Source organism: Melanotaenia boesemani, chromosome 17 (genome assembly GCF_017639745.1).
Source record: "Melanotaenia boesemani isolate fMelBoe1 chromosome 17, fMelBoe1.pri, whole genome shotgun sequence".
Taxonomy (NCBI): domain Eukaryota; kingdom Metazoa; phylum Chordata; class Actinopteri; order Atheriniformes; family Melanotaeniidae; genus Melanotaenia; species Melanotaenia boesemani.
The window spans coordinates 26,130,109-26,191,056 of record NC_055698.1 but is presented as its reverse complement, the minus strand read 5'-3'; the positions used below and the strand labels follow the sequence as shown (position 1 = coordinate 26,191,056).

General features: G+C 38.4%; 3 protein-coding genes and 1 long non-coding RNA gene across 4 annotated transcripts in view; 2 read left to right on the top strand and 2 right to left on the bottom strand.

Moving 5' to 3' along the window:
* The first annotated feature begins 1,544 nt into the window (after positions 1 to 1,544).
* On the top strand, positions 1,545 to 11,347 carry LOC121656374 (C-type lectin domain family 17, member A-like). The gene is made up of 7 exons (XM_042011423.1): positions 1,545 to 1,620; positions 1,720 to 1,821; positions 6,982 to 7,041; positions 7,587 to 7,691; positions 9,715 to 9,857; positions 10,495 to 10,589; positions 11,212 to 11,347. The coding sequence occupies exons 2-7, from the start codon at positions 1,788 to 1,790 to the stop codon at positions 11,345 to 11,347; spliced, it is 573 nt and encodes a 190-aa protein (XP_041867357.1). The 5' UTR covers positions 1,545 to 1,620; positions 1,720 to 1,787.
* Positions 11,348 to 12,726: 1,379 nt separating this feature from the next.
* LOC121656689 (CD209 antigen-like protein A) lies at positions 12,727 to 28,096 on the bottom strand. Its single transcript, XM_042011810.1, has 7 exons — positions 27,901 to 28,096; positions 27,526 to 27,636; positions 18,621 to 18,680; positions 18,428 to 18,532; positions 15,592 to 15,734; positions 14,861 to 14,955; positions 12,727 to 14,238 (listed from the first exon to the last, which is right to left on the bottom strand). Exons 1-7 carry the CDS (start codon positions 28,043 to 28,045, stop codon positions 14,100 to 14,102), a joined length of 798 nt encoding a protein of 265 aa, XP_041867744.1. The 5' UTR covers positions 28,046 to 28,096; the 3' UTR covers positions 12,727 to 14,099.
* Positions 28,097 to 52,282: 24,186 nt separating this feature from the next.
* The window catches only part of LOC121656737, a 22,258-nt gene continuing 13,592 nt past the window's right edge, over positions 52,283 to 60,948 (top strand). Inside the window, exon 1 of the long non-coding RNA XR_006013457.1 lies at positions 52,283 to 52,407. This is a non-coding gene — a long non-coding RNA (uncharacterized LOC121656737). The remainder of the gene's footprint in view (positions 52,408 to 60,948) is intronic.
* LOC121656682 (C-type lectin domain family 4 member F-like) overlaps positions 58,484 to 60,948 on the bottom strand; it is a 781,688-nt gene continuing 779,223 nt past the window's right edge. Inside the window, exons 24-25 of the mRNA XM_042011801.1 lie at positions 60,460 to 60,554; positions 58,484 to 59,837 (exon numbers count right to left, since the gene is read on the bottom strand). Of these exons, the coding sequence (XP_041867735.1) occupies positions 59,699 to 59,837; positions 60,460 to 60,554 (234 nt within the window). The 3' untranslated portion in view covers positions 58,484 to 59,698. The remainder of the gene's footprint in view (positions 59,838 to 60,459; positions 60,555 to 60,948) is intronic.

Genomic DNA, 60,948 nt, shown 5'->3' with positions numbered 1-60,948 from the left:
ACAGAGGAACCTTTACATTGTCATTTAGCTGTATATTTGTAGTGGTATTGTATAATGCTTTGATTATGGCTAAAAATGCACAGTATAAAGACAAAAGTCTATAGAAAATATCAGTGAGCTGCTGTTAGTGCATCAGACTCAAAGAGTAAAACCACAGACCGCTCTAAGTGGTTAAACATTATTAGACCACATTGTTTCATTTTCTCCCTGTTTTGACCATTCAAATCCTTTTTTTTCAGCCCACAAGCTGCTGGTTTCACATAGATTCCTCAGAGGAAGTCATGGTCTGAGTCACATCAGTTTTTATTTCAGTGATTTCAGAATGTATGCAGTAATGGGTGTAGAGACCTTTACTGCGTGATACTCAAGTGATGAGCAGTTAGCCATAGGACGGACAGAAGTTAAGTTCTACTTTTTAGAAATAAGAATGCCCGTTGGACTCACGGTAGAAGCAAACGGGTGTAAAATTTGCTTGGAAAATTGTAATACGGTGGTAAAAATGTACTAAAACCACTTCATAGCTTGTCAATGTGGCACATGTGTGAAAACCATACATATCAGACAAAATGAGCATTTTATATATCCAGCAGTATTTATTGCACGAGTTAGCAGATGATGCTTTGAAAGGTTACAAGTTTAAAACTTTGGTGTGAAATTTGCAAAAACTAAAAAATGTTTAAGTGGGGGAAAATCTGCCTGCATGTTTGTTTTAAATGGTTCAAAGATGGCTAACTGATGGCTTTGGAAATTTGATGCATATCTAAAATGTATGTCAGGGTTGGAAAAGTAAACTTGTGAAATGTGTTTTTTTCAGACTTTAGTGTTTCAGGTCCAGAAATGTGAAAATGATAAATCAGTGTGTAAATGAAAGAACACAGAAAAACATAGTTTTGAGGTTAACGTTTTGTTTTCCAGTGCTCCTATGAGAAAAAGCAGAACGTGGATTAAAAACACTTTCAGTTTCTTTAAGTGATAGAAAAAAAAAAAAAAAAAGAATGAGACAAAGTGAAATTTCCCAATTTGTGCAAGTTGCTAATCTGGTGTGCTGGTGTGTTCGTGTGTACCACTTCTCAGCATGAACATAGCAGCAGCTAAGAAGAAATCAGCAAAATCTGTTTTTCTTTCCCAACAAAAACTGATGTGTTTATTTGTAAATGGTTTCACAAAAACCTTTATTGAAAAGAAAACCCAAAAAATTAAGCATATGAGGGGTTCAACCATAACCAACACACACACACACACACAAGCCTGCTGGATAAGTTTTAGCCACTTCCTCAAAGTTTGTCTAATAATATCAGACTGAAGTGTGAACAGGAAATAATGGCTGCATTAATAGTATTGGTGTAACTTCCTTAAAATTACAGGGCGTATCTGCCAGTCAGTGTTACGTGTGGTAGAAGAACAAATAAGAGCATCAACACGAAGCACACAGCAAGTGCAGCATCTGCTCAGCTGTCTCAGTTGTTCCACAATGTCCTCACATATTTATGCCAAACCAGATTTGTCAAAAAAAGTGAGAGCGAGAAGGCGGAGAAGAATGGGAAGAGAAGGAAGTGAGCATCTATGAGACTGCAGGCGATGTTGTGGGTAATCGGACTAATTTTCAGTCACAGGATGGAGGTAAATAAATAATGATGTTAAAAAAAATTTAATTCAAACATGGTGGAGGAAAGTATGAACCCATTGTTTGTTTTAATCTGTGATCTTTGTTTCATGTAGCACCACAGACTCCAAAGCATCCTACAGTCCAGAGAGGGCTTGTCGGAGGTGTCGTGCTGTGTTTGGTGATGTTAGCTGGGATCATCACTCTGTCCATATACAGTAGGATAAAATGCAACACCTCAAAACCAGTTAACAGGATCGTTTGTTCGTCACACACAGAAAGAACGGCTGTATAACCATTATAATTTCTACTAACAACATGGGATGGTTCAGATGCCACTCGCTTTGAATATGAAGTGTCAGGGACAAAGTTTGTCATTTGTCTTCATGCACACTACACCCACATGACATTTACACTGAATTTAGTCAGTTAGTATCACACTTCAGCAGTCTGGGTTCTGAGTATTTTGGGTTGATTGTAACAATATTTTTTCCTGGCAACATGTTTTGCCTCCACAAACTGTCTTTAAAGCTGATAAAATTCACTGCTTTGTGTTGGTGCATTACCATCAATAAAGATAAAAAGAAATAAAAGGACAAATATTCTCTTTTAGTAACAAGTAAAACAAAATTTAATTACACACTACAAACTACACACATCCACAGACATTCACACCCATCACACTTTCACACCCCAACTTGCGATGCAAGTATAAAGTGTATTTACAATGAAAAAATGCCCATAGTTGTCAGTAATAAAACTGCATACAAGGTATTGATGCCATGATACCAGTCAGTATTTCACTGTAATAATTACGATAGTGGTAAATTTAAATGAGAGTAATTGTTAAGTCAGTCACTGTCATTGTAATTTCAGGTCTGTGTTCAGTGTGTTGTTAGCTTTGGGATAACAACTGTTCAACAGTATGGTGTTTTTGGTTTTGGCTGCCCAGTTACGCAGACCGGTGTTAATTTGTTATCCTTTGTGTTGTTTTGATCACTCTGGGCTTGTTGTCTGCTGTGGAGCTGCTGTTCTACTACACTAGTATGCTATAAGATAACACACTCTCAACAGAGCAGTGATAAAAGGACAACAGCAGGTGTTGTTGCAAGTTCATTTTGCGGACGTCAGATGCATGATAATATTAGGAGAATATTACAGGCTATAGAACAAGCAACAAAAGACAAAAAGAGCACAGTGTTAAGTATAGACGCTGTAAACACTTTTTAATATGTTAATTGGAAAATTCTGTACAAAGTATTGAACCTATTCAATTATAATAATAATCAATACAGTGTGTAAAGACACAATTCAGACCAAACCGCTGGAGTAAAAATCAGTAGAAGTTTGACAGACAACATTAGACTACAGAGATTGACAATCCACTCTGATTTCTCTCTTTATAGAGCCTCTCACGCAGGTTGTTAGACAGGACCAAGAGATCAGAGGAGTGATGGCGAATGGTGTGAAACAAAAAATAGGACTTGTTGCAGATGATGTCATAACCTACACCAAATAAATCACTACCTATATTGATGAAACTTTTCCAAACATACGAACAGCTATCAGGATATGAAGTAAATATCAGTAAGAAACAAATATAAACAAATTCCCTACCAGTGTAGTGATCGAGTCCCAAATTACAAGCTGGACTAGAATAATATCAAGGTTTGTTTGGGAAGGTAAAAAGCCTAGAATAAAAAAGGAAACTCTCCAGCTGCCAAAGGACAGAGGAGTAATGGGACGCCCATATCTTAAAGATTACTTTTATGCAGCTCAACTGAGATATACCGTAGGTTGGTGTAAACCAGATTATACAGCAAAATGGAAGGAAATGGAAATAAAATGCAGAGAAAACCCAACAGAGAGTATTATAGGAGATGAAGAAATGTACAAAACAAAAAAAAAAAAAAAACAAACAAAAAAAAAACCAAATAGATCCAAACCCAACGTTTACATTGAGGCAGTGGTTCAGTATAATTAAGAGTTATAAGATACAGAAAGACACCAATTTACTAAGGTGGATAGCATACAGCAATTTTTAACTTAAAATGACAAAAGGTCTGAACAGTGAACAACCAAGGGAATTATGGCATGTTGTGTCTCACTGAAAGATGAACAGCTGGAGTGTTTTTGAGAAATGAAAGAAAAGTTTGATTTGGATAAACATGAATTCTACAGATACCTGCAACTTACAAGCTATTTTAGGAAAGAGATCAGGATGGACGCCACCAAAGAAGTGAATAGTCTGGAATAAATCATAAACAAAGCAAACAAAGAAACCAAAATCAGAATCATACGTAAAATATATTAATAAAAAAAAAAATAGACATTCTACAAAATACATAAAAGAAACATGGGAATCGGAACTTAACATAAGAATTGCAGATGGAGATTGGTTAAATATTTGGAAAATGAATCATTCGTCCTCTAGCTCATGGATCTGGAGGGAGTTGAAAGTAAAAGACAACGCCAACAGGAAGCTCAACTCGAAGAGAAAAGGGAAGAAGAGACTGTATTTAAATTAATACAGCGATGAAGACCACAGGAAAAACTCTTGATTGACTAAGAAGATGATAGAAACAGATACAGTATACTGTAAGGACACCCCCACATCTCTGTACGGTTGGTGTTGGCAAAAAATGTCTTTTTACAAGCAGATATCAACATTTAGATGTAACTTTCCTGATTAAAAGATTTTTAAAATATGTTACCATTTACATCAAATTTATGTTTGTTCTATTAAACATGATTTTCAGCTTATTTTCATCTTTACTGCCAAGTCTCTGTGTAAAGGTAAAGGCATGTTCAGGTGAATATGAGAATATATTTTAAATGTGATGAGTAAATAGAAATGAGCCTCCTACTGGATAATTACTGCATGGGCGATTATCTTTCAGCTGGCAACAAGTTATTTAACCCCAACTGTTGCAAAGAGCAGCTTCTCATTTCTTAAACAACCATGTGGAAAGGCACCTCGTGGTCATAGAAAAGATGTTAGTCTGTTTAAGAAGGGTCAAATCGCTGACATTCATCAAGTAGAGAAACACATTATTAAAAACTGGAAGGAAAGTGGAGAACCATCATCTTTGAAGAAGAAATGTGGTGAGAAAAAAAATCTATTTATCTTTAATTTATATGTTTCATTATTTTGTAAAAGGACTATGTAAAGATTTCAGATGAAAATGAGACTTTTCTTTCCATTTTTTTCTAGGGATGGGCTTTAAAGGGTTAATAGCGAACGTAAGCACATTTCCACACACACAATTTGAAGGGAACTCAAGGGATTGGGACTGAACAACTATGTAGCCATAAGAAAACCACTAACCAGAGAGGCCAACTGGAGAAAAAGGCTTCAGTTTGCTAGGGAGCATAAAGATCAGACTATGGAGCAATGGAAGAAGGTCATGTGGTCTGATGAGTCCAGATTTACCCTGTTCCAGAGTGATGGGCACATCAGGGTAAGAAGAGAGGCAGATGAAGTGATGCAGCCATCATGCCTAGTGCCTACTGTAAAAGCCTGTGGGGGCAGTGTTATGATCTGGGGTTGCTGCAGTTGGTCAGGTCAAGTTTCAGCAACATTATGCTGCTAAAGAACGAGATCAGCTGATACCTGAATGACCCGGTTATTCCATCAATGGATTATTTTCTTTCCTGATCGTACAGGCATATTCCAAAATGACAATACCAGGATTGTAAAACAGTGGTTCAGGGAGCATGAGACATCATTTTCACACATGGACTGACCACCACAGATTCTGGAACGTAACCTCATTGAGGATATTTGGGACGTGCTGGAGAAGGCCTTTCACAGTGGTTGGATTCCCCCATCATCAATAAAAGATCTTGGTAAAAAAAAAATAATACAACACTGGATGGAAATAAATCTTGTGACATTGTAGAAGTGAAAGGAATTATTTCTTAAAGAATATTGCATATGAGCTCTTTATATACACACAGACACACTTAGTGTGCTAAGCATTTTAGAGATGGTTTAATAGTCACATTGCAGTTTATGTGTGCTTTGTGTTCTGACAAGGCTGATGCCTTTTTGAACTGTGCAGATCATATGCTGCAGACCCTTCCTGTTTGTTTCATGCTGTGATGCATTATGTGATTATGCTCTTGATATGGAGACGAGTGTAACCTTCCTGTTCCTCCTGAAGTCGATAATGTCTCTGTGCTGTTCAGGAGTAAGTTGTTGACCTGATGCCATTCTGTCAAATATAAGCATCATAACTGTGGTGTCATCTGAACACCTGATGATGTAGCTGCTGGGGTGACAGGGAACACATTCATGGGTGTACAGGTCATACAGGAGTGGGCTCAGCCCATGATTAGTGTGAGGGGGGAGGAGAGGTGGGGGCTGAGCTTCACATCCTGTAGTCTGTTTGAAAGAAGTCTCTAATCCAGGAGCAGGTGGAAGGTGGGAGGTCCAGGTACCGCAGTTTCTGTACTAAGATGTCTGGTGTGATGGTGTTGAAGGTTGAGCCATAATCTATGAAGAGGACTCTTACATAGTTACCATGGTGTTCAAGGTGGCTCAGCATGGTGTGAAAAGTGATAGTAATGGTGTCCTCAGTGCACGGTTTGCTTCAGTAGGTAAATTGGGAGCTTCAAATGTTGGTGGGAGGCAGACCTGATATGCTGCTGGTCCAGCCTCTAGAACAGGGGTGTCAAACTCCGGTCCTTGAGGGCCAGTATCCTACAGGTTTTCATCGTTTCCCTGATCTAACACACCAGAATAAAATCAAATGGATCCTTCTTGTCAACTTTTTCAAAATAACCCATTAATTTCAGTCAGGTGTGTTAGATCGGGAAAACAATGAAAACTTGCAGGATACAGGCCCTCGAGGACCAGAGTTTGACACCCCTGCTCTAGAAGCATTACATCATTACAGACATTAGGGCAATGGGCCAGGAATTGCTGAGGTCACTGTTGTCTGGTGTCTTGAGGATGGGGGTGACAGTAATGGTTTTATCATACAAAACATGAAAAATTATTACCCTGATGTAGGTTTTCTATTAATGAGAGTTTGTGGATGGTTGTTGTCTTGTACAGCTTGTAGAATCCAGCATTTCTCCCACTTAGCAGCTTGCCTCCATTTGAGGTGTTAAAAAAACTTTGTTTCACTATCATCGTTGATAGCAACAGTCTTTAAAGACAAAAAGACAAGCAATTTTCATTGAAAATGGTCACAAAGAGCAAATTTATATTAATTTGTAAAATCTTCTTTTTTGCGGAGTCCTGTTAGTCGTGCATGATGTCTATTACATCACCCTCAGTGATGGAGGAATACATGGCTACTAACAATTTTCATTAATTATATTTCTTATGTTAATTTAAATAAACTGATTTTCTGTCGTTTGTCTTTTAGTAACCTTGAAAATGAGCGAAATGAACAACAGTAAAAATCAGCTGCAGGTCAAACTTGAAGGTGAGAAAGATTTTAATCTGAATAAACAAACACTAATATCACATGTAGTGACTTCCACAGTCACTAGTGAGGTAAAGGATGGGTTTGGTCTATTTGTATGACGCACCGTCTATGTCTAAAACAAACGCTCTTAGATCTGATGCATTTCTCCTTTTATTGATCGTCTTTCATGGTTGACAGAATTAACACACTGGGCAGGATGCAGCAGTAACCTTGTTGAACTTAACAAGTGATTGTGAATGTAACGCATTTAGACTTAACATACAGACTTTGGGCTATTAAGCCCAGACAAAAATTACAGCTACCCAGCCCTCCTCTCTCTGGCAAAACCACCCGTGGCTGTCTGACAACTTCTTAACAGTTCATCCCGTCACCTACCTCATCCACATGACCCCACCCTGCACATCACCATGACAACCAAATAAAACAAATCATCCACCCAGTCATCATTACTCCAAACATGTTTTATGGGTCCTACAGCACACTTCATAATATTTACCTTAATAAAATCATGTTTTACATTTTTAACTATGTTTGTTTTAAAGCTACGAAAACTAACTTCAGTCAGCTGCAGAGCCGTCATGAAATCCTGAGTAAAAATCACAACCAGTTAATGGATGAAATGAAGAAGCTGAAGAAGAAGATTGAAGGTGAGAGAAGACTGAAACCTAACACATAACATCACCTCTGAACATGTGACATGAATCTAGCTTTAAATTAACTTTTATTTTAAAATCCAATGAAATTAAATCAAATCTGTCATTTCAATTAAATTTTATTGAACGATTTTCTCTTGAAAATTGTTTTTATTGTTATTACAAAGTTGTTATAAATGTGATGATTAACACCATCTTTACTTTTTAAAGATAAACAGAACAACTTGACAGGATAACATTTATAAAATAGGATGAGCCAGATTACGATTTAGGCAGCATGACTCCAGGAACTAACTGAACCTCACTGGTGTCACTTTGGAAACATCTGATCGTTTTATTGATTAAAACTTGCTTTGTTGATCTAAAAACAGCACCACTTCTTTCTGCTCATGACTAATAAGATGTGAAGAATTTTATGGACCACTTCCCTTCACTTTGTTGTTAATCCTGAACATCATTAAGCTGCAGAACATTAAATTTGTAATGTCTGTGTTAGAAAAGAGAAAATGGAGATGGGAAATAACAAAGATGGACCTGGTTTAATATGTTTTTCATCAGAGAATCTTTGTTATAATTGTGAAAAACCTGCTTCTGAAAAAGAAAAACAGGTTTGATTTAAAAGTTCAAATTAAGAAGAATAATTACTGGATGTCTGAAGATTCTCTTTCATCCAGGTCATGACATCCAGTGTTGGTTGTCTCAAGTCAACTGGACTGTTTTAGTTCCTTCAGAACATTGTGCTCTTATCGAGGAAGAGCATCCTCAGTTCTGATGGAGATAAGGGGAGATTTTACTGCAGTAACATGTGAAACCACTGGGTTGAGCTTGTTTCTGGGGAGGAGGTTACTGTCCTGTAGTAGACATCTACTTACCGTCTCTACTGCTTTCATGGCTGGCTGCATGTAAACAAAGTGGTCTCCAACAATGACTGACATGGGTCAAAGCAAAGCAGTGCAGACTTTCACTGTTTACATCAACTATGTGGACAAGAACATCAAAATCACATGAAAAGATGTGAACAACAACAACAGCTGCCTTTCCTGGACTGTACTGTCCACATGATGGAGGACAGGAGCCTGCAGACTGGACACCCCTCATCCTTTAAACACAAGCTCGGAGTTATCAAAACGCTTCAGTACCGGCCAGAAAACATCCCCACCAATGCAGAAGCCCAGGAGCAAAGAAAAACATCTCTTAGGATGATAGAACTTATGGATTGTTTCTACCTGGACTGGACCTTTATTAAAGCTGCAACTAGACCCAGAAACACTACCGACACAGGGAGAAAGGAAAAGAAGAAAAAGGAAAGGGAAGCGTTGTCATCCCTGATGTGGCTGGAACATCTGAGAAACTCAGGAGGATTTTTAACAAACAGCAAATAGCCATGTTTGTCAAACCCAGCCACCCCGTCACACAGAAACTGACTCATCCTAAAGACCCGACTCCACACTCTTAAAAAAGCAACCTGGTGTTGCAGGTCAGTGCAGTGAGGACTGCAATGAGCCCTATATTGAGGAAAACAATCATTCAACAGATGGATGCTCAACACAGGAGAGAAACTCATCAGATCAGGACTCAGATTTTCTCCTTCATTCATTTTAAAATACAGACTTTTGAGGACCTCAGTGATAAAATCTTGGACAGAGAAGACGAGTGGTTTGAGCCGCAAGTGAAAGAGGCCATCTATGTCAAAGTAGAAAAAGCTTCAGTAAACAGAGGAGGAGGACTGAGACATCAGCTCATTTTAAGAAGAACTAAAGATTGAAAATGAAACTTAATGGAGCATGTTAAAATGTAGAGCATCGTCTTCATTTGCATTACATTACACTGCATTAAATCACATTTCACTGAGACAAAGTGGATAAAAACACACTGAACTACAATACGAGTCACGTTTTCACATTTGCTGGTTAGTTTTTGAATTCATGTGAATTTACTGTGATGTATCGTTGGCAGCAACTTAAAACTAACATCTGATTTAATTTTTCCTGTATGAATATTTCTGGTTGATATTCAGAGATCAGCTGTCCTTTTGGATGGAAAAGATTTGGAAGCAGTTGTTACTTTAAATCCACTGAGAGTAAAACCTGGACAGAAAGCAGGAAAGACTGTCAGGAAAGAGGAGCTGATCTGGTGATCATAAACAGCAAAGAGGAACAGGTGGGTGTGTGTTTGATTTTTTATGTCTGTGTGATCTTTGATGTAACTGATCTGGTACTTTAGTCTTGATCTTTTGTCAGTCTGCTTCCTGTCCTGATGGATTTCACTTTAAATGGTTTTCAAGTCCTAAAATCAGGATCAGCTGATCAATTAGATCCATTTACTTGATTTACTTCATAAACTCATTTCAAAATGTAAATATTTTCATATTTCAGTACTTTATGGTTTTGTTTTGACTCAGTTCTGCTACATTTGTTAAAAAAAGAATAATTGTTAAACATGTAGTAAAAATGTGATTTATTTACCAGAACAAAGACCAGATCAGTATGAGTGAAAAAATGTTGCTGAATAAATCATAAACATTAAAAATTATTTTCAAGAACAACAAAATCAGTGAAAACTGTTTTCTGATCAAAGGAAACTACAGGAAACTAAAGTCAGTAGTTTTAATGAAATTTTAACATTTGTTTTAACAAAGACTGAAAATTATTCATTAACATTTTGTTGCTTTTGGTTTTTGCAGAATGGAAGAATTAAAAAGTTTGTTTTTCTTTCAGATATTGTTACAGTTATGTTACTACAACAGCCGAGCAGAATAATGATTTTTTTTTGTTCTACATTTTCTTTGTCTGTCCAGGAATTTGTCAGTAAAGTGAGTTCATGGTCCTGGATCGGTCTTGAATGGACAGGACCTGGATGGAAATGGTTGGACGGATCTCCACTGACAGTAACGTAAGAAATTCTTTACAATGTTAATTAATATCACTGTTTAGAGCCGTAAAATCTAAAATGTAGAATCTTACAATTTTCTCCTGATAAATCTGAAAAATCAGGAGATAATTTTAATTTGTTTCAACAAGTATCTCTCTGAATGAACAACTTGAACTTTGTTCACTAAAATCTTCCTGCAAGCCGACTGAAAAACTACAACAAAACATGTTTACAACTGACAAAGTATTTTACTACATTTAATGGCTGAAAAGGTTTTTCTAGTGTCTGATGGTTCACAGTGAAAAGTCATGGAGGAGGACAGACTGATCAGAAATAAAACCACTAACAAGCTTAAAACCAGGAAGCAGATCAGCAGAGGAAACATTTCTGGAGGATTGAGCAGCTTTTACAGAATTTAATGAATAAATAGAGACAATGTTGGACTTTATCAAGAGTCCATAAATGATCTATAATCAGTCCAGACCCATAATCCTGTGTGTTGTCACATGTGTGTACGTTCTATAAGATGATGAGAAAAGAAATACAGAAAACATCTGAAACTTATAAAGAGGAAATTTATCTGAATGTGGAAATAATCCTGAATTTCAGTCCAGTTGAATGTGATGTTTTATTTCTCCAACAGGTTCTGGAAAGATGGAGGGCAGAACATATACAACAGTTACGGAGTGTATAACAATTATGAAGGGAAATGGAGAACAACATATTACTCTAAAACCGCTAACTGGATCTGTGAGAAAAATTCTTCCATCTCTCAGTGATATAAATGGATGTGCAGTTATTAAACTTTCAAATTTGACACCAAAAAATATGAAGAACAGTTTTCTTTGTTGTAAATTTCAGATGTCGTGTGTCACTCATAATCTACATATATCGTCCCTCTGTAGTCTAATATATAGACAGAGTAGTGAAGGTGGAAGTCATCTATACAACAACAACTACATATAAGTTAGTTACTTATAAAATCATATAATTCTCCTGTGACAGAGGAGCTGTTGCTTAGAGTCTACGTTGCCCATTTTTACCACAAAATGGGGGAGGGGGGGATTTAATACAGAATTACTTGCAAGTAATGAGAGTGGTCGTCCCGACTCACGTGAAGTCGAGAGAGACTCTAGGGAGGCAAGAGGAAAAACAATAGTTATACATTTCTGTAGAAAGAATCCTCCTTCCTGAAGAACTTCGGTGGACACACAACTCCAAGAGCTGGTGTCAAAACAACCTCACATAGTTGTGTCTCCACCAGAACCAGTCTGACTAAGGGTCTGAGGAAGGACCAGATAAAGGTCATCTTACCCTCGTAGTGAACTTTTAACAGAGCATGTATATGAAGAGAATAAACCTTAAAAGTGAATTAAAGCATGATGAGTAAAAATGTACAATGTAAAAAGTGTAATATAGTAACAATCAGTGTAAATACAATTTATAAATGAATATAGTAAAGGAAGTAATTATAGGTGTGATTTTAATATTATATATGGAGCATAATAAGTAAAATTTCTTCCACAGCATCTATGCACGACAACTTTAATCATTTTAATGTAATTTATGATTTTATTGTGATTCTTGCTAAGTGTTGCTGCCTTTTAATATTTCTTAATATCTGTAATGCTATTATTGTTTAACATAAAGCACTTTAAGTTGTCCTGTACATGAAATTTGCTATAAAAATAAATTGCCTTTTCTTGCCTCTTGTGAAGTTAAATTCTGTCATTGCATTTTTTATTTTATATAAAACTTTTCTTGGAAGAAGTTGGTCCTGAACTGCATCAGTTTGAGCCGTCCGGTAGGCTCTGGAAAGCTGTTCCACTTCACGGTGGCTGTGGCAGCTGCTGGAAGTTGCTGCTGCTACGATTTGAGCTGCTGTCTGTCGCCAGATGAGGATCAGCAGGTAAAGAATAAAGTCCAGTGTTACTTTTACACTCTCAAAAGCACAAATCCATCACATTACAGAAATATTTTCTTAGAAGCTCTGTAAAAGTCTAAAAGTCTGAAACTAGTACGTCTACACCAGATAACTAGTTCATAAATGCGACTGTACGGATAAAAACAAACCCAGAATGTTTCGTTTTTAGTTTAACAGCAGTGGATATTTACATTGTGAAAAAATGATCAGAGGCTTCTTTCACGTTTCAGTTTATTTTGATTAGAATTTTACACGAGAAGCATGAAACTGTTTTCCTGAAACATGATGTTCACACTTGTGTCTTCACAAAAATCAGCAATGTTTGAGCTGCTTGGTGTCGCATTCAGGAACATCTGAAGTGCAGTTAAACGGTTTCAAGGAAAAAGTAAAAGTTTTGTTTATGTATTTCTAATTAATCAAACATCTTTGCAATATTACTAAAATGTTTCCTGACTGAAACATAATCATGGCCTTGGATAATTAACCAGTACAATAAAATCTGTCTAACAACATAAAGTAGAAACTGACACACACATTGGAAAAATAAGTTTCATTTGACTGAAAAAGATCATAAATCATGAAAAAACAGACATTTATTTGAAAGCTGTTTAGATCTCAGTGCAAGTTTCACCAGTCATGCCTTCAGTCCACATTTCACAGGGTTCATGAAAACAGTGAATCCCACTGACGTTCTGATAGAAGCTAAACAAGCACTGCAAGGTCTGTGAGGTTGCAGAAGTAGAGGCTTAAGATATAGGATTTAATTTCAGGTTTAGCAATGCAACATACACAACATGTCTAGAATGAGTAAAAAGGATCAAATACTGATAAGAAATAAAAACATTTAACAAAAAGTAAGATTGTTTTGTAACTGGGGGACTTTTAGAAATGTCCACATATTAGTGCCTGGATGACAAGTTGAACTTTTTTTTTTTATATCATCCAACATAATATGTTGTTTTTCAGTGTTTAGTTAAATTTGTAGAACACAAATTCTCATTTGTCCAGAGCTCAGTATCTTTACTTTTTCCATCTCAGTATAAAAACACAATCCTTACAGTTGTACTACATGTAAAAAGTAGACATTAGTTGTGGCCCATAGAAGCATCCACCAACGTCATTCTCCAGTACATCCTGCTGTTTGCAAAAGAAACGTAACACATTTCTGTTTACATTTATCAGAAGGAGGAAAGTTCTCCTCCATTGATCAGTCTGCAGTTATTCACACAATCCAGATTAAAACAACTAAGATTGAGGATTTTTCTTCTTGTTAAAATCTTCAGCTGCTACCTTCATGTGTGCCAGATAAATTAAAGATGATACTGACTGTAGATTTAGCAAGAAAACATCATAAATCAAGCAAGTAAACAAAGTAAAGAGAGGCTGCAGTTTTCCTTGTTTTACAATAAATGAGTGGAACAAAGTTTATATGTTGTTGTTGTTGTATGGATGACTTCCACCTTCACTACTCTGTCTATATATTAGACTACAGAGGGACGATATATGTAGATTATGAGTGACACACGACATCTGAAATTTACAACAAAGAAAACTTTTCTTAATATTTTTTGGTGTCAAATTTGACAGTTTAATCACTGCAAACACATTTATATCATTGAGACAGAAGAGTTTTTCTCACAGATCCAGTTAATGGTATTAGCGAAATGTGTTGTTTCCCATTTCCCTCCATAACTGTTGTACACTCGGTAACTGCTGTATCTGTCCTGCTCTCCATCTTCCCAGAACCTGATGGACAAATAAAACATCACATTCAACTGGACTGAAATTCAGGATTATTTCCACATTCAGATAAATTTCCTCTTTATAAGTTTCAGATGTTTTCTGTGTTTCTTTTCTCATCATCTTATAGAACATACACACATGTGACAACACACAGGATTATGGGTCTGAACTGATTATAGATCATTTATGGACTCTTGATAAAGTCCAATATTGTCTCTATTTATTCATTAAATTCTGTAAAAGCTGCTCAATCCTCCAGAAATGTTTCCTCTGCTGATCTGCTTCCTGGTTTTAAGCTTGTTAGTGGTTTTATTTCTGATCAGTCTGTCCTCCTCCATGACTTTTCACTGTGAACCATCAGACACTAGAAAAACCTTTTCAGCCATTAAATGTAGTAAAATACTTTGTCAGTTGTAAACATGTTTTGTTGTAGTTTTTCAGTCGGCTTGCAGGAAGTTTTTAGTGAACAAAGTTCAGGTTGTTCATTCAGAGAGATACTTGTTGAAACAAATTAAAATTATCTCCTGATTTTTCAGATTTATCAGGAGAAAATTGTAAGATTCTACATTTTAGATTTTACGGCTCTAAACAGTGATATTAATTAACATTGTAAAGAATTTCTTACGTTACTGTCAGTGGAGATCCATCCACCCATTTCCATCCATGTTCTTTCCATTCAAGACCGATCCAGGATGATAGACTCAGTTTTCTGACAAATTCCTGGACAGACAAAGAAAATGTAGAACAAAAAAAAATCATTATTCTGCTCGTCTGTTGTAGTAACATAACTGTAACAATATCTGAAAGAAAAACAAACTTTTTAATTCTTCCATTCTGCAAAAACCAAAAGCAACAAAATGTTAATGAATAATTTTCAGTCTTTGTTAAAACAAATGTTGAAATTTCATTAAAACTGCTGACTTTAGTTTCCTGTAGTTTCCTTTGATCAGAAAACAGTTTTCACTGATTTTGTTGTTCTTGAAAATAATTTTAATGTTTATGATTCATTCAGCAACTTTTTTTCACTCATACTGATCTAGTCTTTGTTCTGGTAAATAAATCACATTTTTACTACATGTTTAACAATTATTCTTTTTTTAACAAATGTAGCAGAACTGAGTCAAAACAAAACCATAAAGTTCTGAAATATGAAAATATTTACATTTTGAAATGAGTTCATGAAGTAAATCAAGTAAATGGATCTAATTGATCAGCTGATCCTGATTTTAGGACTTGAAAACCATTTAAAGTGAAATCCATCAGGACAGGAAGCAGACTGACAAAAGATCAAGACTAAAGTACCAGATCAGTTACATCAAAGATCACACAGACATAAAAAATCAAACACACACCCACCTGTTCCTCTTTGCTGTTTATGATCACCAGATCAGCTCCTCTTTCCTGACAGTCTTTCCTGCTTTCTGACCAGTTTTTCAACACAGTGGATTTAAAGTAACAACTGCTTCCAAATCTTTTCCATCCAACAAGACAGCTGATCTCTGAATATCAAACAAGTATTTCAAAATCAGATTTTATGTTATTTATTGTCAAATCAATAATACTTTTAGGATGTTTACTCCATAAATACCTCAAGTTTCTCATTTATATATATTTGGTCCTTCACAGAAATATTCATACAGGAAAAATTAAATCAGATGTTAGTTTTAAGTTGCTGCCAACGATACATCACAGTAAATTCACATGAATTCAAAAACTAACCAGCAAATGTGAAAACGTGACTCGTATTGTAGTTCAGTGTGTTTTTATCCACTTTGTCTCAGTGAAATGTGATTTAATGCAGTGTAATGTAATGCAAATGAAGACGATGCTCTACATTTTAACATGCTCCCTTAAGTTTCATTTTCAATCTTTAGTTCTTCTTAAATTGACTCCAGAAACCCACTGAAGTATGATCTGTTTCCCTATTTCTCCTTTTCAGGAAGTATTGCCGTAGTATTCAGTCATCGTATCCAACGTAGGTTGGGTCAAGTCAGCTGGACTTGGTTTAGTTTCATGAAAACATTTTGCTCTTATCCAGAAGAGCTTCTTCAGTTCTGATGGAGAAAGTTTTACTGAAGTAGTGAGTCTACAAGCTGAGGTGTCATTAATAGCAACTATTGTCAGGAGTTTCACTTGAGGCTAAGTGGGGGTCAGTCTCTTCATTGTCTTTGGTATGGCTGAAGAGATGCTGCTGTAGGTGGGGGAGAGCTGATGTCTCAGTCCTCCTCCTCTGTTTACTGAAGCTTTTTCTACTTTGACATAGATGGCCTCTTTCACTTGCTGCTCAAACCACTCGTCTTCTCTGTCCAAGATTTTATCACTGAGGTCCTCAAAAGTCTGTATTTTAAAATGAATGAAGGAGAAAATCTGAGTCCTGATCTGATGAGTTTCTCTCCTGTGTTGAGCATCCATCTGTTGAGTGATTGTTTTCCTCAATATAGAGCTCATTGCAGTCCTCACTGCACTGACCTGCAACACCAGGTTGCTTTTTTAAGAGTGTGGAGTCGGGTCTTTAGGATGAGTCAGTTTCTGTGTGACGGGGTGGCTGGGTTTGACAAACATGGCTATTTGCTGTTTGTTAAAAATCCTCCTGAGTTTCTCAGATGTTCCAGCCACATCAGGGATGACAACGCTTCCCTTTCCTTTTTCTTCTTTTGCCTTCTCCCTGTGTCGGTGGTGTTTCTGGGTCTAGTTGCAGCTTTAATAAAAGTCCAGTCCAGGTAGAAACAATCCATAAGTTCTATCATCATAAGAGATGTTTTTTCTTTGCTCCTGGGCTTCTGCATAGGTTGTAATGTTTTCTGGCCGGTACTGAAGCGTTCTGATAACTCCGAGCTTGTGTTTAAAGGATGAGGGTTGTCCAGTCTGCAGGCTCCTGTCCTCCATCATGTGGACAGTACAGTCCAGGAAAGGCAGCTGTTGTTGTTGTTCACATCTTTTCATGTGATTTTGATGTTCTTGTCCACATAGTTGATGTAATCAGTGAAAGTCTGCACTGCTTTGCTTTGACCCATGTTAGACATTGTTGGAGACCACTTTGTTTACATGCAGCCAGCCATGAAAGCAGTAGAGACGGTAAGTAGATGTCTACTACAGGACAGTAGCCTCCTCCCCAGAAACAAGCTCAACCCAGTGGTTTCAAATGTTACTGCAGTAAAATCTCCCCTTATCTCCATCAGAACTGAGGACGCTCTTCCTCGATAAGAGCACAATGTTCTGAAGGAACTAAAACAGTCCGGTTGACTTGAGACAACCAACACTGGATGTCATGACCTGGATGAATGAGAATCTTCAGACATCCAGTAATTATTCTTCTTAATTTGAACTTTTAAATCAAAACTGTTTTTCTTTTTCAGAGGCAGGTTTTTCACAATTATAACAAAGATTCTCTGATAAAACACATATTAAACCAGGTCCATCTTTGTTATTTCCCATCTCCATTTTCTCTTTTCTAACACAGACATTACAAATTTAATGTTCTGCAGCTTAATGATGTTCAGAATTAACAACAAAGTGAAGGGAAGTGGTCCATAAAGTTCTTCACATCTTATCAGTCATTAGCAGAAAGAAGTGGTGCTGTTTTTAGATCAAAAAAGCAAATTTTAATCAATAAAGCGATCAGTTGTTTCCAAAGCGACACCAGTGAGGTTCAGTTAGTTCCTGGAGTCATGCTGCCTAAATCGTAATCTGGCCCATCCTATTTTATAAATGTTATCCTGTCAAGTTGTTCTGTTTATCTTTAAAACGTTAAAGATGATGTTAATTATCAAATTTGTAACAACTTTACTTGTTAAAATGATAAAAACAACTTTCAAGAGAAGGATTCTGAATAAATTTAGCTACAAATTCCAATATTGATGAATAAATAAAGTTTACAAGTAAAGACGATTAATAAAGTTTAATTTAAATAATAGATTTTATTTAATTTTATTTTAATTTGAAATGTAAGTTAATAAGACAGATTGAAACTATTGGAAAATAATCAACTTGTGTACAGGTTAATATTGCTGTTGTAGTTCCTCCAATCTGTGACCAAATTGCATGGAAACTTGTTTTGATGTGTTTCCTTTTTATCATCTAGTATGTGAACAGGGTGAAAAACCCTGTAAAACTGTTCATTCTCAAGGTAAAACTAGATTCATGTCACATGTTCAGAGGTGATGTTATGTGTTAGTTTTCAGTCTTCTCTCACCTTCAATCTTGTTCTTCAGCTTCTTCATTTCATCCATTAACTGGCTGTGATTTTTACTCAGGATTTCATGACGGCTCTGCAGCTGACTGAAGTTAGTTTTTGTAGCTTTAAAACAACCATAGTTAAAAATGTAACACAGGTAAATATTATGAAGTGTGATATTGGTGTTTATTCAGATAAAAATCTTTCTTACCGGTAAGTTTGGCCTGCAGCTGACTGTTACTGTTGTTCAGTTCACTTATTTTCCAGGATACTGAAAAACAAACAACACAATCAGATACAACAGGAGTAATTTGCCCACCACAACCACTTGTGCTTTTCAGTTTCTTTGTCACCAGGTTGAACCAATCAGATACTAGTAACGAACAAACGTGCCATAGTTGCTTTATTTAAAGTGTGATTCATTAGAAGAGTAGTTACAAAAACGGTGCTACAGTAACGTTACTAGTAACACGTTAATACCAACACGGCTCAGCACAGAACCTCCATGATGTGAAAGCAGTGCAGCTTACTGCAGCTCCTACCATCATCATCGTCCACGGCAGCTGATGAAGGTTCTGCTGTAGCAAACATGTCAATCATTTTTTGATGTTTGTCTTTTTAAAAGAATGTTTTTAGTGCACCAGTTTCTCTCCCCCTCTGTTTTCTCTTCTTGGTTCTGACCGGTAACTGCATCCAGTGGTACAGAACCAAAAGAGGTTTAAAGCTAAATTAATACATTTCAGCCAGCAGCTGTGATCATCCTGTTTACAGCGGTGATGCAGCACAACATGAGCAGAGTTGAAAAGTCGTGTTGGGTTTATTTTTCTGTACAATAACTTGTAAACATTGTCAGTCTCATGTTTTTGGGCTTGTTTTCTTAAGTGTAGTTGCTTACTCAGGCTTCCTCTGCTCCCTTTGTGAAACCCTCCTGATTCTCTTACAGTTGTCCATAAAGCAATAACCCCTGGATGTGGAAAGGGACATGTGAACTCAACAGTCCTTTTTTTAGGAACTAGTGTCCACAGCTTGTTTCATTGGTAACTGCGGGCATCCGAACTGGCACACCCCTACCCACAACTTAACTTGACAGAGAGACGGTGACAATGCTGATGTAACAGACATCATAATGCACGACTAACAGGACTCTGCGAAAAATAGGTTTTATATATTAACTTTGCACTTTGTGACGATTTTTAATGAAAATTTCTTGTTTTTTTTATTTAAAGGGCCCAATTATTCTATTTCTACTTTTTTTTTTTTTTTTTACAGTATTACAGTGGTGAATACTAAATCTTCTTCCGGCTCTCAACCGAGGCAGATGCTTTTCTTCTCCCTCCCTCCTCCCACTCTGCCCTGCTACTGTCCTGTCATCTCTGAGCCTCTCTCTGCATTTCTTTCTGAAACTCAAATCTTGAATATGGATTTGATCAGTTCGTCCCTAAATGCAATCGACCAAATTTATTCGAACTGGAAAACAGGTGTAGGGCAGCCTGCTTGTCCTGGCGGAACGTTTTCGGCTGGATATGTGATGGATTCCTGGGGAGTGTGGAAAGTCATGTGTCTGTCGATCCTTTCTGTCGAGGACGCTGAAGACATCTATACATTCAGATTCATGATTACTGGGTTTCTGCTGTTTGGAGCGGGCGGTTTCCTGGCATATCGCAAAATTCGGACACTGTCGGCGGTCACTGGCAAGCTGCCGGATTTCTGTGCCGGTGTGTGTCGAGCTATGAACAATCAGACTTTGGCGTTGCAGGAGCTGAATCATAAACTGGAGGCTATTCTAGTTCTGGATGGCACGCTGGTTGCGATTTCTGAGCTTGTACGTAAGGTGGTCACCAACTTGGAGAAGTTGTCTGCTCGGCTGGATGGAAATTGACCCACAATTCGGATGACTGGAGTCGCCAGTGGGACCACTGATAGACTCAAGGCAGACGAAACAGCTCTGGTCTGAACCAAAACAAATGCTGTTATCAAATTCGGCTCCCTGTACTGGCCTTGGATGGCTGGTTAAAAGCTACCTGGAATGTTTTGTTGACGGATGCTCAGTCCCCCCACCCTCCTCACGGGTAATGGACTTTAACCTGGATCAGCTCCCAAGGATGCCCACTATCATCAGGCGGCAGAGACTGTGATGGAGAACTGGGGCAAAGTTCACATGCTCACTTACTACGCACACACACGCACCACACTCAAGTACACCACTACAGATACACCTCCCCGTGATTCACTGCCTGGGCTGTACCTTTTCCCCCCTCCCTCCACTCCCGGGCGGCGAGTTGATTGGACGCGCTCAGCTGAGTCTGCACTTGCTGCGACGGGACCCCCCCCCCCCCCCTTTCTCCTAATTCTAAGACAAAGGAACGCTGTAGAAACGGCTGCTGCCTCAGTATGCCTGATCCTGTTTGTGTTATATGTTGTTATTGTCTAGTCTTGGATGGGTTGTACTGGAAACACAATTTCCCTGAGGAATTCCAAAGGGATTAATAAAGTATTCTGATTCTGACTCATCAGAAAAGTGAGCTGCAACTGTTTTCATCACATAAACGGACATTTGAGTTTTCCAGTGTGTTTCTTTATTCAGTTTCCATTACGCTGAAAACAACAGGTTTTATAGACTTTTTTCTACTTTGATGTTCCATTGACGTCCCAGGAAGGGGGACTCAGTTATTGGTCATCTTCTCCAGATTGTCCATATTCATGAGAAGAAAGGTAAACCCACCTTCACTGCTCAGTGTAAAGCAGAAGACACCACGGTGGACACATCTATGTTTTTAGTGTCAACATGTCACACAAGAAATGCTTCTTCGACTGTGAGAGAAAGTTACATTTGTTCAAATTCTGGAAGGAAACAGCAATGGATGGAGTTTGTTTTTGGGAGCCAGCCACAGAGTTGCACCAACGTTTGTATTTGTGACCGACACTTCACCAAAGACTACTGGATGAATAAGGGCCAGCACAATGAGGGATTTGCGAACAGGCTTTAGCTGAAAGGAGGGTCTGTTTCTACTGCGTTTCTGATCCTTAGCCACAAACTGTAAGTAAAACCAAATTAGTTGTCTGTTTTGTTTTGATAGTGTGTGAGCAACGGTCAAACTAAAGGAATTAACCCACACTTACTTCACCTGATTGCTACCAGCAGGTAACACACATGTAATGATGACCAGAAAGTTAGCGATCAACACCATAGATGGAAATGCTACAAACGTAACAACCAGGCTAAAAACACCCAGCTGATGAGCCACATGAAGCGATAGATGTACATGGCTAGTGGCTAGAAATACAGCTAACTAGAGTGTAACAACGTATAAAAAATGTTAGCAAATAGCATCATTACCTCACCTTGCTGCAGGTTACTGAGTTCCTGTGGGTTGCTGAGTTGTTCACTCTCGTCTGATTTGGGCTTAAACATGTATTACATGTACCCGTTTTGCTGCTGCAGTGAGCTCAGCAGAATTATTACTCCAGGGTTTGGGTTTGAATGGGCATTTTGATTTTGCTTTAAGGACTTGTATGGGAGCCTGGGGCTGCATTGTGAGAGTCTGCGCATGCCCGATTGCCGCTTCCACCTGACATGCCATTTTAACCGCCATGTCCAGCATAAGATTTTCCTCTGTCTGCACCAACAGCCTCTCACATATTCTTGGACAGCTAGCATGCTCAGTGAGTTGGTCACGTATCATTTCGTTGTATTTCCAGCAAACTCACATGTTACCGCCAATTCACGCAGCGCGCCCACATACTCAGCAACAGTCTCATGCGGTCTTTGTAGCCTTTGTCTAAACTTGTGCTGCTCCACCACAACGTTTATTACTGGTTTGAAATGCGAGTGCAATGCGGTTATTGCTGACTCATAAGATGTACTTCCATTTTGAAGTGTGTAGAATACACGTTGCCCTTCGGTGCCCAGGCAGTGTAGGAGCAATGCACGTTTCCGCTTGTCTTGCCAGTCATCCCCCTCCGCGCGGAGAGCAAGCAGGTAATTATCGAACATTTTCAGTAGGGTTTGTTGCGAAAATAGTGGTCTGGTCCAGACTATGGTCCGGACCACTGTCATGAGTGGTCCCTGCCACTAGGAAACATTTAAATTAGTGGTAGCTACATACTATACATTTCAGATACCAATATAAGAAAGGCTAATTTTATTATTATTTTTTTTTACATTTTTTAAGGAAGAACAAAATTCATCATACATGAAAAAGACATTTTTTTTTTTTTTTTTTTACAAATTTTCACTTTATCAAATGGCCTGTAAGACCCAAAGTCAAGGAAAAATCATTTTAAAATTATTCTTCTCTTTTTTACAGTCATTTAGCAGATGCTTTTATCGAAAGGGACTTACATTTGAGAGTTAGAACAGCACAAGAATTCAAACAAGATGGAACGTCATCATTAAGTGGTAGTCAGACTGTATCACGAATGGCGGCGGAGGTGAGGACCCAAATGCAGGCAGGAGGCAGAACTGGTGCAGGTAAAAGGTTTATTTCCCAGGAACACAAGACAGGCAACCATAGACGACCGGGATAAACTCCAGAGAACAAAAACCAAACATGACAAAATGAGGATCTGACAATGAATGACTGAAAACCGGGAGTACTTATACACAGAGGGAGTAACAAGACACAGGTGAAGTGGATGACTAATCAGACCAGGTGAACTAACGAGGCAGGAACAGAAAACCACAGGAACACAAGAGGGAAAACCAAGCATGACAAAACTGAAAACTAAAGCATGAACATAAGAACTACAAACCAAGAACATGACCAAACTAATCATAACAAAAACCAAAATCCTAAACAATCAAAACACCCACCAAAACCCAGAAACCGTGACAGAACCCCCCCCCTCAAGGGCCGGATACCAGACGGCCCAACAAAGTCCACAAAAGAGAAAAACCCCAAGCCGGCCACCCAGGGTGGGCGGAGGGGGCCCGGAGGAGGGACCGACCAAAACAAGACAGGCCCCAGGACAAAGTTCAGGGGGAGCCACCTGGAGGCAGAACAGACGGCAGGATTAGGTCAGGCGGCCGGCCAGGGGGCCGGACGGACCGGGGCAGAACCTCCGGAGGACGACCCGGAGGCTGTGCAGACAGCAGGCTCCGGTCAGGAGGCCGGACGAACCGGGGCAGAACCTCCAGAGGACGACCCGGAGGACGCACAGACAGGTTTCCAGGCAGACGGGCAGGCTTGGACTGGCGCTCTGGAGGACGGGCAGGCTTGGACTGGCGCTCTGGAGGACGGGCAGGCTTGGACTGGCGCTCTGGAGGACGGGCAGGCTTGGACTGGCGCTCTGGAGGACGGGCAGGCTTGGACTGGCGCTCTGGAGGACGGGCAGGCTTGGACTGGCGCTCTGGAGGACGGGCAGGCTTGGACTGGCGCTCTGGAGGACGGGCAGGCTTGGACTGGCGCTCTGGCGGCGGACGGGCAGACTGGAGCTCTGGCGGCGGACGGGCAGACTGGAGCTCTGGGTTGGGCACCAGTAGTGGGTAAGGGGCGTCTCGACCCGAGACCCCCTCGGAAACAGGAATCAGAAGAGAAGCGTCACCACTGAAGACCCCCTCAGGAACAGGAATCAGAAGAGAGGCGTCACCACTGGAGACCCCCTCAGGGACAGGGACCAGAAGAGAGGCGTCACCACTGGAGACCCCCTCAGGGACAGGGACCAGAAGAGAGGCGTCACCACTGGAGACCCCCTCAGGGACAGGGACCAGAAGAGAGGCGTCACCACTGGAGACCCCCTCAGGGACAGGGACCAGGAGAGAGACGTCACCACTGGAGACCCCCTCAGGGACAGGGACCAGAAGAGAGGCGTCACCACTGGAGACCCCCTCAGGGACAGGGACCAGAAGAGAGGCGTCACCACTGGAGACCCCCTCAGGGACAGGGACCAGGAGAGAGACGTCACCACTGGAGACCCCCTCAGGAACTGGGACCAGAAGAGACGGGCAGGACCTGGGCACCGGCGTGGGACGCTGCAGAGCAGGGCAGGACCTCGGAGCTGGCGTGGGACGCTGCAGAGCAGGGCAGGACCTCGGAGCCGGCGTCGGACGCTGCGGCGCAGGGCAGGACCTCGGAGCCGGCGTCGGACGCTGCGGCGCAGGGCAGGACCTCGGAGCCGGCGTCGGACGCTGCGGCGCAGGGCAGGACCTCGGAGCCGGCGTCGGACGCTGCGGCGCAGGGCAGGACCTCGGAGCCGGCGTCGGACGCTGCGGCGCAGGGCAGGACCTCGGAGCCGGCGTCGGACGCTGCGGCGCAGGGCAGGACCTCGGAGCCGGCGTCGGACGCTGCGGAGCAGGGCAGGACCTCGGAGCCGGCGTCGGACGCTGCGGAGCAGGGCAGGACCTTGGCGCAGACGTGGGGTGCTGAGGCACTGGAGCAGATCTGGGAGCCGGCGTGGAGAGCTGGGGCACTGGAGCAGGAGGCGAAGCTGGAGACGTAGGCCTGGGAGCTGGTGGCGGCAACCGTGACAGTACAGCAGATGGCGTCACCCGAGATGTGGACCGTGGCGCTGGTGTTGACCTCCGAGATGCAGACCGCCCCAGTGGTTTGGGGCTAATCGCCAGTCTGGTTCCCCAGAATGGTGACCGCTCTGGATAATCCTGCGGCTCCCACTCCGTCTCCAGTCCCAGGAGCTTTCCCACCAGTTCGCTTGATGTCATGTATTCGAGGGGCTGTCGCCCCTGGTTCCTGGACGTCCTCCTCCTCCTGGACCTTGTAGGAGGAGGATCAGGAAACCACGGGTCTGGCTCCTCCACCGTAGGGAACCAGTCAGCAACCCCCGGATCGTAATACTGACGCCAAGCCATCAAACCTGCTGGGTCCAGTTGTGGTCAGATCCTACTATCACGAATGGCGGCGGAGGTGAGGACCCAAATGCAGGCAGGAGGCAGAACTGGTGCAGGTAAAAGGTTTATTTCCCAGGAACACAAGACAGGCAACCATAGACGACCGGGATAAACTCCAGAGAACAAAAACCAAACATGACAAAATGAGGATCTGACAATGAATGACTGAAAACCGGGAGTACTTATACACAGAGGGAGTAACAAGACACAGGTGAAGTGGATGACTAATCAGACCAGGTGAACTAACGAGGCAGGAACAGAAAACCACAGGAACACAAGAGGGAAAACCAAGCATGACAAAACTGAAAACTAAAGCATGAACATAAGAACTACAAACCAAGAACATGACCAAACTAATCATAACAAAAACCAAAATCCTAAACAATCAAAACACCCACCAAAACCCAGAAACCGTGACAGACTGCTGTGAGTCCAGTTGGACCCAGGTGCTGTCATGTAGTGCTAGAGACAGTGCATATAATTTATATTTTCTTTTTAGTTTTAAATAGTTTTTTGTAAGTCATTTTGTTTTAATACAAGATCACGATTTCATCAAACAATATCCATTTGGGCATAAGTGCACACAGCTTATTCAGTACTTGGTTGAACCAAAGAGCTGGACAAATGTTTCTAACTCATTCTGTTGAGTAGAAGAGTTAAGCTAAGTGTGGAAATGCTCCTTAAACAACTGAGTCTTTAGCTTGCTTTTAAAAGTGAATAAGGACTCTGAGGATTGGATGGAGTTTGGTAGATCGGACAACAGAGGAGAAAAGTCTAGCTACTGATTTTGTGCCACGTTATGGTGGGAGCACAACGTATGCAAAGATACATAACTGCAATGTGATGGGTGAGTGCAAAAGGTGACTGATGGAATTAGACCAGGTCTGAAATAGTAGACAGTTGTAACAGAGGTAGAGGAGTTGCAAAGTCTGATTGCAGAAGGTAGGAAGGAAGACTGGGCTTTATCATTGAGAAAAGTTTAAAATCTGCTATGTGTCTGATGTGTCGATCATAATTATGGAATATCTTAGATTTAAACAATGTAGTAATCAATTTTAAAAAATGAAGTCCCCAGACGGCAATTTTTGTTAAACTTGGTTTCAAAAGCGAGTATTGCAAACCATTGTGTAAGACAATAAGCAGGGGTACAGGAATGGTTTGCAAACCTTAATGAATTCTATTTTAGGAAAATAAAAAATAAATTTAGTGGAAAAATGTTGATAAAATATTTCTGTTTATGTCCAGAAAGTCCATTACAAAGACAATGCCTTTTTCATATCAATTCTGTTTAAATATTGGTATTCTATTAATGGTTATCACTCTATTATTTCATAAAGTGGAAGCATGGGGAGAAAGGTTGTGTGAAAACTTGTAAAAAAAAAAAAAAAAATCGCTTTTAACAAATTAATTTAATGGTACCTACCAATGACTCAAAATCTAATACTCTAATACTTAATTTTTCATATTTTACCAAATGTCTTTATTTACGATGAATTTTGTTCTTCCATAAAAAATGTAAAAAAAAAAAAAAAAAAAGAAAAATAATAAAAAATTAAACTTTATTAAATTGGTATCTGAAATGTATAGAATGTAGCTACCACTGATTTAAATGTCTCCTAGTGGCAGGGACCACTCATTACAGTGGTCCGGACCATGGTCTGGACCAGACCACTATTTTCGCAACAGCCCCCTCTCAACATTTTCATCCACATGTCGAACGGAATCAGCGGTTGTTCGGCGGATGGTGAGAACAATGCAGGAAGGGGCTACAACACATCCCATCCTTGTCGCCAATTTGTTGTATCCTTGTGTAGTTAGTGGAACGTTAGCAGCAGTCGAATCAAGAGGCAGACTTCCTCTTAAGCTTCACTGTATCTTTTTTATTCTTCCACACTTCTCCTTCAACGGTACAACATAAGCCAATAGCGCCCTCTGGCTATGTTGAATGGTAATTGAGTACACAGCAAAAGGGATATGTGAAAAATGCAGATTGATTCCTGCCCCTGTGGACTTACATATTAAAGTAAATTAGCCTGAAATGAGTCTGAAAAATTTAAAATACTCATTCTCTTTAAATAGCCATAATTACATTTAAACTTGTGAAGAAAAAAAAATCACTATCATACATCTGGATTAACTGTCCGTGCTTTCCTTACCGTCTTTGTAACATCTGGTGGTCGCCTGTTGCTTTGTACATGACTGGTGACAGACTCTGAGGTTATTCTAAGTAACTCTATCTATACATTCAAAGTATAAAAATACAAGTCCTCACAGCGTATTATGACTCCAGCCAGAATCAGAAGATACATCACTCCCAGGAACACCTTGAAAACTGTAACATGGCTTCTATTCACAGCTTGAAGGTTCTTCTGGTTGTTGTTTTCTACAGAATCCAAACACACAGAGAAACCATTATCTCTTTTTTTAAGGAATTTTTATGAGACTGTGTTTTCTACACTGAACTGAATAATGAATATTTGAAGTGATGATTTGTATAAGTTTGCCTTGTTTGGGCTGAAGTTACAGGAACTAAAACGGATGATAAATTAAGTAGTTGATTGATTAAGTTTAAATATTTAAAAACACAAACGTGTACCACATTGTTTTTTAACATCATGTTGAGCTATTTTCAATATTTCCTGCTTACCAGGTCTTTGTAAGCCGAGATCAGAGTGCTGCTCTCCATCGTCTAACATCTCCACCTCGCTTTGCTCTCTGCCTCCTTCATCTTCATGGATCCTTGTCCTGTATTTCACTCTCAGTTCTGGCTCAGGGTGAATTTCTGCAGACATCTTGCTGACAAATAACTGGTCCGACTTCTATGTTTGTCCTTTTCTTTTGGTGTTGTGCAACTTTCCGCTATTAATATCAAGGAAGTGGCAGTACAGCCCATGATGTCATTTAAAAAAATAGATCTACATCAGTATTAACTTTGAAACAGTTGATTTGTCCAAACTCCTAACTGGGACTGTAGAAATACATAAATACAAAAGGTTGCTTGAAAATTTCAAATTTCGTGATTGGAGCAATGCACTACATAAACTTTACTCAGTATTTCAACACAATGCATCTAGAAATCTTTGTTAGTGGCTGATTTGCAGATTTAATAGTTGAAGGAAGAGCTTCTGACACAGGAAATGGTTCAGATAAACTGCTGACTTCCCCTTCTTGAGGCCCAGACAGGGCGAGTCAATTTTATTTGTGTTGCACATATAAAAGCAATTCAATGTGCTTTAGAGAACAGAAAAAGTAGAAAATGCAGAAACATTTAAAACCACATTAACACATAATTAAAAAAAAATCATGATAAAATATATAAAATATAACTAAATTAAAACAATAAAAGCAAGCAGTGGTCTAGAAAAGTTAAGAGACGGATCAGATTTCATGCATAGGGACATAGGAACATGTTTTGATCCTGGATTTAAAAGAGTCTACATTTGGTGAGAGAAAACATGAAAGAAGTTGATTTAACTTAAAGCTGAGTTGTGCAGCATGAGCAACTACACATAGTAAATGTAGATGAAGGTTAAAAAGTAACAAGAAATAAACATCTTTACAAATAAAAAGCCTGACGTATTTAAACCTCATGATGCACCACACAAGATATCACACAGCAGGAAGTGATTCAGTCCGTCCATGTCCCCGTTACCTTGCCTGTTACTAGCAGTGTGATTGTTAATGTGTAGTTTGTCGGCTCATTCTCACCTCTGGAACTCCTACCATGTATTTTCATCCTGGAGACATGTCCTGCGGACATGTTCTTGTCCCTGGGGTGTCTAGCCTTAGTGTTGGGTTGGGTTGGCATGGTCAGCGGTTGTTTTTCCTGGGGCGGTTGGGCCCCGTTGGGTTCCTGGGCAGGGCTCTGCTGCGGGGAATGGTTGGCCCTTGGGCCTGTGGGGTGCCTGCCCTCAGTGGGCCTGCTCACTGTCAACCTGTGCTGCCTGGTGCCCCTTTCCCATCACGACGGGGGACTCTGGTCTGGGGGTCCCTCTGCTCTGGTCTGAGTGGGTCGCTGCTCTGTCTGCTTTGGCCGTCCTGGGCTTGGTGCACTGTGGACCTGCTGGGCTTTTGGGGCCTCGGGCTCCCCCGTCCCCCGCTGATGCTTCGGGGTGCGGCGTGATCACGGCACCTTGCAAGCACACATTTCTTCCTTGTTGCATGGCCCCACAACGTCCTCGTCTCTCCATCCGCTTCTGACTAGATGTTGCTGATGTTTGTGTGTTGGTACGTTTCTCTGCAGGTACGTTTGATGACTACTTTACTTTTTCATATCATTATCCTATTTTTCTTTATGTATCATGTAGTACTGTGGTAGTCTACATTGTTTTTTTGTGGTGTGTTTTAGGCAGCGTAGACAACTGTTATTTCCACATTTTAATCCTGTCCTTTTCTCCTTTTTTTTCCTCTTTCTCTATCTCCCTGTCAGGTTTGGCACTGACATATAAAGACTAAAAAAAATATGATTACAATAAAAATAATAAAAATATCAAGGGCAGCCATGTATATAACATGTCTCCCTTGATAGAGTAAATCTGTCAAGCAAAATATGACACACAGACCACCGTTCGGAATATGAGGATGCTGGACAGGACAGTGTTAAAAAAAATAAAAATAAAAAATTAAATGGATCCAACATCTTGGCAAGTTCTACACAATGACCCATAACATCTAAAACCTGCAGGACAGTGGCCCTCAAGGACCAGAACTTTAGATCCTGGTCTAACAGCTTTCAAAGTTTGGACATAAACACTAAACCTCTCTTTGACTGCAGAATTCCTTCAGCACAGTTTCAGAGAGTCTCTACCACTAGAACTTTCTACTTCAAAAGCCTGAAACATTGAATCAGGGGTGGAGTTAATCAGTCATATAGATTCACTTTCATCCTGAATATCTGGATTTATAAACACATTTTTCTACTGATTATTGCGTGTATGTGTGCTGTCTGTTTGTTGCTGGCTTAGTTGTGTTCTTTAGTCCCAGTTTGTAGGGGCTGATGTTCTACTTATGGTATCAAGTTGTTTGTAGTGAATCAGAGCTGGTTGTAATATTGAGGTTTAAATTTGCCAGGGTCAGGTTTTTACCCTGGCACCCGTCACTATTTACCAGCAGACAAACAAAATAATGTTTTTGAATTATGGAAAATTATTATTTTCTTTTAATCAGAGTTTTTAACACTTTGGAGAAGTTCATGAGGTCGGGTTTTGTGCTGCTTTGTCAGCATCTTTGGTTTTGTGTATTAAAGCTCCCTGCACCTTCATCTGGCTTCCACCTGTCTGCTCTGTCCTGCATTTGTTTCCTCTCCAAAACATGAATTTTAACAATGACTTTGCTTCATAAATGCGACTATACGGTTAAAAATAAACCCAGAATGTTTATTTTTTAGTTTTACAGCAGTGGATATTTACATTGTGAAATAATGATCAGAGGCTTCTTTCATATTTCAGTTTATTTTGATTAGAATTTTACACGAGAAGCATGAAACTGTTTTCCTGACAATAAAACATGATGTTCACAATTGTGTCTTCAATTCTTTAAATGAATACTCAGCAATGTTTGAGCTGCTTGCTGTTGCATTCAGGAACATCTGAAGTGCAGTTAAATGGTTTCAAGGAAAAAGTAAAAGTTTTATTTCTGTATTTCTAATTAATTCTAATGCAATTTTACTAAAATGTTTCCTCACTGAAACATAATCATGGCCTTGGAACTTAACTAGTACAATAAAATCTGTCTAACAACATAAAGTAGAAACTGACACACACGTTGGAAAAATAAGTTTCATTTGATTGAAAAACATCCTAAATCATGAAAACAGGCATTTATTTGAAAGCTGTTTAGATCTCAGTGCAAGTTTCACCAGTCATGCCTTCAGTCCACATTTCACAGGGTTCATGAAAACAGTGAATCCCACTGACGTTCTGATAGAAGCTAAACAAGCACTGCAAGGTCTGTGAGGTTGCAGAAGTAGAGGCTTAAGATATAGGATTTAATTTCAGGTTTAGCAATGCAACATACACAACATGTCTAGAATGAGTAAAAAGGATCAAATACTGATAAGAAATAAAAGCATTTAACAAAAAGTAAGATTGTTTTGTAACTGGGGGACTTTTAGAAATGTCCACATATTAGTGCCTGGATGACAAGTTGAACTTTTTTTTCTACATCATCCAACATAATATGTTGTTTTTCAGTGTTTAGTTAAATTTGTAGAACACAGATTCTCATTTGTCCAGAGCTCAGTATCTTTACTTTTTCCATCTCAGTATAAAAACACAATCCTTACAGTTGTACTACATGTAAAAAGTAGACATTAGTTGTGGCCCATAGAAGCATCCACTAACGTCATTTTCCAGTACATTCTGCTGTTTGCAAAAGAAACGTAACACATTTCTGTTTACATTTATCAGAAGGAGGAAAGTTCTCCTGCTTTGATCAGCCTGCAGTTATTCACACAATCCAGATTAAAACAACTAAGATTGAGGATTTTTCTTCTTGTTAAAATCTTCAGCTGCTACCTTCATGTGTGCCAGATAAATTAAAGATGATACTGACTGTAGATTTAGCAAGAAAAACATCATAAATCAAGCAAGTAAACAAAGTAAAGAGAGGCTGCAGTTTTCCTTGTTTTACAATAAATGAGTGGAACAAAGTTTATATGTTGTTGTTGTTGTATGGATGACTTCCACCTTCACTACTCTGTCTATATATTAGACTACAGAGGGACGATATATGTAGATTATGAGTGACACACGACATCTGAAATTTACAACAAAGAAAACTTTTCTTAATATTTTTTGGTGTCAAATTTGACAGTTTAATCACTGCAAACACATTTATATCACTGAGAGATGGAAGAATTTCTCTCACAGATCCAGTTAATGGTATTAGTGTAATATGTTGTTGTCCATTTCCCTTTATCACTGTGCACTAGATAGTAACTGCTGTATTTGTTCTGCCCTCCAACTTCCCAGAACCTGTTGGACAAATAAAACATCACATTTAACTGGACTGAAATTCAGGATTATTTCCACATTCAGATAAATTTCCTCTTTATAAGTTTCAGATGTTTTCTGTGTTTCTTTTCTCATCATCTTATAGAACGTACACACATGTGACAACACACAGGATTATGGGTCTGGACTGATTATAGATCATTTATGAACTCTTGATAAAGTCCAACATTGTCTCTATTTATTCATTAAATTCTGTAAAAGCTGCTCAATCCTCCAGAAATGTTTCCTCTGCTGATCTGCTTCCTGGTTTTAAGCTTGTTAGTGGTTTTATTTCTGATCAGTCTGTCCTCCTCCATGACTTTTCACTGTGAACCATCAGACACTAGAAAAACCTTTTCAGCCATTAAATGTAGTAAAATACTTTGTCAGTTGTAAACATGTTTTGTTGTAGTTTTTCAGTCGGCTTGCAGGAAGTTTTTAGTGAACAAAGTTCAAGTTGTTCATTCAGAGAGATACTTGTTGAAACAAATTAAAATTATCTCCTGATTTTTCATATTTATCAGGAGAAAATTGTAAGATTCTACGTTTTAGATTTTACGTCTCTAAACAGTGGTATTAATTAACATTGTAAAGAATTTCTTACGTTACTGTCAGTGGAGATCCGTCCACCCATTTCCATCCATGTCCTGTCCTTTGAAGACCGATCCAGAACCATGAACTCAGTTTACTGACAAATTCCTGGACAGACAAAGAAAATGTAGAATAAAAAAAAATCATTATTCTGCTCGTCTGTTGTAGTAACATAACTGTAACAATATCTGAAAGAAAAACAAACTTTTTAATTCTTTCATTCTGCAAAAACCAAAAGCAACAAAATGTTAATGAATAATTTTCAGTCTTTGTTAAAACAAATGTTGAAATTTCATTAAAACTACTGACTTTAGTTTCCTGTAGTTTCCTTTGATCAGAAAACAGTTTTCACTGATTTTGTTGTTATAGAAAATATTTTTAATGTTTATGATTCATTCAGCAACATTTTTTCACTCATACTGATCTGGTCTTTGTTCTGGTAAATAAATCACATTTTTACTACATGTTTAACAATTATTCTTTTTTTAACAAATGTAGCAGAACTGAGTCAAAACAAAACCATAAAGTACTGAAATATGAAAATATTTACATTTTGAAATGAGTTCATGAAGTAAATCAAGTAAATGGATCTAATTGATCAGCTGATCCTGATTTTAGGACTTGAAAACCATTTAAAGTAAAATCCATCAGGACAGGAAGCAGACTGACAAAAGATCAAGACTAAAGTACCAGAACAGTTAGATCAAAGATCACACAGACATAAAAAATCAAACACACACCCACCTGTTCCTCTTTGCTGTTTATGATCACCAGATCAGCTCCTCTTTCCTGACAGTCTTTCCTGCTTTCTGTCCAGTTTTTAATCTCAGTGGATTTAAAGTAACAACTGCTTCCAAATCTTTTCAATCCAACAGGACAGCTGATCTCTGAATATCAAACAAGTATTTCAAAACCAGGTTTTATGTTATTTAATGTCAAATCAATAATACTTTCAGGATGTTTACTCCATAAATGGTTCAAGTTTCTCATTTACATATTTTGGTCCTTCACAGAAATATTCATGGAGGAAAAATTAAATCAGATGTTAGTTTTAAGTTGCTGCCAACGATACATCACAGTAAATTCACATGAATTCAAAAACTAACCAGCAAATGTGAAAACGTGACTCGTATTGTAGTTCAGTGTGTTTTTATCCACTTTGTTTCAGTGAAATGTGATTTAATGCAGTGTAATGTAATGCAAATGAAGACGATGCCCTACATTTGAACATGCTCCATTAAGTTTAATTTTCAATCTTTAGTTCTTCTTAAAATGACTCCAGAAACCCACTGAAGTATGATCTGTTTCCCTGTTTCTCCTTTTCAGGAAGTATTGCCGTAGTATTCAGTCATCGTATCCAACGTAGGTTGGGTCAAGTCAGCTGGACATGGTTTAGTTTCATGAAAACATTTTGCTCTCATCCAGAAGAGCTTCTTCAGTTCTGATGGAGAAAGTTTTACTGAAGTAGTGAGTCTACAAGCTGAGGTGTCATTAATAGCAACTATTGTCAGGAGTTTCACTTGAGGCTAAGTGGGGGTCAGTCTCTTCATTGTCTTTGGTATGGCTGAAGAGATGCTGCTGTAGGTGGGGGAGAGCTGATGTCTCAGTCCTCCTCCTCTGTTTACTGAAGCTTTTTCTACTTTGACATAGATGGCCTCTTTCACTTGCTGCTCAAACCACTCGTCTTCTCTGTCCAAGATTTTATCACTGAGGTCCTCAAAAGTCTGTATTTTAAAATGAATGAAGGAGAAAATCTGAGTCCTGATCTGATGAGTTTCTCTCCTGTGTTGAGCATCCATCTGTTGAGTGATTGTTTTCCTCAATATAGAGCTCATTGCAGTCCTCACTGCACTGACCTGCAACACCAGGTTGCTTTTTTAAGAGTGTGGAGTCGGGTCTTTAGGATGAGTCAGTTTCTGTGTGACGGGGTGGCTGGGTTTGACAAACATGGCTATTTGCTGTTTGTTAAAAATCCTCCTGAGTTTCTCAGATGTTCCAGCCACATCAGGGATGACAACGCTTCCCTTTCCTTTTGCTTCTTTTCCTTTCTCCCTGTGTCGGTGGTGTTTCTGGGTCTAGTTGCAGCTTTAATAAAGGTCCAGTCCAGGTAGAAACAATCCATAAGTTCTATCATCCTAAGAGATGTTTTTTTCTTTGCTCCTGGGCTTCTGCATTGGTGGGGATGTTTTCTGGCCGGTACTGAAGCGTTCTGATAACTCCGAGCTTGTGTTTAAAGGATGAGGGTTGTCCAGTCTGCAGGCTCCTGTCCTCCATCATGTGGACAGTACAGTCCAGGAAAGGCAGCTGTTGTTGTTGTTCACATCTTTTCATGTGATGTTGATGTTCTTGTCCACATAGTTGATGTAATCAGTGAAAGTCTGCACTGCTTTGTTTTGACCCATGTCAGTCATTGTTGGAGACCACATTGTTTACATGCAGCCAGCCATGAAAGCAGTAGAGACGGTAAGTAGATGTCTACTACAGGACAGTAGCCTCCTCCCCAGAAACAAACAAGCAACAAACAAACAAAGCAAGTTTTAATCAATAAAGCGATCAGTTGTTTCCAAAGTGACACCAGTGAGGTTCAGTTAGTTCCTGGAGTCATGCTGCCTAAATCGTAATCTGGCTCATCCTGTTTTATAAATGTTATCCTGTCAAGTTGTTCTGTTTATCTTTAAATCATTAAAGATGGTGTTAATCATCAAATTTATAACAACTTTGTAATAATGATAAAAACAAGTGTGAAGAGAAAGAACCTAAATAATTTTGTCACAAATTTCCATATTAAAGAATAAAGACAATTTACAAGAGGAAATTGTTCAATAAAGTTCAATTGAAATGAATTTAATTTAATTTTAAAATGAAAGTTAATTTAAATGTAGATTCAGGTCACATGTTCAGAGGTGATGGCTGGCTTTGATTTTTACTCAGGATTTCATGACGGCTCTGCAGCTGACTGAAGTTAGTTTCCATAGCTTTAAAACAAACATAGTTAAAAATGTAAAACATGACTATATCGAGGTAAGTCTGATATTGGTGTTTATTCAGATAAAAATCTTTCTTAGCTGTAAGTTTGGCCTGCAGCTGCCTGTTACTGTTGTTCAGTTTGCTTATTTTCCAGGACACTGAAAAACAAACAAGACGATCAGCTTAGTTCAATCATCAGGAGTAATTTGATTAATACTGCTAGTAAGCTTGTGTTAGGGCTGGACCGTTAATTGAATTTTAATCTCGGTTACAATCTGGGTTTTCAACAATCATAAAAATTAAGCGATCCGATTTTTTGGGCATTGTGCTGTTGTCAGTTGCAAATCAGCCACCACTGGCATTGCAGCGCTCTGCTACTGTTGGGGTTCCTGTCTGTCTTTCCTACCTGGAGAGTTCAGCAGCAGCAGCAGCAGCAATCATCTCACCTGGGCAGATCATCACACCAGAACCTCATCCTCTCATCACCACCACAGTATTTAAACACCGGGCTTTGCTCCACTCCTCGCCGGATCCTCCAGTTACCCATCTGGTATATTGTGGCCTTTCTAGTTTCTCTGTTGAAACCAGTTCGTGTTTAATAACTCCATTCCTGTGTCTAGACTCCTGGTGTCTTGGATACTGCCTGTCCTGTCTGCCTGCCAACCTCCTGGACTGCTTTCCCCCGTTCCGATCAACTTCCTCACCTCTGGCTCCAACCAACCTCATGTCTGACCCTGCCTGCTCGCCCGGCTGTCCGGTCTGCAGTTTACCACTCTGGTCCTCGGATTTCGAACACAGATTCCTGTTCATTTCACGTCTGCATTAAAACCCTTTTACTTACTCATCCTCTGCCTTCTGGCTATTCAGTGTCTGCACTGTGGGTCCAGAAACTGTCACCTGTCTGGTCCAACGTAACAGCTACAGACTCCTCCCACAGCCCCAGCTGCTTTGGTTTTATTCAACACGAGTTGCCGACAACTCTCAAGTTAGACTGAAAAGTCGCGACTAAACAATCCACCACCTCCCAGAGACACAAAGAGATAACAAACGTTACAAACAAACATAACATTTTTTCCTCTCCAAAGACCAGTGCTGAATTAACACAGTGAACAACCTGGGATTTAAGAAACAACCGCTGAAATAGTTGTTGACTGTTACTGTTGTTTAGGTCACTTATTTTCAAGGATATTGAAAAACAAACAACACAAAATCTGTTTAATTAACAGAAGAAAATTAATTAATGAACATTGTTAATAGTCATGTATTCCTCCATCACTGAGGCTGATGTAATAGACATCATAATACATGTATATACCCTGTATTTTAAATCGTTGGTTTGTTTGTAATAAAAATTTAAAAATTAAAACAAGTCTCAAGAAAAGGAATTTAAATATATTTGCTCACAAAATGTCACATTATTGAATATAAACAGCTCATATTAAGAAATAAAATACAGGATTATAATCGACTTTAGTAAAAATATGTTTGGAAATCAGAACCACACTTCAGTCAGTGGATCCCAGCAGCTACAAAAACTCCTGCACTTGTGTTGACTGATTGATCGTTGGTCTTTCTGTCTGTTAACTCTGCAATATGAGCAGAGACGGACTGGCCATCTGGCATACCGGTGGGCCGAGCAGTTTTTAGGCTGACACAGTTTATTTATTGGTCCAACTGGTCCATAAACCAGTAGATCGGCAGCCCAACTGACACTGGGCCAAGCTGCTTAAATTTTTTTCACTTCCTATAATTTTTCTACAACACTCTGCATATCTGCAGTATAAATACTTTCTACCACCTGTCAGCTACTTTGTTAGAGAAGGGTCCTGCTCTGATTTTTATCTCAGAACCTGTTCATAACTTCTCTCACCGCATTCATGGCCCAATCAGACCTGTGTCTCCAACATCTGTACAGCATCATTGATTTAGAGAAGACATCGTCTTGCTTCCTTTTGCTGCTTCACTCTCACTACATATCTGAACCTGATCTATCTTTATAGATGTGCACAGCTCTTGGGTGACTAGTAGATTTTACAACTGTTTCACTAGCAAACCTCATTAATACTGAAAAGAAATATGAAATAAAGGTAAACAATATCTAAGAGAAATAGGATGTTATCAACATTTTTCATCCTTCAGCTTCAGTGACAGTAACATGTGTCTGATTGACATGAGACTGATAAATGTTGCCTACTATTGGTAGCCCATCCAAAAACAATACTTTTGGTTAAACATGTGCCAGTGTGAACCATGAACCGCTAGATTCCTCCTTCTCAGCTGAACGATAAACAACAAGAGAGACGTAGTAGTGACAGAAAAGCCGATCAGCTGATCACTGACAGCGTCACGATTAACAGGAGAGGGAGATTTCATGACTGCTCTGGAAAAAAAAAATCTTGTTTTTTTTGTCTTTAAAGACTGTTGCTATCAACGATGATAGCACAACCAATTGTTTAACACCTCAAATGGAGGCAAGCTGCTAAGTGGGAGAAATGCTGGATTCTACAAGCTGTACAAGACAGCAACCATCCACAAACTCTCATTAATAGACAACCTACAACAGGGTAATCCTTTTTTTCTGTTTTGTATGATAAAACCATCACTGTTGCCCCCATCCTCAATACACCAGTCAACAGTGACCACAGCAATTCCTGGCCCATTGCCCTAATGTCTGTGATGATGTAATGCTTCTAGAAGCTGGACCAGCAGCATATCAAGTCTGCCTCCCACCAACATTTGAAGCTCCCAATTTACCTACAGAAGCAAACCGTGCACTGAGGACACCATTACTATCACTTTTCACACCATGCTGAGCCACCTTGAACACCATGGTAACTATGTAAGAGTCCTCTTCATAGATTATGGCTCAACCTTCAACACCATCACACCAGACATCTTAGTACAGAAACTGCGGTACCTGGACCTCCCACCTGCCACCTGCTCCTGGATTAGAGACTTCTTTCAAACAGAAAGAAGTCTCTAATCCAGGGTCATTCAGGTATCAGCTGATCTCGTTCTTTAGCAGCATAATGTTGCTGAAACTTGACCTGACCAACTTCAGCAACCCCAGATCATAACACTGCCCCCACAGCCTTTTACAGTAGGCACTAGGCATGATGGCTGCATCACTTCATCTGCCTCTCTTCTTACCCTGATGTACCCATCACTCTGGAACAGGGTAAATCTGGACTCATCAGACCACATGACCTTCTTCCATTGCTCCATAGTCTGATCTTTATGCTTCCTAGCAAACTGAAGCCTTTTTCTCCAGTTGGCCTCTCTGATTAGTGGTTTTCTTATGGCTACATAGTTGTTCAGTCCCAATCCCTTGAGTTCCCTTCGCATTGTGTGTGTGGAAATGTGCTTACTTTCACTATTAACCCTTTAAAACCCATCCCTAGTAAAAAATGTGGAAAAAACTCTCATTTTCATCTGAAGTCTTTACATGGTCCTTTTACAAAATAATGAAACATATAAATTAAAGATAGATAGATAGATTACTGTTATATATAAAAATCAATGTAGTACATTATTGTATTTCATTATATATTTTATTGTTATATTTATTGTATATTTCGTATTCTGCAACAGGGGGCAGAGAGCGAGTATCAGATTGTGTACAACTGTGTTTTGAGTCGAGTTCAAACCATGAAGCAATGACAAAGGTTTCAGAAACTCAATACAATTCTTTGTATTAAACATGATACATATGGCATTAAAGGGTTAAAAATGTCCCTGAGTTGTACTGGTGATTTTCTTTGATTTGATTTTACCAAACATTTATGTGATCGCTGACCACGATAATTCAGGAATTTTTTTTCTGACCACATTTCTTCTTAAAAGATGATGGTTCTCCACTTTCCTTCCAGTTTTTAATAATACGTTAGACAGTTTTTCCCAATTTTAGTAGTTTCTGCAGTGTTCTTAGATGTTTTCTCTGCTTGACGAATGTCAGTAATTTGACCCTTCTTAAACAGACTAACATCTTTTCCATGACCACGAGGTGCCTTTCCACATGGTTGTTTAAGAAATGAGAAGCTGCTCATTGCAACAGTTGGGGTTAAATAACTTGTTGCCAGCTGAAAGATAATCGCCCATGCAGTAATTATCCAAAAGGAGGCTCATTTCTATTTGCTCATCACATTTAAATATATTCTCATATTCACCTGGACATGCCTTTACCTTTCCAGCAGAGACTTGGCAGTAAAGATGAAAATAAGCTTGAAAATCATGTTTACTTTTTTTTGTATTTGTGTTTTATATCTTCAAGCACAAATTAGAGATGTAACATAATTTTTTGTACTTCTATGTGCAATGACAATAAAGTTTTCTAGTGATCATATTAAGAATCCGGTTAAACTATACAATAGAAAGTAAACAACAAATACACAAAGGAAAAATACTTTGGAAAATACAACACGGTACAAGATTAACACAAGAGACACAACCTGAACAAAAGACAAAAATTATCAGATGCTTTGCAATTCAACCTGGTACAGATAGTTTGCTTCTACATACAGTTTTTACTTTGTCTCAGTCTTGACAGAGAAACAAACTTACAAAAACAAATCAATAGCTACTTTTTCAAGTCACGTGAAGTACAAATAAAGGAAGCTCAAAGAGTTTAAGAATGCTTAGAATTAATGGAGAAGTGTATTTTTCCATGACAGTTGACAGTAAACAGACGTGCTTCACACTTTTAAATTAAGCTGTGAGAAGAACGTTGTTGTACTGTTGCTGTGGTTTCTTTAATACAGTGTGGTTAAATGTGTGAGGGCCTATTTTTCCACTGTGACACTCAGACCAAGTCACCAGGTCACATTCGGTTGATCATGCAGCTTATTTTTAGAAGCAGCTCATCACATTTAAAATATAGTTTCATATTCACCTAAACATGCCTTTTACCTTTACAGCAGAGACTTGGCAGTAAAGATGAAAATAAGCTGAAAAATCGTGTTTAATAGAACAGACATAAATTTGGTAAAAAATTCAAATTACTATTATTTTCTTTTCTTTTTAACCAGCTATTAATAGATTCTTAACCAAGTGTCTGTCTTTTGACAGAACATTTCCTTCTGACAGGTTATGGAAATACAGTACTGTACAACAGAAAGGGATCATATAACCAAGTATTTTCAGTAATAAAACCCATAAAATTTCCAGAGCTATGTTATTTTATCACATTTCCAAAAAAATGTGAGTGATCTCTATTCAGAACTCCACCTTTTCTCCAACAGGATATGTTACGACCCGACTCAGGGGTATGGAAGGGCGTAACAAAGAAACACGGTGAGGACAGATGGTACTTCAAAATAAAAGCACATTTATTTACAACTCCCGTGAAAGTGATGACAACCTGTTAAACAAAATAAAGATGAGCTGGGGTTAGCGGACCTGCAGAAAGAAACAAACCAAAACCTATACTAAACACTCACCGAGTGCACACACAGACACAACCGCAACTCGGTGAGGAAACTAAAACCAAACAAAAGCAACAGGCCCATAAACTAAAGTGACCGTCGTCACAACACAATAAAACGCTAACCTAGCCCAGCACTAAAACAACCACAAAGTAAACTTAACTCAACTAAACACTTAAGCACCCATTGTGAAAAGGAGGTGGTCGCGACACACACACACCCGGTGCACAACATGAGGGGGAGAGAGGCCTGAGCCTTTCTGGCATCTCCCCCTCCAGACCTGCCTCGGCTGCAGCCTTTTCAGCCTCAGCTTTCCTTCGGGCTGCAGCCTGACTGGTCCAGAGGGATGCCAGTCAAAACGGGGCGGGGGCAGAGTCGCTGGCCTTAGCCACTCCGGGCAGCGCTCTGCAGTCCCTGGATCTATTTGTTTTTTTATTTTTGTCTTGTACATTTCTTCATCTCCTATAATTCTCCATATTGGGTTTTCTCTGCATTTTGTTTCCATTTCCTTCCATATTGCTGTATAATCTGGTTTACACCAACCTACGGTATATCTCAGTTGAGCTGCATAAAAGTAATCTTTAAGATATGGACGTCCCATTCCTCCTCTGTCCTTTGGCAGCTGGAGAGTTTCCTTTTTTATTCTAGGCTTTTTACCTTCCCAAACAAACCTTGATATAATTCTATTCCAGCTCGTAATTTGGGACTCGATGACTACACTGGTAGGGAATTTGTTTATATTTGTTTCTTACTGATATTTACTTTATATCCTTATAGCTGTTCGCATGTTTGGAAAAGTTTCATCAATATAGGTAGTGATTTATTTGGTGTAGGTTATGACATCATCTGCAACAAGTCCTATTTTTTGTTTTGCACCATTCACCATCACTCCTCCGATCTCTTGGTCCTGTCTAACAACCTGCGTGAGAGGCTCTATAAAGAGAGCAATCAGAGTGGGTGATAGACAGTATTCTTGGCTTGTCAATCTCTGTAGTCTAATGTTGTCTGTCAAACTTCTACTGATTTTTACTCCAGCGGTTTGGTCTGAATTGTGTCTTTACACACTGTATTGGTTTATTATTATTATAATTGAATAGGTTCAATACTTTGTACAGAGTTTTCCAATTAACACATTAAAAAGCGTTTACAGCGTCTATACTTAACACTGTGCTCATTTTGTCTTTTGTTGCTTGATCTCTCGCCTGTAATGTTCTCCTAATATTATCATGCGTCTGACGTCCTCTGATACATCCTGTTTGATCTTCTATTATTTCTGATATAAAAGAGTTTAATCTTTTAGAGATTATTTTTGTATATATTTTGTAGTCCACAATAAATATAGAAATGGGCCAAACTACGGTGCCTTGCATCCTTCCCACTGTCGCTAACTGAAGCTCGACCTATGCACAGTGTCTTGTTGTGGTCTTGGCCCCATATTCTCGACTGTTTTTACCCAGCCTTAAACGGTAGGTTGTGACAACCTTCAGCTTCCTGTGCATACAATTCTTAGGGGACTTCACATGGATGCACAACACAATGTTTGATCACAACGGCAAGGCAGCATCTATTCTTCCTGTTATACTTGCTCAGTAAAATAAACTTGCAACAACACCTGCTGTTGTCCTTTTATCACTGCTCTGTTGAGAGTGTGTTATCTTATAGCATACTAGTGTAGTAGAACAGCAGCTCCACAGCAGACAACAAGCCCAGAGTGATCAAAACAACACAACGGATAACAAATGAACACCGGTCTGCGTAACTGGGCAGCCAAAACCAAAAATAGTTGTTATCCCAAAGCTAACAACACACTGAACACAGACCTGAAATAACAATGACAGTGACTGACTTAACAATTACTGTCATTTAAATTTACCACTATCGTAATTATTACGGTGAAATTCAAAGCGAGTGGCATCTGAACCATCCCACGTTGTTAGTAGAAATTATAAAGGTTATACAGCCGTTCTTTCTGTGTGTGACGAACAAACGATCCTGTTAACTGGTTTTGAGGTGTTGCATTTTATCTTACTGTGTAAGGACAGAGTGATGATCCCAGCTAACATCACCAAACACAGCACGACACCTCCGACAAGCCCTCTCTGGACTGTAGGATGCTTTGGAGTCTGTGGTGCTACATGAAACAAAGATCACAGATTAAAGCAAACAATGGGTTCATACTTTCCTCCACCATGTTTGAATTAATTTTTTTTAACATCATGTCATTTATTTACCTCCATCCTGTGACTGAAAATTAGTCCGATTATCCACAACATCGCCTGCAGTCTCATAGATCCTCACCTCCCTCTCTTCCCATTCTTCTCCACCTTCTCACTCCTTTCTGGTGTATCTCACCTTTTTTGACAAATCTGGTTCGGCATAAATATGTGAGGACATTGTGGAACAACTGAGACAGCTGAAGAGTTGCTGCACTTGCTGTGTGCTTCGTGTTGATGCTCTTATTTGTTCTTCTACCACACACAACACTGACTGGCAGATACGCCCTGTAAATTTAAGGAAGTTACACCAATACTATTAATGCAGCCATTGTTTCCTGTTCACACTTCGGTCTGATATTAGTAGACGAACTTTGAGGAAGTGGCTAAAACTTAAGCAGCAGGTTTGTGTGTGTGTGTGGGTGTGTGTGTGTGTTTGTTGTGGTTTTAGTTAAACCCCTCATATGCTTAATTTTTTGGGTTTTCTTTTCAATAAAGATTTTTGTAAAACTATTTACAAATAAACACATCAGTGTTTGGTGGTGAAAAAAACAGATTTTGCTAATCAAAAATAGTTTTCGTGCTGTGAAGTGGCACACATGAAAACACCAGCACATACATAAACCAGTTTAGCAACTTGCACCAATTGGGAAATTTCACTTAGTCTCATTCTTTTTTTTTTTTTCTATCACTTAAAGAAACTGAAAATGGTTTTAAACACACATTCTGCTTTTTCCCATAGAAAAACAGAATATTTTAGATATGCATCAAATTTCCAAACCATTGAGCCATTTTCCATGTGGTTCAGTGTAAACTTTGGAAATCTCCGCAGGGTTCACATTAACGTCTACTTTCCAGACCCTGTTAAATGAAAATCATACCATCAGAAGTAAAGCCACAAAACAGTTTATGCCTCTTCCAGTTGGTTTAGTTGAATAATTAAGTTACCTTTTGTTTGTTTGTTTGTTTGTTTTGTCATTTCAGATTTGATTAATAGAAAAATTAATACAAAAATGTAGGCACCTCCTTGAATTGTCACAAGAGACTTAATTACAAATTAATTTGAATTAAGATTCTTTTATCAAATATTAAACAAAATTCAAGTTGATGTTGCCTGTAAATGATTACAGTTTCATCTGATTTAGATGTTTTAGCCAGAGGTATTGATGATGAATATTCAAACAGTAACAGTCAAAAGTTTGAACATGAATTCCCATAAAATCTAAATGTGTTCACAGTTTTACCTGAAAGTGTATTTTTATACATGTGTCTGAGCTTAATGTTAACGCGAGATTAACGCAACGCTTAATTAACGCCGTCAATTTTTTTAATCGCGCGTCAATTTTTTTTTTTTTTTTGCTGGCCGCTGGCTTTGATGACAGAAACATGGCGTCCATGTTTCTCTTCCCTGCTGCAGCGGTGCATCTGACGTGATCGGGAGAGAGCAGGTTTATTAACATAAAGAGATGTTTTCTGTCTGGAACAGAAAGAAGAAAAAAAGAACCGACGTTTCTCTTTGTCAAAATACATGCAGATGGACAGAACATCGTAATTTTTGGACGGGAAACTTTTTTATTATTATTTTTTTAATAAATGCGGTTTTAATTTATGCAAGACAGCAAAGATAAGACGTGCTTTCTGACTTTTACAAACGTGAAGCATATATCGGGTCTTCTTCTGCCTCTGGTTTGGTGTCTCTTGGTCATAGCGAGATGAAACTTCCAGCTGTGGAATTTGTGAGATGTGAGCTTTCAGTAGAGGAGTTGTTTGTTCGTGTTTATGGGGAGACATCATCTGTGTTTACATATTTTTTGGACTTTGTGTACCTGGACTTTAAATTGCTTGTTGTCTTAACTGTGTTTGGTGGTCATAGAAATAGTTTTGCTGAGCTGTTAGCTGAGATTCTTTCTGTGGATACCACACATGTACACATGTTACATTTACACATCTGACGTTACACCTGGAAAAAAGATGTTAACCCCTTAACTCCCGGTAGCGGAGGCTGCAGGTGCAGGCAAGCTAAAAATGAAAGTTTAGAGAATTTATAGGCCAAAAATCTGGATAATGAAACACTGAAGGTGCATGGATGGAAGTTATTGTACATATTGTGAATATTTTTCTCTCCTCACCATCTAGAAGCTGTGAGATTCTCATCCTGCTTTCTGTCTGTTCACCTGATGCTGATATTCATCACATATTGTTCCTTCTGTGTTTAGAAGGAAGCAGCTTCACAGCTTTAAATCCATCCTGCTGACTTTTTACCTTTTAGTTAGTAAATCCTGAACATTTCATCCTTTTTTGTCATAAATATTTGATTTTATAAATATATATGAAGAAATAGTTTAACTGTTACTGTTTAAAGAAAAAACTACTGCTAAACCTGTTTATGTGTTTAGTGCAGGGGTCTGCAGCCTTTCCAATCCAAAGAACCATTTTTCCCTCAGCCAGCTAAATAAAACTCCTTTAGAGCTGCAAATGTTACGAGACTTTTCAAAAAGGAAACTTAATATAAATTCTTTAATGAAGCGCCACCATAGGATATTTGTTATTTTGATATTTGTTATAAGAACCACATTTTTATTTCTATTTTTAGGTTTTAAAATAAAGAAAAACATAAAACCCTTATGAAAACGGGATAGACAGACTTTATTCTAAGGGATGTAGATATTTGTAGAAAATGATGTAAAAAAAAATAAAAAATCCCTGGTTTCCAACCTAATGGCAAGAAAGATAGATTTTAAAAAATTATTTTAGCCACATTATTAGTGTTTGTAAACCAAAATTTACTGTATTTTCTATATATAGCCTTAAGCCTTCTATTAAAGGAAAGAGACATTTTGCGCGTAACAATGCGATTAATCGCGATTAAAATGTTTAATCGTTAAATACATTTTTAAAATGACAGAAAACTAAATAAATTGCTGCCTAAAATCCAAAGTTTTAGTTTAAAAAATACACTGAATGAAATAATCCAAAATAACTGTAAATATTAGTCATGCAAAACAAAAGGAAACTCAGGAGAAGCCGAATCGTCGGCCAGCGAGAAACTAAGGAGACAGTGAAGTAACATCAGCTAATTTAACAAACGTGGCACAAAATCCAGATTATTTTAACTAAAGTAAAATCTTGTTTTGTGATTTAGTTTAAGAGAAAAGTACTTGCATGCATCAACAAGTCCACAACTTATTTCCATCTGTAGAAATAATATTTCTCTTGTTTTCTTGTATGTTTTGTTGCAAATATTTTATAAGCATTCTCATTCATTTACTCATTTATTATTCATTTACTCATTTAAGCATTTTTATTCATTTATTCATTTACACTTTATCCTTAGATTTTAGTAACATGCATTAGGCTCTGCTTTTAATTAATAGAGCTACATTATTATATTGTGGTTATTATTCCTTCACAGCTCACAGATAATGCATTCACAAACAGGACACAAACTCATACAGGGTTACTGAGTTCAATACTGAGAAATAGCTAAGGACTAGGGACCTTGAAAATGTTCTGGATGTCCAGTAGGGAGTGGTCGTAAATATTGTTGCATCTCTTTGCTTATCTATTCACTCCTAGCAGAATGGAATTTCCCAGTAACTCAGAAATCATTAAAAGTACAGCCTTTGTGTAAAACTGTGGGAACAGGTAGAAGGGAGTCAGCACAAAAAGGCAGACAGATAACAGGGCAGAGCGAAGCATCTTCTTTCCTTTCAGCTCTGACGTACCCCAAAAGGAGGACCTGGAGGAATCAAATTCCCGGAAGAAGGAAGGACCACCTTGCAAAATACACATTCACATGAATGCGCACAACATGCACGCACATAGCCACAATGCATTGTATCAGTATAAATGAGGTGGATAATTTAGGTAGGCGGGACTTTTGGCTGAACCGAAGGGTCCCGACACTTCGTGTATTAGTTGACCAGAAGCTAAGCTAACAGGCCTCCTCTGACAGAGATATGTATTGCTGTTTATTACTGACTTAACAAAGAATTGTCAATTCTACTCAAACTCTGGTGTTTTTGCCTTCTTTTAAAAATGTGGATTTTTGAACACTCTTCCTTCTGATTTACAGGTGGTGAACAAATCTTTTAAAGCCAACAAATAATATTTTAAAACTACAGTTTGTAAATTTGTAGAAAAAATCCTTAAATGTCATTGTGCTGTTGAAAATGTTGGATCAGAAGTATTTATTTATTTATTTATTTTATAAAACTAATCTTTCAGCTCACTGTGTTTTCTAGAAGTTCTTCAAGTTTTCTGTTGCTAATTTTAAGCTTAATGTTTCCTTTTTTGGTTTGACTGGTTGTAAAGCATGTAGTAAAACATTATCACCCATTTCTATGTTTCACCTTGTTAGTCAACTTCAGTACCACCAATTTTACACGTATTTATGGAATATCATCATTTACATAGCACCACCTAATGGTGGGCAGGTCAAACTGGCATCACAGGTGGGAAGAAAATGATAAAATGTCAATTATTCAGTGTAAGTAGTCAGGTCTTAAAGTTTATTTTAAATAAGTGTAACACAGAACCAAAGTTTCCAAACACATGTTGTCTGCGATCATTAGCAGAGATAAATTCCTGGCAGAGTTTCTTCCTGTTCAAGGCATCAACTCTTTCTTCATGTATGTGACAAACTGCCACATTGTTAAGGCGTTTCTGCCTCATGCAGTTGCAAAGCCAGGTCTTTAACCTCCTAAGTGCCCTGAAACTCCTCTCAGCTTCAGTAAATACTTACAAAAGAATGAACTGCACAACATTTAGATGTCTAATTATAATGTGTAATAATGTTCAACTTTAGTCTAGTTTTTGTTCTTGTCTGTTATTTACCACAAATGTGTCATGCTGAGCTCTTATCAATACAGATATTTTTTCACTGTCTTCATTTGTTGATACCAAATTTTTCAGGAAATGAAACCTTCAAAGTTTCACTGATCAATAAGAAAGATTTGATCTGCTAGTTACACCAAAGCTTTTCATTAACTTGCAAAGAAATTAAAGTTATTCTTCTTGCTTCTAATATTTTCATGTAGTCGGATTTGTACATTTTAAATAAACGTGAATCAAACTGAAATAAAAATAGATTTGATCTGAAGTAGAAGTTTTAATATGAATCAGTTTTTATGTTATGACTCATCCAGCATCTGGACTGTTTCTGGTTTGACTCTGACTGTTAAACCTTTCTAACATCAGCTGACGGTTGTCAGGTTAACCCATCATCACTGCAGCTTTTAGGAAACTGGACCACATGACCAGTCTCAGCTAACATCAGGCTGCTGAAGTTAATGTAGATCTTTTTCTTTTCCTCTTTGTCTCTGTTTCTCTTCAGGGACCAGCTGGTCCTGTTGGAGATACAGGTGTACCTGGACCTCAGGGACCCCCTGGAACACAAGGACCCAGTGGGCGCTCCATTATTGGATCTCCGGTAGGACACAAGACCTTCTGTCTTCATCTTCTCAGTCTCAGTGTTCAGGCTTCAGCTCCAACTTTATATGTTACTTTATGTGCAGGGCGCTCAAGGAGAGAGTGGACAGAAAGGTGATCCTGGACAGCAAGGACCACAGGTACCAGCTGTCTACACAACAGCACCCAATTTAATCTGGGATTATAGACATATCACCACAACACTGAAAGAATTCTTCATGTTTAACATGTAATTCATGTTTTTCCAAACATTTTTAATAATTATTAACGCCCACAATCACTTATTGTTGCTCAGGATGCTCCCAAACATAAATAATATTTACTTTTTCAGCTTGCTTATGTTTTGTTTTGACATGTTTTCATTTTTGATTGATTGATTGATAGATTATTTATTATTATGATAGATTATTTATGTAAAGATGTTTTATTTCTCATATATCTAGTGTGGCCACAGTTATCATAGCAGTATGCCAATGTGTGTGTGTACAGAAGAGGAACACAATAATTTCCTTTCTTAGTATAGCAACAGACAAATTTAAATATAAAGAATAAGAGTGGTCTTATACCCATAAAGCTCCTCTTAGCAAAGCAAATTTGTTCGTCACAATACAGCAGCCAAGCCACCATTCTGCTTGCTATGACGCTGGTCAGGACATCTTAAACAAAATAAAGCCTAGTAAAAAGTATGTGCAGCTTTAAAGGTTCATCACAACAGAGGAACCTTTATATTGTCATTTAGCTGTATATTTGTAGTGGTATTGTATAATGCTTTGATTATGGCTAAAAAATACACAGTATAAAGACAAAAGTCTAGAAGAAAATATCAGTAAGCTGCTGCTAATGCATCAGACTCTGAGAGTAAAACCACAGACCGTTTTAAGTGGTTAAACATTGTTAGACCAGATTGTTTCATTTTCTCCTTTTAAACCTTAAATCAAGATTTTTCTCAAAAACCATTTTGACCTTTCAAATCCTTTTTTTCAGCCCACAAGCTGCTGGTTTCACATAGTTTCCTCAGAGGAAGTCATGGTCTAAATCACATCTGTTTTTATTTCAGTGATTAAGAAGTCAGAGTTAATATCTGGTTCACCATGCAATGAAACAGTGTGGGGAAGAAGATTTTAGGTGTTTATCTACCACATTTTATTACCTTTTATTATTTTTTTTTTTACTATTTTATTACATTTCCCACAGTGAGCCTTTAATATAAGTGTGTAATTTGGATTTTATAAGTGTGAAATGACAACACATTTCTTCAGAGAGAATAAGAATAAGAAAAGTAATCTAAAACATTTTAAATGGATAAAACCTTTTAGAGAACACAATAATGAAAAGGAATAAAAACCAATCTTCTCAAGTTACAACAAAAAAAAAAATAAAAAAAAATATGCAAATGGTGTGTGTATAGGTGTGTGTAAAGTCTCTTTGCTGTTGAAGAGATTTAAAGTAGAGGGCTACATCCTCTCATATTCATAGAGTGAGAATTGGAGAAAAATTTATTTTTCTCTCTTGTCTCCACAGAAACATCCTGCATTCAGACATCCAGTACAGTATGCAGGAGATCTACGCTTCAGTGTTCAGATTTTTTGTACTACAGGTTATTAGCTGCATAACCTTTGAATTTCAATCATTAGTCAGATGTTTTAATCCAGAGTGTCTCTAAGGACTTGAAGAACTGCAATCTGTGTTTTGTATGAGACTCAGGAGTTGCATGGAGAGAAAAGTAAAATATCAGGGCTGCATTTTCTCACAATGAGTGTATGAAAGGCTGTTGGGTTATTCTGGAAATCTTGTGGGTACAAACTTTTGTGCAGCCTCTCTGTCAGGGCGTCTGAAGAGTGGACTCGGGCCTGGAGGATCCAGGTTTTAGTCCCTAGACTGGCAATGAAGAGAAACCACTGTGGGCCCCTGAGCAAGGCTCTTAACTCCCAACTGCTTCCCATGTGTCATAATATGGCAGCCCACTGCTCCTAGTGTACCTTGGATAGGTAAGAGAGGGGCAGGTAAGTGATGCTGATGCTGTAAGTGACGTATTACCATTGAAAGGGTAGAATCAAACCAGGCACTTTCAAATATTCGTTCATTCACTTGTATTTTCGCCAGTCTAACCTAAAAAAATTAAAAGTAGGTGTTGCAACCCACTTTAGGGGTATGAGACGCATAACAAAAAAGTAAGCGGGGCTTACTTCGAAGGGGCGGGTTTGTCAATCTCAGAGATTCCAAATGCTGAGGAGATTGCGGGTTTTTGAGGAGATTCTGTAGCGATTGTGCGACATTACAGAAGGACGGAGCAGACGGTGCCTTCAACATCACAGCTTTATTTCCCTTTCTTTATATAGATGTTTTTTAAATAGACTTGCAAAAAGCAGACTTTAAAGTTAACCATAAACTTCAACCAGAAGCATCAGAGGAAACGTCTCAGTCTGCAGCTGCAGAGTTAAACCACAACCTGCAGGACCTTAGACACCGAGCTGTTTTCTGACCACCATCAGCAGAGAATTTAATGATTTTAAAGTTGGTTAATTACAATTTTGTCTTTGTGTTTCTCTCAGGTCCAACCTCTTCAAAGCTGGAGAGGTTGTGTGCTAGAAGAGGAGCAGACTCAAGTTATTGAGAAAATACGTTTTTAAATAAAAATTTATGGCACATCACAATGTTTTTTTCTCAAGATTCAAATGTTTATTGTCATTTGCACAGTAAGGAAACAAGTTTCCCTGAACAATGAAAATCTTACTTTGCCGAATGCCATAAAACATAAAATAAAAAATAAACAATTAAAAAAAAAACTAGATAGAAGATAAATATAACAAAAAAAACAGTAAATAATCTATGTAGATAAATGTGCAGTGAGCTATAAACTGTTGTACCACATTCATCAACGATCAGCTATGCAAAAGAAAACAACTCATGAGGTAGACAATTACACGCATTTGCAATATCTATTATAAATAAGACAAATAAAACAGTAAACAATTTTACTACAACTGTATAAAATCACTAACACAGTCACTATCCCTGTTGCACAAACACCCTTCCCTCATGCCTTCCCACTGTGAGTAACTACTATCATTACAGATTGGTTTACTTAAGTTACTCCACGATTCTGTTACCTAAACAAATGTTACGTAATACCCCTCCTTCTTATTTATATGAACAACAGAAAATAAATATTCACTCGGATGGTAGATTACGTATCGTTTACTGAACATGTATTCCAAGTTATGATAGGGATGACAGATATGAGGTGTCAACGCTGTCCTTCTGATGCATCAGACGCCCACAGCCAGCAGATGGAGCTCTTTGATTTGGTCAAATGATTCAGAACACTAAGTCATTTTCATGCAATTGGGTCAAAGTTGGCTCGATAATTCATGGGGCCTCGGTTTCACCATCCCTAGGAGCAGGTTGATGGCAGGCACAGCAACCAGGTTCAGGAAGTGGGGCTAGGCAGAAAGTGGTGGTCGGTCCAGAAAGAGGTCAAATCCAGGTAGGCAGAGATCAGGAAAGTCCGGCAGGGGATCAGGCAACGGGGAGTCCAGGCGTGGTAGCAAGAACTATTTTTTGCTTATTTAGACTACATTACAAATGCAAACTCAAAATCTCAATTAAAATGTGCTTTCTTGTAAACAGTGAGGACAAGTTATTTTTTAAAATGAAAAGGAAAGCAAAACATAAAATGCTCCTCAGGCCAGCAGTCTACTCCAAACCAAAACAGTATTTTGCTTCCAACAGATGCAAATTGAATTCTTCTTTAAATAACATTAATTTCTGACAACCACAGAAATGTTAAAACATATGGTCTTCCTTATGCAGACTTCCACAAACAAAAGTTCTTTTTTTTCCCCCTGGCATCAATACAAAATAAAATGTCCTCTAAAAACATTAGTATTTCAGTTCTGACTACAATGGAAATACTTTTGATTTCAAAAGTCCTCTGATGTTGTATTGATGAGGACAGTCCTCACAATTTTCCACAAGCTGGAGTCTAGACCTATAAATGTCTAAACTGCAATACTAACAGGTGCATATTCATCTTTAAGAATATCAACATAACAACATTTTTATGTAACAGTTGAAGCATGTTCAGCAAGCGTGGAGTAAAAGTGGGACTTTCCACCACTTAGGTGGACAGCTGGTGAGGGGTAGAGGAGTCTCTTTCTTTTACATCATGATCTCTTGGTCCACTGATGTATTGTCCTCTGCTTGCCAGGTCTGAGACGTAGTGAAAGTATTCCCAAAAAGAGCTTCAAGGGCTGTAGTCTTTGAGGGAGGCTGGTTCAGCTCACCCCTGCACAAGTGCATCTCATCATCTTGTGCTCCATGTGGGAGGATCTCACTGGCAGGACTGGCAGCTGATAATGTGCTCTCTTCTTTAACATCAGATGGTTGTCTCTATATACAACAGTGGAGGAAAATCCAGGAAATTAGGATAAAATATTAACAATTTCTTAATTTCTGACTTAGCAATACCTAATTTAAAAATTATTACATTAAGTTACATGTGTCTGCTGATTTATTGTTAGTTTATAATATGCTAAATTAAATTGTTTAATTGTGTATTTTTAAAATACCTGATTCTGCTGTAGCTGTAGTGCTCTCTACTTTCAGCCGTTCAAAAACAGCCTGACGCTGGTCCTCGGCAACATGTGGCAGAGCTTTGAATCTGGGGTCGAGGGCAGAACACTCTAGAAGATACTCAGAAACATCTCCAGTGTAGCTGTCTTCAAGCTTTTGTAAGATTCCCTTCTTTATTGCAGCCGCTGTAGCTGAGTCCTCTGCATTAGGTGCCATGCTCGGTTTTATCATGTGGGTCAGAGGTAATATCAGTGAGACTGTAGGGTTTTTCTCATCACTCAGTACTTTAGTGGCTGTTGTGAGAGGACTGAGTAGTATGACAATATCCTCTGCATCAGTGATGTCATTGCCATCCATTGTATCAGCATCACTGTCCTGTGTGTTGCGTCGCAGCTCTGGGCAGATGAGAGTTGCGGTCACAGCTGCCTGCTGCTCAAGATAACTGTCAAGCTTGTCTATGATACTATTCCACCAGGTGCAGATGTGCATCAGGTTTGTCAGGTGGCAGACCGAGCAGTTGCTGTTTTGAGACAAAAATTGCAGCGACAGTGGTGCTTCTGTAAAAAAATGCCACAACTCTTCTCACTCGTCCCAACAAATGACTCACTCTTGGGACCCCCAGTACAGCTTGTGTGCCCATATTCAAAGTATGAGCTAGACATTTGATGCGCGGCCCCAGCCCAGCCTCTTTTACTGCAACATCCATATTCTTGGCATTGTCTATGACAACAGCTGTGGGCTGATCGTTATGTCCTAGCTTCCATTCATTAACTGCCTCTTTCAGTACGGTAGGAATGTTTTGGTCTGTATATGGTTCTAACATCACCCATGTTTGCAGTACATAGATTTGCATTTCCCATTCAGAGTTTATCTGGACTGCATGTGAGGTCCAGCCGTCGATGGTTATCGCCACTCCTTCACATTTTTGCAGCATTTCTTTTAATTTAGTCGTCACGCTGTCATACATTGCAGGAATCACTGATTTGCTGAAGTGAGTACAGGAAGGAATTTGGTATTTTGGCTCTAATGTCTTTAGCAATAAAAACCTATATTCTGTGTAATGTCTTTTGTTCGCTGACTTGCAGCATGAAGTGGCACAGCAAATGATTTCTGCAGAGTAGTTTGATCTTTTGGTAGCTTTTTAGGCTTTGGAACTAGCTTCTCCTTGTAATGACAATAAGTATGTCTCAAACCGCGCACTTACATGAGTGCACTGGAAGGTAGTGTGTAGTGCGCAGTAAGCACTACCTTCTGTGGTGCACACTATCGTGGGTTAGTGCTTATCCAAATTGAGCACTAACGTTTTGTACTTACAGGTAGTAGTAGACGTAATAGACGTACCAGCTCTTGACGGTGATACTTAATTTACAGAATGAATTTCCAACTCTTGATTTTACTTTGTTTACTTCTTACTTAACTGAAAATGAGTTCACACCAGCGACTTGTGTGAAGCCGGAGCAGCCACAATATCCTTGTTTTCTATTATAGGTATTTAGCTGCGGCTTTCATCCAAAGAAACTTACAATGGTTAGGCAGTAGTGTTACGAGTCTTGCCTAACTGGAAGATGTTTGTTCCCTGGGGGGATTTGAACCCTGGTCTCCAGCAGGGAGAGTTGATGAATATTAATTGTAAGATTTTAAGTTTAGAAATCTGTTGTCTTCCTCCATAACCTTTTATCACTTGATTACAGTCTAACAACAACAAAAAGTTCTCACATCTGTTTTTTTTTTAAGTCAATACGTAATGACAGATTTGTGAATTAAATAAGTTTATGGTAGGCATGTGAATAATTATTTATTATTACATACAGTAATAGAGGGCCCCAAAACTCAAGTTTTGTTTAGGTTAGGTCCCACGTAGCTATTGTGTGTCTCAGAACAGTAGCTAATGTTCTTTCCTGTGTGATCTGGAAAAAATGAGTCTGGAGACATTTCGTTTTTATTTTGTAATCTGCGTCATATACGGCTCTATGGTGTGGCTCAACCACAGGTCTGTAGCAGTGGCGAAACACTGGACTGTAGCCACGTCCTTCACACCACCCTCATGACTCTCATCATACAGGGCAAGGAGAGACACTCCACTAAAATGGTGATGAGATTGCAGTGATACCGTTTGTTCAAAGTGTTGATGAGTTTTTGAAATCCTGGTTGTTCACTGTGTTAATTGAGGTCTTTGGCGAAAAAAAAAAAAAGAAAAAACTTTTGTTTGTTTATAATGTTTCTTATCTCTCTGTGTCTCTGGGAGCTGGTGGATTTTTAGTCGCGACTCACAAAAATTGAACATTTTTCTATTTTCTTGTGTCCTGTCACCAGGGGTGCTGCTAGAGATTTTGGGCCTCATGAAAAGAAACTGAAGTGGACAAACTTAAATACAAAATAACCTCTTCAATGAAAATGAAATGCATTTATAATCTGTGGAGAAACAAATCAAATCCCACCTAAAACACCATCAAAAACAGAATGGCCACAAATTTTTTATGATTTATTGTATTGCGGCCATCATCATCATTAAATCAGATGCAAATGGTAAAATAAATTAGTTCTGAAACAAAAAATAGCAGGACCTCACATGGTTTATTGTATTATATGAGCTGAATGTAATACGGTCACAAGCAAACCACTGTGGAGATTTACAGTCAAACAATGGCTTTAAAATAAATAATCACGTTTTAAAAGGTAGAACTTTGTGTAATAAGATATCAAGGAGAGGTAAAGATGCACTATTGAGGAGTCAAGCTCTTGCAATCTCATTCACAATCACTGTCCTTGCTCAGCCTTTTTCACCAAGAGCCCAACGTGGAGCTTTCTCCCTGGAAAATCACTTATCAGGTCCTTGAAGTCCAGCTTTCTATTCTATCCAGCTGTTCTATTATATAGTATCTCCAATCATGTAATGTCATTTGTAATAGCATCACAATCCTTATTTCTGGTGGCCTCCCACTATTTTGTTTTACTTAAACGTACTATCAGTGATTTCACCAACAATATCAAGGGAAACTGATCTGACTACCGATACTTCACGTCATTGTTTCTGTCATGTAGCAACACATAAAAATCTAATTTATCTCCAGATCTGTAGACTCACAGGTGAAGCATTAGATTAGTGGGGAAAAACATTTATGATGCTATATGGTTGTTGCTAGTTACTCTTCTGAAATCTAGAAAATTTAAATATTTCTCTGATTGGTTTGAAAACAGTCATCCAGTCTGCTGCACTAGAAATGTGCTCTGTTCCTACTGCAAAGCAGGATGATGAGTCCCTGACCTAACCTAACATTACAGAGATAGCTGAGAACCATTCAAATCAGTCTAAAATAAATACAAACTATTTATTTACTATTATTAATTAATCTCCACAATAATCAATTAATTCAGCACTCAGCTGCTCACCTCCTTCTTCAGAGTCCACCTGGACGTGTTCAGGTGGGGAGGGAGGGCTCTGGCAGCATCTGCTTCGGCTGCTCTCGTGTCTGTTCGGAACATGCCTGATTTTTTTTTAGCAGAGCAGCTTGCTAATTGTTTACCTGCATTGATTATTTAATTAAAACAACAGTGAAATGAATAAAATCCAGAGTTTTCTTCAGAAATATGAGCTAATATGGGAGCAAAGTGAGCTAGCTTATATGGACAAAGTTTAGAAGAGACAACAAGCTGATGTTCCACAACTTTCCATCAGATGAATCAACGCTGCAATGTAAGTGGTTCTCAATTTGCAACTGAAAACAGCAGAAGAGTGAATTGAGAAGGAGCAAATAATTGGATCATTTCATTTTTATGACTTTTGAAAACCCAGATTGTAATTGAGATTAAAATTTGATTCATCGCCCAACTATAATACATGTTGGTGTTGTCTTGGTTCTTTTTTTTTTTTAGGAACTCCTGATGATTGTCAGCTTAGTTTGCCTGTAAAAGCTGTGGGAAATTCCCTGTTATATTTCTGTACAGGTGTAGCAGTTGGTTGTTTGTTGTTAAGTTGGATTGAAGGATTGTTTCTTTTATCTGTTGTGTCTTTGTCTCCTCTTCCTATTGTCTACTTTCCTTTTTACTTAGCTTCATTATTCTCTTTTTTTTTCTCTGTCCCATCCTCTCAGGTCCAGCAAGAATACATAAATTCCATAATTCAAAATTAATTAAAAAAAAAAAAAAAAAAAAGAAACAAACAAAAAAAGAAAACAAGACCTGAAGGTTTTCATGGGGTGGAGGAGCAGTCGTCTTTCGACCGGAAGGTAGGCGGATCGATTCCATGCTTCACCTGACTACATGTCAAAGTATCCTTAGGCGAGGCACTTAACCCACGTTGCCTCACGATGTGCCCATCGGAGTGTGAATGTGTGTGTAAATGGGTGAATGTGATAAGTAGTGTAAAGCGCTTTGAGTGGTCAAACTGGCTAGAAAAGCGCTATATAAGTACAAGTCCATTTACCATAGTTTTTTTTTTTTTTAACAGTTGTTCCTCTGAAGTGAAGGGACTGTAACTCAGTAGACTGCAGATGGAAAAAAGTTCTAAGTTGCTATAATTAGTTTTGTTAATCAGAGAGATTTTAACACAGAACAAATTGTCACATCTATTGAAAAGTCAGAGCATCAGATCTTTGGAGAAGTTCATGAGGTCGGGTTTTGTGCTGCTTTGTCAGCATCTTTGGTTTTGTGTATTAAAGCTTCCTGCACCTTCATCTGTCTTCCACCTGTCTGCTCTGTCCTGCATTTGTTTCCCCCCCAGAACATCAATTTTAACAATGACTTTGCTTCATAAATGCGACTGTATGGATATAAACAAACCCAAAATGTTTAGTTTTTAGTTGAGCAGCAGTGGATATATACATCGTGAAATAATGATCAGAAGCTTCTTTTACTTTTCAGTTTATTTTGATTAGAATTTTACACGAGAAGCATGAAACAGTTTTCCTGACAAAAAACATGATGTTCAGACTTGTGTCTTCACGTCTTTAAAAGTATAATCAGCAATGTTTGAGCTGCTTGCTGTCACATTCAGGAACATCTGAAGTACAATTAAACAGTTTCAAGGAAAGAATAAAAGCTTCATTTATGTATTTTTAATTAATCAAACATCTTTGCAATTTTACTAAAATGTTTCCTCACTGAAACATAATCATGGCCTTGGATAATTAACCAGTACAATAAAATCTGTCTAACAACATAAAGTAGAAACTGACACACATGTTGGAAAAATAAGTTTCATTTGATTGAATAAATATCATAAATCATGAAAACAGACATTTATTTGAAAGCTGTTTAGATCTCAGTGCAAGTTTCACCAGTCATGCCTTCAGTCCACATTTCACAGGGTTCATGAAAACAGTGAATCCCACTGACGTTCTGATAGAAGCTAAACAAGCACTGCAAGGTCTGTGAGGTTGCAGAAGTAGAGGCTTAAGATATAGGATTTAATTTCAGGTTTAGCAATGCAACATACACAACATGTCTAGAATGAGTAAAAAGGATCAAATACTGATAAGAAATAAAAACATTTAACAAAAAGTAAGATTGTTTTGTAACTGGGGGACTTTTAGAAATGTCCACATATTAGTGCCTGGATGACAAGTTGAACTTTTTTTTCTATATCATCCAACATAATATGTTGTTTTTCAGTGTTTAGTTAAATTTGTAGAACACAAATTCTCATTTGTCCAGAGCTCAGTATCTTTACTTTTTCCATCTCAGTATAAAAACACAATCCTTACAATTGTACTACATGTAAAAAGTAGACATTAGTTGTGGCCCATAGAAGCATCCACTAACGTCATTCTCCAGTACATCCTGCTGTTTGCAAAAGAAACGTAACACATTTCTGTTTACATTTATCAGAAGGAGGAAAGTTCTCCTGCTTTGATCAGTCTGCAGTTATTCACACAATCCAGATTAAAACAACTAAGATTGAGGATTTTTCTTCTTGTTAAAATCTTCAGCTGCTACCTTCATGTGTGCCAGATAAATTAAAGATGATACTGACTGTAGATTTAGCAAGAAAAACATCATAAATCAAGCAAGTAAACAAAGTAAAGAGAGGCTGCAGTTTTCCTTGTTTTACAATAAATGAGTGGAACAAAGTTTATATGTTGTTGTTGTTGTATGGATGACTTCCACCTTCACTACTCTGTCTATATATTAGACTACAGAGGGACGATATATGTAGATTATGAGTGACACACGACATCTGAAATTTACAACAAAGAAAACTTTTCTCAATGTCTTTAGGGGTCAAAATTGACAGTTTAATCACTGCAAAAACATTTATATCACTGAGAGACAGAAGAATTTTTCTCACAGATCCAGTAATCAGTATAACTGGAACCTTTTGCTACCCATTTCCCTTCATAATTGTTGTACACTCGGTAGTAACTGTTGTATATGTTCTGCTCTCCATCTTCCCAGAACCTGTTGGACAAATAAAACATCACATTCAACTGGACTGAAATTCAGGATTATTTCCACATTCAGATAAATTTCCTCTTTATAAGTTTCAGATGTTTTCTGTATTTCTTTTCTCATCATCTTATAGAACGTACACACATGTGACAACACACAGGATTATGGGTCTGAACTGATTATAGATCATTTATGGACTCTTGATAAAGTCCAACATTGTCTCTATTTATTCATTAAATTCAGTAAAAGCTGCTCAATCCTCCAGAAATGTTTCCTCTGCTGATCTGCTTCCTGGTTTTAAGCTTGTTAGTGGTTTTATTTCTGATCAGTCTGTCCTCCTCCATGACTTTTCACTGTGAACCATCAGACACTAGAAAAACCTTTTCAGCCATTAAATGTAGTAAAATACTTTGTCAGTTGTAAACATGTTTTGTTGTAGTTTTTCAGTCGGCTTGCAGGAAGATTTTAGTGAACAAAGTTCAAGTTGTTCATTCAGAGAGATACTTGTTGAAACAAATTAAAATTATCTCCTGATTTTTCAGATTTATCAGGAGAAAATTGTAAGATTCTACATTTTAGATTTTACGGCTCTAAACAGTGATATTAATTAACTTTGTAAAGAATTTCTTACGTTTCTGTCAGTGGAGATCCATCCACCCATTTCCATCCATGTTCTTTCCATTGAAGACCGATCCAGAAATATTTACTCAGTTTACTGACAAATTCCTGGACAGACAAGAAAAGGTAGAATAAAAAAAAAAAACATTATTCTGCTCGTTTGTTGTAGTAACATAACTGTAACAATATCTGAAAGAAAAACAAACTGTTTAATTCTTCTATTCTGCAAAAACTAAAAGCAACAAAATGTTAATGAATAATTTTCAGTCTTTGTTAAAACAAATGTTGAAATTTCATTAAAACTACTGACTTTAGTTTCCTGTAGTTTCCTTTGATCAGAAAACAGTTTTCACTGATTTTGTTGTTATTGAAAATAAATTTTAATGTTTATGATTCATTCAGCAACATTTTTTCACTCATACTGATCTGGTCTTTGTTCTGGTAAATAAATCACATTTTTACTACATGTTTAACAATTATTCTTTTTTTAACAAATGTAGCA

Bases quoted from the DNA above. Each gene is read 5' to 3' on its own strand.
- LOC121656689 (XM_042011810.1), bottom strand. From the start codon at position 28,045: ATGTCTGCAGAAATTCACCCTGAGCCAGAACTGAGAGTGAAATACAGG. The intron at 18,681-27,525 runs GTGAGGACTTGT...TTTGTTTTTCAG, and splicing joins GGCTGGAGTCATAATACGCT to TATCCTGGAAAATAAGTGAA. The intron at 15,735-18,427 runs GTGAGAGAAGAC...TTTGATATTCAG, and splicing joins GCTGAAGAACAAGATTGAAG to AGATCAGCTGTCTTGTTGGA.
- LOC121656374 (XM_042011423.1), top strand. From the start codon at position 1,788: ATGTTAGCTGGGATCATCACTCTGTCCATATACA. The intron at 1,822-6,981 runs GTAGGATAAAAT...TTTGTCTTTTAG, and splicing joins CATCACTCTGTCCATATACA to TAACCTTGAAAATGAGCGAA. The intron at 7,692-9,714 runs GTGAGAGAAGAC...GTTGATATTCAG, and splicing joins GCTGAAGAAGAAGATTGAAG to AGATCAGCTGTCCTTTTGGA.